This window comes from Macaca thibetana, chromosome 8, assembly GCF_024542745.1.
Source record: "Macaca thibetana thibetana isolate TM-01 chromosome 8, ASM2454274v1, whole genome shotgun sequence".
NCBI classification, from domain to species: domain Eukaryota; kingdom Metazoa; phylum Chordata; class Mammalia; order Primates; family Cercopithecidae; genus Macaca; species Macaca thibetana.
The window spans coordinates 23,456,034-23,528,122 of NC_065585.1; the positions used below are offsets into that span (position 1 = coordinate 23,456,034).

At 39.4% G+C, this 72,089-nt stretch overlaps 1 protein-coding gene across 1 annotated transcript; it reads left to right on the forward strand.

Annotated features, from left to right (window-relative positions):
- The first annotated feature begins 17,083 nt into the window (after positions 1-17,083).
- HAS2 (hyaluronan synthase 2) lies at positions 17,084-45,774 on the forward strand. Its single transcript, XM_050800335.1, has 4 exons — positions 17,084-17,713; positions 29,206-29,832; positions 40,678-40,779; positions 42,862-45,774. The coding sequence occupies exons 2-4, from the start codon at positions 29,206-29,208 to the stop codon at positions 43,789-43,791; spliced, it is 1,659 nt and encodes a 552-aa protein (XP_050656292.1). The 5' UTR covers positions 17,084-17,713; the 3' UTR covers positions 43,792-45,774.
- Positions 45,775-72,089: the final 26,315 nt, after the last annotated feature.

Consider the following 72,089-nt stretch of genomic DNA (forward strand, 5'->3'; position numbering starts at 1 on the left):
TTGCAGTGAGCTGAGACAGTGCCATTGCACTCCATCCTGGGCCTGGGCGACACAGTGAGACTCTGTCTCAAAAAAATAAATAAATAAAAATAAAATATGGTATTTATCATTATTTTTATAATATTCGAATAGAATTTTTAAAAACCTTGACTGAGAAAGAGAAGAGATATAAGCATCTTCTACATGCTGCTTAAATCTGATTTCCCGCTATTAAATATATTTCTTTCAATTAGCTGAACTGGTAAAGTGAAGTTGTCCACTAGAAAGTTTTCATTTTCTACAATAGGACCCAGATCATTATTGACTGAACTCTAAATGGTTTTTGACAGATAACTGAGAAAAATCCACCTGAAGACAATTTTAGCTTAATAAGTCTCAGTATATTTGCAAGTTAGTTAAAAACATGAATTTTTTTGAGACCTGGTCCTTATTTGGTACACATGCACTCACACAGACACACAGACACACACACACACAAATATGCTTTATAAAACAAAACTATATCCTTGCACCTGCAACTTCTGGGTGGCAGTAACTTGACATTCAAAGCCATGTGATAGAGATGTTAATTTTCTACTCTCTTTGGACACTGGAACAGATGCTGTCTTAAACTTCAAAGGTATTTGACTACTTTTTGAGTTTCATTAATGAACAACAACTTTTCACAGCCTCCTTTTTTTGTTTCTTTTTCAGAAAAAAACAACTAACAAAACATACAAAGGAAAAAGACCAATGAGGAATTCATCAGTATTTTCTTTCCGAAGTAATTTTAGGGATACAGAGGAAGTCAAATTCAAAACATTTTATCTTTCCCAGGAAACTGGACTGTAGTATATTTATTGCCTTTTAAATCTGATGGTTCATCTTGTGGCTTCTCATTGTGGCAAAGGACCCAACTGGATCATGCTAAGATAGGTTTTGGGAGATAATTTGCTAAAGTGCCTTATAAAAAGAGAAGAACGGAATTGATGATAAACACTTTTGTTTTCTTTTGTGTGTATTTTCTTTACTAGCTTATCTATTTCTGACTGTTTTGTTTAGTTCACAGATTAATAACACAATTCTTACTGTTTAAAGAGAATAGTTAAAGAAAAATAATAAAAATTCAATAGTTTTGAGTATTCCTTTAGAACAAGTAGGTTCTGAAGAGAAGAAAGTAAACCAAATAATGTTCTGACCCCCCAAACTGAAAATACTTCCAACTCTATTAGAAAATTTTACATGTCTGTAACATTGACTAATTTATTACAGATAATTTTTTAAAATCAAGATGACTTATTTGTTAATATTGTACTCACAATTGCAAATATCTTCAAGACAAGCAGATAAAGTTTTGGGTTCTAAGTCAGTTAGACATAGATTGAAATATCAGCTCCACTGTTTGATAGCCACATCATTTTTTTATTTTTTCTTTTCTTTTGGAGACAGGGTCTCACTCTGTCACCCAGGCTGTAGTGCAGTGGTGCAGTCGTGGCTTACTGCAACCTCTGCCTCCTGGACTCAAGAGATCCTCTCACCTCAGCCTCCTGAGTAGCTGGGACCATAGACGCACACCACTGCATCCAGCTACTTTTTGTATTTTTGTAGATACAGGTTTTGCCATGTTGCCCAGGCTGGTCTCGAACTCCTGAGCTCAGCCAGTCCCCCACCTTGGCCTCCCAAAGTGCTGGGATTATAGGCATGAGTCACCACACTCAGTCACTGCTGTGTCATTTTAAACAAGTAACTTAAAATTTCCAACTTTTGGTTTCTGCTTTTATAAAACGATGTGATAATAATGACCTATCATTCCTTAATCAAAACTATTGGAACTCAGATGTGTTTTGGAATTTAGAAGAAAAACATTTTTATGTACAAACTTTTATTGACACAATGGTTCAATATAATTTAGATGTTTATTAAACTCCTATTTATGCATTTTTTAGGCACCATGAATAATGCAAAAATGAATACAAACTGTCTTTGCTGTCTAGGGTAAGCCCCTATTCTGTATAATAGATGCAGAGATTTTGCCAAAAAAAAATAAAACTTTAACGTATTTCAACAATCTTTCTATTGGGTATTTATGCAAAAGAATTAAAATCAGAATTTTAGCCAGGCACAGTGGCTCATGCCCATAATCCCAGCACTCTGGGAACCCAAGGTGGGAGGATCACTTGAGCCCAGGAATTTGAAACCAGCCTAGGCAATGCAGTGAGACCCCGTCTCTATAAATTGCTTTTTGTTGTTTTTGTTGCTTTTTATTAGACAGGTGTGGTGATGCATGTCTGTAGTCTCAAGTACTCAGGGGGCCAAGATGGGAGGATCCTTTGAGCCCAGGAGTTTGAAGCTGCACTGACTGTGATCATGCCACTGCTCCAGCCTGGGCAACATCCTGTGCAACAGAGTAAAACCCCATCTCAACAGACAAAAAAAAAAAAGAAGAAGAAGAAGGAAGTTAGACAAGATATTAGCACTCTTAGTCCATTCCGAACAAAATATTTTAGAGAATTTGTCACCAAGCAGACCCACCCGAAAACAATGGGCAAAAGATGTTCTCTAAATAGAAAACTAATAATAAAAGAAGGAATCTTAGAAAATCTGGAAGGAAGAAAGAACAAGAGAAAAAGTAAAGGTGTGAGCAAGTGCAATGCATTTTCTTTTTCTGCTTGGGTTTTCTAAATTATGTTTGATAGTGGAAATAAAAGTAACAACTTACATGATATGATTCTAAATATATGGAGAAGAAATTTTTAAGACAATTATAAAAGGTGGAGGCTAAAGGGAGTTAAAGGGAGGTAAGGTTTTTACATTTTACTCAAGTTGATTGACTCTCAACACTAGTAGTCTGTGATAAGTTAGGTATATAAAATGAAATATATATAAGAGGTATATGTAATACAAGAGATAGACTGAAAAAAATTATAGATGAAATTTTTAAAAATGCTTAAGCATCCCATCAGAAGCAAGGAAAAAAATATAGAAATGGAAGTCAGAGAGAACAAGCAGAAAACAAAAATTTAAACGGCAGGCTAAAGCCCTAATATAATAATAACATTAAATGTAAATGGTCTAAATACAATGATTAAAAGACACAGATAAGCACATTTGAATAAAAAACATGACACAAGTATATGTAGTCTATAAGAAACTCATTTCAAATATAATGATACAGGCATGTTGAAAATAAAAGGATGGAAAAAGATATACTATGCAAACATTGAAAGAAAACAGGAGTGACTGTATTAATATTACCTAAAATAGATTCCAGAGCAATGAAAATTACCATACACCAAGAAGTACATTATATAATAATAAAAAGGTCAATGCACCAAGAAAACAATAATTCTAAATGTGTATGCATCAAACAACAAAACTGTAAAATCTGTGAAGGCAAAACTGGCAGAATTGAAAGGAGAAATAGACAAATTCACAATTATAGTTAGAACTTCAACATATCTCTCTCAACAACTGAGAAAACAATTAGAGAAAAAAATCAGCAAAATAATAGAACTAAAAGACATCAAAACAATAGAACTTAAAAACATCATTAACCAACAGGCTCTAATCAACATTTATAGAACACTCCATCCAGTAGGAGCAGAATACATTCAAGTACCCACAGAACATATACCTAGAGCCGGGGGTGGTGGCTCGTGCCTGTAATCCCAGCACTTTGGGAGGCTGAGGCGGGTGGATCACCTGAGGTCAGGAGTTCGAGACCAGCCTGGCCAACATGGCAATACCCCCATCTCTACTAAAAATACAAAAATTAGTTGGCCATGGTGGTGCGTGCCTATAATCCCAGCTACCCTGGAAGCTGAGGCAGGAGAAACGCTTGAACCTGGGAGGCGGAGGTTGCATTGAGCCAAGGTCAGGCCACTGCACTCCAACCTGGGCAACATAGTTTAAAAAAAAAAAAAAAAAAAAAAAACACCTAGAAAGATATATCATGGTTTATAAAACAAACCTCAAAAAATTTAAAGGAATTGAAATTATAAAGAATGTGTTTTCTGGCCACAATGAAATCAAACTAGAAATTGGTAACAGAAAGGGCAGAAAGTCACCACACATATGGAAATTAAACACTTACATTTTAAAATAATCCATGGGTCAAAGAGAAAGTAATAAAGTACACTTAAAAACACACTGAACTGAATGAATACTAAACAAAACAAAAATCCCAGCATATCAAGATATGTGGGATATAGCTAAAACAGTGCTGAGAGGGAAATTTTTGGGCTACATACTTACATCAGAAAAGGGGAAATGTCTAAAAAGCTATGAGAGTTTTAAAAAATACCTAGCTATTAACTTAGGTTTTCTTATATATATGGTCTTATAATCCTAGTTGCTATTTCATTCTACTACTACTAGTTTGCAACTGTATATGCCTATGAGACAAAAAAAGATGTTGCTAATTGGCAAAGTGAATAACAAATCAATAAGTATAAGAAACATATAAGCATCTACTATGTAGTAACAGTGGTAGAATAAGGTAACACTGATATTAAATTACTATCCTGGATTTCCCTTGGTGTATATTACCTATCATTTCCAAATTTCTACTAGTTTTTTCTTAATTCATTATTTTTTGCTTGGCTTAAAACAAATCTGTTTAGCAAAAAAAAAAAAAAAAAAAAAAAAAATAGACTCATGAGTGTGTTGTATTTGTGTTAGTCAGAATGAAATTCTGTCTCTTGTTTCCAAGTAAGCTTGACACATTTATATTCATTGTAACTGTCATTATAATTGGATTTACTTTTACCTTCTGGTTTCATATATTCTATTTATCATACAATTATATTTGTGGAAACAAAAATGACATTTTAGATTTGTGCAATTCACATACCTCATATTGATGGCTCATTTGAAATGAATTTATGACCAGAAGACCTGTTTATAAATACTGAGGACCGAAACAAAAGAATGATATTTGAAATGAGATTGGATTTGAAAAATATTTAAAGGTAAAATTAAAATGATTTGATTGGTAATTGAATGAGGGAAGTAGCAGACGAGAAGCTAATCTCCAGCTGGGAAAACTTAGTAAAGGTTGGCACCATACAATAAATGAAGTAAAGTTACACCAAATATCCCATTCCTCTCTGTACAAGTACTGTCCCCTCAGGGCCCTCTCTGTGGGAATTTGGAATTACAATGAGCTATGACCACACCACTGCACTCCAACCTGGGCAACAGAGCGAAACCCTGTCCCTAAATATATATATATGTACGTATGTATGTGTGTGTGTGTGTATGTATTTTTTGTTTTATTTTTTATGTTTTTGAGACAGAGTCTCACTCTGTCACCCAAGTTGGAGTGCAATGGCACGATCTCGACTCACTGCAACCTCCACCTCCCGGTTTCAAGCAATTCTTCCACCTCAGCCTCCCAAGTAGCTGGGATTACAAGTGTGTGCCACCATGCCCAGCTAATTTTTGTACTTTTAGTAGAGACAGAGTATTGCCATGTTGGCCAGGCTGGTCTTGAACTCCTGACCTCAGGTGGTCCATCCACCTCAGCCTCCTGAAGTGCTGGGATTACAGGCATGAGCCACCGTGCATGGCATATATATATATGTTTTAATATATGTGCGTGTGTACATATATATGTGTGCATGTGTATATATATGTATATGTGTATACACATACACACACACATGCACATATGTTGCAAACTTGACATATATATATATACACACATCAACCCAATTGCAAACTTGACATATACATGATTGTGTACATATATGTATATATCACATATATATACATACACACAATTGCAAAATGATATACATATGTACATACACATAAAAGATGATGACTATGATGTGAAAGTCATGGAGTACTGTCACAGCTAAGAGACGGAGAGATGAGTTAGAATACTGAAGTGGACAGAGATGGAAAAAAGTAGTTTAGACAGAAAGAGTAGTTTGGGACTGAGAGGTATTGTAATGAAAATGTGCACTAACTTGTTTAATATAATGTACTGTAAACAAAAAAGTTTGCAATTAGGTTGGAAAGTTTAAGGTCAGATCAGACTAAAGAGTTTGGAGGACAGGGGTCCACAAAGAATGGTGCAAGGGGGCCTGATAGATGGAGTTGTGACTGAGCTTCAATGTGCAAGGCAGGATATTCAAGGCATGTGTGCAAAGCCCATCATGTTATGGGATGTGGCCATAAGTGGAGAAAAAAGACGGATGGGCTGAGGGCCAGATGCAGGAGACTGGTACCTAGGTGCTGGTGGCTGCTAGTATGTTCTCTTTGCACTGTGGTTCTGGCATAGTATGCTGAAGCATTTGAGAATTCTAAATTTCAAATTGGCCTTGCTAAGTTTTTTGTCAAGGTAGAAAGAACTAATTTTAGCAAATATTTCGCCAACTTGTTTTGTAACTATTAGGCATGTAGACATATGGCATATGAGCCACTATAAGTATCCTTGTGCAGAGTCCTGCAAATGCTAATGACAAGACTTGTGCCTGGACTATAATAGATGCTTAATAAACTTTTGGTGAATGAATATGCAGCAACAGTGAACATGATGGCTCAAAATAAGGAGAGACGGCCGAAAGTAGATCAAATTGGCCAGAAATTCCAAGAGGTAAAGTCTTCTGCTAGGGTTCTAATGTGATAGCAGTATAAATTCAGTTATTTGGAGGAGAGTTAATAAGTCACGTCTGAATTATTATATTTAGAAAATTTTTAAATTTTATTTAGAAATTTGAATTGAATGAAAACAATAAGAAAAAAAGGTATCCTTTGTCTTTGCTCTAAAACAAAGGTGTAAAGACTCAGTTTTAGCTAACTATTTATTCTCAGACACTTCTAGAAACTTGTCAAAAGCCCTGGCACAAAAATTGAATTTGGCCTGAATCTCGGACTTACTGTGTGTTACCTGGAGGGGTCGCTTGACCTCCTCGCACCTCAGATCGTTCAGCTGGAGGCATGCGATGAAGCAACGGTGTGCTGAAAACCAGATGAGAACTCTGTTAATTTCACTGGGTAAATTACAATAGGGAAGAAAGAAAACAACTATTTCTTTCTTTTTTTTTTTTTTTTTTTTTTTTTTTTTTGAGACGGAGTCTCACTCTGTCGCCCAGGCTGGAGTGCAGTGGCCGGATCTCAGCTCACTGCAAGCTCCGCCCCCAGGTTCACACCATTCTCCTGCCTCAGCCTCCCGAGTAGCTGGGACTACAGGCGCCCGCCACCACGCCCGGCTAATTTTTTGTATTTTTAGTAGAGACAGGGTTTCACCGTGTGAGCCAGGATGGTCTCGATCTCCTGACCTCATGCTCTGCCCGCCTGGGCCTCCCAAAGTGCTGGGATTACAGGTGTGAGCCACCGCGCCCGGCCAAAAACAACTATTTCAAAGAAGTATTTTAAACTTGTCTTTTAAGCCTTTTTGAACATGGAGTTTCCTATTATTTAAGTAGACATGGTTAATAATGCCTATAGTAAATTCCTTCTAAACTACATACTTACGCCTGATAATTAGTACTTTAAAGGGATTTTCTTTAGGAATTAAAAATAACATTTGTAGCTTTTAAGCCTTCAAAAAGTCTTGACCAGCTTTTTACATTTTTAAATTGTGAGCATAATCTAGAAGTATGCAATAGCAGGAAGCCTACCAGAACAGGGGAAATTGAAAATCTTCATTGCAACCAAGGAGCAAGTTCTTAGGGATGAGTACACGTATCATCTTTCAACCTAACAGTGTTTTCAACAACACCCATGATTATGCAAACATTTATTTCTTGCTTATCAGAGCTTTCAAAGGATAATTTTATTTACTCCCCACAATGAACTCTAAGTAAGATCTTACTACCATGTCTATTTTATATACAGAGAATATAAATACAGAGAAACTGAGGCTTAGAGAGATTGAGCAATTTTCCCAAGACCATGCAGACAGAAGTGTGAGGGTGCCCCCAATCAGTAGTTCAAGTCTAAAACCCTCTATTTTATACTTGATATTGTCTCACCTGTGATAGAAATCACTGGATTAATGTGCCAGCAGATAACCTATTGATTATATAAGCCTCAGGGTGTTCAAGACAAACATACTGTCATTAAAGAGAAAAAAATTTGGAATTTACAATCCTATTCTGCAAAAATAGGCATTGTTACTTTTTTGTTATCCAATTAGAGTTAAGGACACAAATATAACTGTAAAGAGTCATGTGTAAAAAGCTTAGGAAACTTGTGTTTTCATCTACAACACCCCCCAAAGTAAAAGTCCCAAGCTTCAGAGTTTATATAAGAATGACCTGGGGAAGTTTTTTCAAAGCAGACATATGCCCAGAACCCATTACTATAAATTCTGAGGAGCTAGGTCTGGGGTTTGGACACAAAATTTATATTTTTAACAGCAGCCAACTCACTGCAATGGAGGCCACTCTCAGACCACTTTGAGAAGTACAGCTTTACATTCCTTTTCACCTCTGATTCTTGAGGCCACCTGGATTTTCAAAACAAACAATTGCTTAATTAGAAGCCTGATGAATTTGGTGTGAACAAACAACAGGTGCTGTCTGCAAGAGATGAGTCAGGAACAAAATCAAACTAAGTCCTGGTTCTCTGCCTACACATAATATACAGCTAGAACCACTGAACACTAAGTTCTCAATCCCGCACTGATCTGGGTTGAACTTGGAAACCCTAAAATACTAGAAAGAAAATGCTATGATAGAGAACACACCTATAATTCACAAAAATATAATTTATTTGGTAAGCTTCTCAATCGCTTGCTTTCATCCTCAAGTTACCCTGCTATGGCTTCTACGGTAGGCAGGATGTGACTAATACCTGGAGTCACACTTCTTAATGGCATTATTGGGACTGCTAGTGACAGTACCAGCCCTTGAATTGGAATAATTGCATTATTAGGACTGAGAGCGACAGAACGAGCCCTGGATTTGCAATTGGAATGATAATTCTACTAACTGGGTCTTGGAGCTAACACCTCTCTTGGATAAAGGTAGGAAGTCTCAATTTACTGAATTGCTTTAGGTCCCCTCCATCCTGACAAGGATTTCAGCCACCTGTGTGTGTGAACACAGGCTTCTTAATTTGAAAACTTGGAATAGAATTTGGATTTCCTTATTCTCCTAAAAATATAAAATCAGGTGTCAATACCTGGGAAAAGGGAAATGTAATGGATTCTTTAAAAATCTTATATTCCCAGTTTCTTAGCTTTCTCCCAAATGACTAAGATTTCTTTAGTTTGAGATCTTCTCTCCCTCAAATTGATGCATCAAAAGAAAATTAGTGTAAATCATTAGAAAAAATTAAAGTTGGCTTGACTTCTTTCTCCCTTTGTCTTCTTTTTAAATTTGTAAGTACTTTGAAGCTTGGGAACTTCTCCTTTATGGATGTTGTAGATGAAAATACAAGTTTCCTAAGCTTTTTACTTTGTAATTAACAATTTTGGATTTTTTAGTCTTTCCAAAGACCACACAATATTTCTATCGGACAAGAGGCTTTTTAATCTGTCCATGAACATGCCTGAGGGATAGCAGTTTGTAATGTCCCCAAAATTGTGAGAAAATGTTCAAATGCATATTTATTAATTTGGGAACAGAGTCACTTTTTATCCCAAATTATCAAAGATTCTTTTATCCAGAAAAGCTTAGCAACTACACCTTCTAATAAGAAACAAATCAGTTTCCAGAAATTAAGCACATCTTTTTGGGGTTTGAAAAAGCTGAAGGCCAGCCACGGTGGCTTACACCTGTAATCCCAGCACTTTGGGAGGCCGAGGCAGGTGGATCACCTGAGGTCAGGAATTCTAGACCAGCCTGTCTAACATGGTGAAACCCCATCTCAACAAAAGTACCAAAAAAAAAAAAATAGCTGGGCATGACGGTGGGTGCCTGTAATCCCAGTTACTCAAGAGGCTGAGGCAGGAGAATCGCTTGAACCTGGGAGGCGGAGGTTGTGGTGAGCCGAGATCGCGCCATTGCACTTCAGCCTGGGCAACAAGAGTGAAACTCCATCTCAAAAAAATATAAATGAATAAATAAATAAATAAATAAATAAAAAGCTGGTAAGTTTGTTAAGCTTTTCAGGAATAAGATAAAATGCCATGTAGTTTCCAAGGAAGATTATTTCTATAATGTAGATACTTAATCTGTTTCTCCCATCAAGATTATTAGCAATTGCTATGGACACACACACACACATTTTAAAATCTTATCTTTAGGGATTACAATTAAGGCCATTAAAATATCAAAGGAAGATTAGATTACAAACCTTCCCCCTGAGTAGCACTTTCTGCTGTTGTTGATTTGTCCTGTAAAGCACAAACTTTTCTTGACAGAAGTTGCTAACATTTAAATTAAGGATAGTTTTGTCCTTTTCTATAATCTGGGTCCGGAAAAATGCAAGTAATAAACATGTTATTTAGGCTATGTAAAATAACTTTCTACCCTTAGATCTGGAAACACACATGAATCTGGGGATAATTCTTAAAATTTAAATAGTTCAATAATATGAAACTTTGCTCCTACATAATTATTCAGTGATCTAATGTAAAGTTCAAAAATATAGGACTTTCTTTTTCAATAAGTGATCCAGATGGCTATATTTGATGATTTTGTTGCCAATCAGATCACAGTTTTTGACCTTAAATACTTTTGAATACCTACCTACTGTTTAGGGTACAGCTTTAGTCATATAATATTTTAAAGCTAATTTCCTCATCTGTGGAAAGGCCTATTGAGAGATATTATAAAGAGTTTTCTATGACTTTTGGTTTTTGTTCCTTTCATTTTCACTTTGGTAATCCTTAAAAAGTAACTCAAGCCAGGCGCGGTGGCTCACCCCTGTAATTCCAGTACTTTGGGAGGTCGAGGTGGGTGGATCACCTTAGGTCAGGAGTTCAAGACCAGCCTGGCCAACATGGAGAAACCCTGTCTCTACTAAAAAATACAAAATTAGCCAGGTGTGGTGGCACATGCCTGTAATCCCAGCTACTTGGGAGGCTGAGGCAGGAGAATCACTTGCACCTGGGAGGCAGAGGTTGCCGTGAGCCGAGATCGCGGCATTGCACTCCAGCCTGGGCAAAAAGAGTAAAACTCATCTCAAATTGAAAACAAACAAACAAACAACTCAAATAATATTCAGAGTCTAATTTGAAAGGATCAAAGATTGACAAATTACTACTCTGATATAGTGAAACCTTCAAAAACTACAAGGATAAATAAAATGATCTTCCTCTACCTATATCAATCAATCAATGAGTATTTTAATCTCTTCCAATCTGTTCATTCCAATTTCTTGAGTGTCTTATAAATGCTTAGATCTCCATCTCTTCACATTTTAAAATCTAGTGACCATCATTAACACAGCCATACCATCTTCAACATTTTCTCTGCATTAATTATAGAGCCATGGGAGTTCAGGCTTGGAATTAACATTAAAAGGCAAGTAGTCCAATTTCTATGAGATGCTGGAAATTCCTTTGCCTCACGCAAACTGGAAATAAAAAACTAAATTTCAGGTTAATTCTTTCCCATCTTTACACAGTCAGACTCTTAAGAAATTCCATCATTTGTGGAACTGAAATACGATGTGTTTTAATCCCCAGTGGTATACAGACAGTCTTGGGATCATAGGGTATGTGCTAAAGCTCGTATGTGTTTCCAAGGCATATAAGTTTCCCAGTGTCTCCTGCGTCCTCTGAATCTTCTGTGTCACACTAAGCATTACTAATTCCTACAGCCATGCATCATGAAACAGAGTTGCTATCAATATTCCTGTTCTTATTGCTAGGTATCTTCTCAATGTGCAAAAGATTGTCTATATTCTCAAAGTAAAAGATTTGTACACTACCGCATTTGGTATGCTTAATACAAACCAGTATTTTCTATGTGGTTTGTAGATATTTGGGGGAACCTGAAGCCCTTTCAGGGCATCAAAGTGATTTTAATATTAATTCTAAGGCATTTTCATCTTTCACTTTGTTGACATTTATACTGATGATGCAGAGGCAATGATGGGCAAAACTGATAGTGCCTTAGCTGGAAAATAGTAGGAGCAAACTGTACCAGCAGTCATTCTCACATGCTTTACCCCCAAGCCCTCACTAGGAAATAAATAGCAAGTTTCATTTAAGAAGATCCTTGATAAAGCACTAAATAGTTGTTTTTTGCTTTTTTTTTTTTTTTTTTTTTTTTTTGAGATAGATTTCCATTCTCGTTGCCCAGGCTGGAGTGCAATGGCACAATCTTGGCTCATCACAACCTCCACCTCCCAGGTTCAAGCGATTCTCCTGCCTCAGCCTCCAGAATAGCTGGGATTACAGGCATGCGCCACCATGCCCAGCTAATTTGGTATTTTCAGTAGAGACAGGGCTTCTCCATGTTGGTCAGGCTGGTCTCAAACTCCCGACCTCAGGTGATCCGCCCACCTCAGCCTCCCAAAATGCTGGGATTACAGGTGTGAGCCACTGTGCCCAGCCAATAGTTTTAATTTTATTAAATTTTAATCCTTCAGTATTTGGCTTTTTAACATTCTGTGTGAAGAAATAGAAAGGACACACCAAGCTACCCTGGTTATCTGGAGGAAAAGCTTTCATGTGATTGAGTTGCAAGCCTCGCTGGCCACTTTTATCATGGAACATAACTTTTACTTGAAAGAATAATTAACAGACAAACTACTATTATTCAAGTATGGGCATTTGGAAGCCTTTTTTTTTTTAATTGAACTTAGTGAACCTGTCACTACAATGCAAGCAACTGACAGTATTTATTGCTAATGATAATATGTGAGCTTTCAAGAGAAAACTAGAATTTTGGGAAACTTGTATTTGCCACCATGGACATGACAGATTCTTAATATTTGAAGACACTGGATGGGATTGGTGGTAATATTAATGATTGTGATCTTTTGTGTTATCAAAAATGAAATGTGTCAACATTTAGAAAATCTGCATAACTCATTGGACCTGGCTGGGCACAGTGGCTCATGCCTGTAATTCCAGCACTTTGGGAGGCCGAGGCGGGCAGAACACGAGGTTAGGAGATCGAGGCAATCCTGGCTAACACGGTGAAACCCCATCTCAACTAAAAATACAAAAATATTAGCCGGGTGTGGTGGTGGGCGCCTGTAGTCCCAGCTAGTTGGGAGGCTGAGGCAGGAGAATGGCGTGAACCCAGTAGGTGGAGCTTGCAGTGAGCAGAGATTGCACCACTGCACTCCAGCCTGGGCAACAGAGCAAGACTCTTGTCTCAAAAAAATAAAAATAAAATAACTCATTGGACCTGTATTTTTTAGATAATCAATACACAATATTACAAATTCATAAATGATTATAAAAGATGTATTTACAGTGTAAGACAGAACAACAGATAATGTATTATCAGAGTACACAAAATTCACTCATACTGAGTACACACTGACAGGCCTTGCTGGGCTTCCTCACTCAGTCAGCTAGCATTAGATTATGCCCTTTTTGTCTTGTCCTATTTCTACATGGCTGCCCATTCTTTGTTAAACTTAAGCATAAAAACAGACAATTTCTTCTGTATATTTGGGTCTTCATTCTAAAAGCCCCTGTGTATGTATACACATTAAATAAATGTATATGCCTTTTCTCCTATTAATCTACTTCATGTCAGTGATTTTCAGCAAATCTTCAGAGGGCCAAGCCCTGGGCCAATTCACAACATTGCAACTTACCAAGTTTTGATGTAGTATAAAGGAGGAATACTTTAAAAAGCCTATGTAAATACTCTTCCATTTTTCAATTATATATGTGTATGACACAAGATTTTTTTTCTTATACTTCAATCAGAACAACAATTGAATGCAAAAGCAAATAGGAGAATCCAGCTGTCTTCTATCAGCTAGACAGCAAAGAGATTTACAAAAATGGAAAATAATGACACTTTTCTCACTTTTGGTTTTGAAAAATAGCTATTTTCACAAAATGTTATTAAGTTGGTATGTAACTGCATTTATTATTACTTTAAATGACTTAAGTATTTTAAAACTTTTTAAGTCAGCTTTAAAGTCTAATGTGGTAAATATTGACAGACATAACATATAAACTGTTTTTGAGGTTCTCAATAATTATTAAGAGTATAAAGAGTTTCTTTACCAAAAGTCCTAGAACCACATATACAGAGGATTACGAAGGTACTAAATCCTTGTTCTGGATACTTTGTCTCTCAGATATATAAACATACGTTTTGTGCTGTGGGATGGAGGTCAGCAACAATATACTGCTAAGTCACATCTACTCAAGTAAAGACTACCATGTTTTCTCTGTTGCCTTGTACAGGTGAAAGCATAACAGGTATGTGTTCCATAAGGTGTATTTTAGGATGTCAAAACCTGAAAGGGATGGCTGAAAGGATGTCATCTTCTGATCCAAACAGCTCCTGTAAGATAGAAAGCTGAGGGTGAATTATCCAATGTTATTCAATTGGTTGGTGCCATAGCTTATTTGTGAAACTGGATCTTATGTCTCTTAATTTGGTGCTTGTGATCAGTACTCCATGACCGATAGTTTGGCCTGAGACTCAGAAAAGAAGTTGCATTAAATGGGAATGTCTGCGATATATTCACGGGCACTGACTAAGTCAATCTAAAAGAGTGAAGAGGTCAGGCAAAGTAGCTCACATCTATAATCCCAGCACTTTGGCAGGTAGAAGAGGAAGAACTGCTTGAGCCCAGGAGTTCGAGACCAGTCTGGGCAACATAGTGAGACTCCATCTCTATAAAAACCAAAAATAAAAGAGTGAGGGGACAGTACAAAGCTGAAGTAGGTCAAATAAGGGAACCTAGAATGAAACCATGGTTAATGCTCACCAAGAATAATTTAAGGAATATAAGGCCAGGAAAAGAGTGCAGTACTAATGTTTGTCTGAATACCAACAATGTTGCAGGCACTGAGCTAAGCTCTTAATATAATTTAACACATTATATCATCAAAACCACTTTGTAGCTATTTTCTCCATTTATCAACCAGGAAATGAAGATCCAGAGAGGTGAAATAGGCTTCTAGGATCTCACAAACAGCAAACATCAAAGATAGGATTTGAATGTAAAGTCTCTCTCAAACTTGAAAGTTTGCTTTCAAATAACTTTCACCTCTGGCTTCACATTGTATTAGTCTCTTACCTCTTTCTTTGGGGTGGAGATGGGAGGACGACAGAAATGCGTCACTGTATAATCAGCTTTTACATCCATTTGCAGTCAGAGAACATTTTACTTTTGTTTTATGGGTAATGAATTACAAGTAAGAGGCGAGAAACAACAAATGTGTTTTTCTATAATAAAGAAACCCAGTTTTAGCAAATGTGCTTCTTGCTTGAACTATTAGCACAGGCACAGTTAAATGCTAGTAAGCAATAATAGGTATTCCCGCATTATGTATCATATTCATGAAAGTTTAGAGCTGGAAGGTTAAGTGTCCCCCTGGGGTCTCACAGCTAGACACTTGGCACCCCACAATTTCCACTCTACCTCTAAATCAGTTTAATCCACGTTATAGGCCAGAGTACAGAAGTTAGGTGATATATTTAAAATTATAATTTAGCATTTGAAAACTACCGACAAACTGAATCAGGAAGCTCGAGTCTGATGAAGTGGGATGAAATTGTGCTCTGAAATTTAAGCCAGTCTCTCGAAGCGTTGAACCACCTAAGGCAGAGTTTAAACAAAGGCTGAAGCGTGAAGGTTTGCTGGGGGAAATCAGTGGGTTCCCCTGAGCAGCGTGAAGTCATCAGGCCAAGGTAATGCTTCCCAGAGGTGTAACCGCTGTGTGTGGGGGTGGGAAGGGGGGCGGAAACGCGCAGTACTTTGCAGGTCGGCCCCTGGGGACTGGGATGGCTGACTACCTGGTATTGCAGTAAAATGCTTGACCTCTAATCACATGCCCCAACACTACACCTTGTGCGACGTGCTGAAAGCATCATTTCCAGTTAATTCGACTTTTCTGTTTCGACTTATTCATTATAGCCCATATATGTGATAAGGACTAAAAACCCAGTCTTCAAAGTCCTGTCGAGTTCCAAAGAAGTCCAACCCTCGGAAGATCCTTGGAAGGGGAAGAAGGAAAGAAAGAAAAACCTGTTTTATCCTGTAACAGTTTCAGTGCAATCTCCGAAGACCAAGTTGGTTAATTTGTAAACTCACTCTCATTTTTTCCTAAACAGTGCCACCTACTGTCCATTTTAAGTCATCAGCAGGCTTGTTGGCAAGGACCAAGGGAAAGAAAGGGGGCGGGGTGGGGGGGGAGGAGTAACCAAAAAACGAACTCTACCCAGCCTTGGGGCATTGTGAAAACGACGAGGACAGGCCATCTCCACGCAAGACATATTTTTACTCGTTAACTTTGCAGAAGGCTTGCAAGAACCAAAAGCCATTTAAGCCATTTCCTTCGAGATGGCTAAATACAAGTCATCCAGAACACAATTTTTATTATTGTATTTTTAATGCGCGCTGTTTGAGTACTTTTACGTTAGGGGACCAGGTTGAGCAAAAATATACATATAATTATTTTTCTATTTTTTCCGCCCACCCACGGCAGAAACCTCTTTATGAGAAAGGCTTTGACACTTGACGTCAGCTCAGAAACTTTTGAGTTGGCGGGAAGAAAGGGTTAACAAGTGGTGGACCAGCGCGGTCTTTTTAGAGTCCCAGCCGGCTGTCGAAGGCTCCAGGTACACACACACATGCACACTTACACACACACACACACGTGCACACACCCCTCCCAACTGTTCCTCCTCGGGTCGGTTACTTAGCTGAAGGGCACCATTTGGCTTTAAAACAAATTACTTAAGCGCAACAGGGAGTTTATCGCTTGGAGGGAACTTGTAACGCGGGAGTTCAGGGAAATCCAAGAGGCGAGGGCTCCCACCGCCGCCGCCAGAGGAGAGTAGGGAATCAGGTGGTGGCCCCCTATGTGTCTTGCATTTCTCTGCACACGTTAGCAATCAAGTTAATTGAATTCATTGGAGTTTAGAACCGGCCTCTAGCTCAGAGAAGGCTTTGAATGGCCAATTTCTCTCTCTCCCTCTCCCCCTCCCCGCCTCCCGCCCGCCCGCCCGCCCGCGCTCCCAGTTCCCTCCCCTCAGGGTTCCCCAGTCCACACCTCCCTCTCCACTTCCCTCACCCCCCCACTCCCTCCGCCGCCCTATTAAAACACCCACCAGCTCACTTGTTAAGACCCCCTTAAGTTGGAGGAGGCAGAAAGGCAACAACGGCGAGGAAGGAGAAGTCAAGACGTCTGGAAAGAATTACCCAGTCCTGGCTTCGAGCAGCCCATTGAACCAGAGACTTGAAACAGCCCCAGCCAAAGACTTTTCTCCCGATTCTGCGCTTCCTGGGTTCTGCTGAGTCTTCCACAGTCTTTTTTTTTTTTTTTCTGTAAGGCGAAAAAGAGATTTTCTGTTATCGGGGGCAGAAAGACTGAAGCAAAAAAAAAAGAAAAGTTAATATATTTTTAAAGCATAATTTTTTTTTTAAAGAATTAGACTGAAGTGCAACGGAAAAATAAAGAGAATATTAGTGAAATTATTTTTTAAAGTGGGGGAGAATCAAACATTTAAGACTCCCCTGTCCTTTTTAAATGTTGTTTTTAAATTTCTTATTTTTTTTGGCCGGTCGTCTCAAATTCATCTGATCTCTTATTACCTCAATTTTGGAAACTGCCCGCCACCGACCCTCCGGGACCACACAGACAGGCTGAGGACGCCTTTATGACCAAGAGCTGAACAAGGTACGTTACACTGGCGCGTTTTGATGAAGGATGAAGGTCCTCAAACAGGCCAGGGAGAAGGAAGAAATTATCCATATAATTGTTTTTTAAAAATTGAAGCCAGTTTCGATAGAAAAGTTGGAAGTTTAAAAATTTCCAACAGACTGAAGATCAGGGAATATTTCAGGTCACTGTCAGGCTTAGCAACATAGCCCTCTTTTCCCATCTCTGAGGCTCTCGCTAGAAATCCGCTGCCTTTCTGGGGACACAGGTAACCTCTCTGCCTGGGGAAGGCTGCACGTCCCCAGATGTACTTTTCCATTTTGCATCTTCCGGAGCAGCAGAGGGGCTCCTGAGTTAGGAAACAAGAATTCCCAATGTGTAAGGAAAATGCATTCTGCACAGCCGCCCCCACCCCTTCCCTTCCTTTTTTCCCCCACCACACACACTGTGGGGAGAAAAACTGAAATAGCCCAGAGCGTTTTACTTTTAAGTGAGAAACTCGCTTCTTGCTGGGAATGCAAAGGGTTAAGCAATCTGGGCTCCCAGCTCCGACAAGCGGGGACCCTGGAGAAGGAGGGTCCTTCTCTACCTCCTCGCAGCTACCGGCCCCCTCTCAGCCACTCCCCCCTTTCCCGGGCCTCCCCTCCTTTGCACTTCCCGCACCCCATTAAAGTGTCAGGCTCGTCAGTCTGGGCTCAGCTCGGCTCCGGAAGCTTTACTCGGGCCAGGGGTCCCTGACGCAGGCAGTGGCACCCGCAGATGGGAGCGGGAGGAGGGCGCGCATCCTTCCTCTCCGCGCCGGGCCACCCTCCGGCCGCCCGGGGGCAGGGCGTGCGTGGGGACCGCGCGCTGCGCTTCGGCAGCTGCAACGTCCCCAGAGCCAATTCCGACGTGGCACAGCGCACGCCGGCGCTTCTCTCCTCCGTTGCAGCTGGGGACACTGCCCGGTGGGAGATCTGGGGGCGCCGTCTCGAGCGTCCAGCCCAGGAAGGGGGCGAGGGGCCTGCGGGAGCTGGGGTGGAGGTGGGAGGGAAGCCAGAGGCTGGGTTGGGATGGATAATCAACACCTTGGGCGGAATTCGTCACGCCAGTTCCCGCCCAGCGTGAGCCAGGGCTCCGAAATGGGTCCCTGTGAACAGGAGGGCGGGTCTGAAAGGAGGGTCTGTATGAGGGTGAGAAGCGGGAGGCGAGAAAGCCTTCTTCCTCTGACCACGGAAACGCAGCCGCGGGGGAACGGCGCTAAAAGGATAATTAAGGCTGCAAAGAGGCGCTGGGAGCACAGGGGCGGTGCCTGGGGAGGAGGGCTTGCAAGACCCGGGTCCTATTACACAGTCTTAGGTGCCAGTTTCCCTCAGTTCCTCTCCCTCCGTCCCCGAAACGCCTGCGCTGAGTACTTAGATTCAGGGACACCGCGCGCCTCTGGGACGAACGAGCTGCTGCAGCCGCGCTCCGGGAGGGAACGTGTAGAAGTCCCATCAGCCCCTCCCTGCCCACTTCCTCACCCTTGGGACCGTTGCTGCCTGTTGGGTCTCAGGAGCAATTGCCCAGAAACGCGAGGCTGCTCCAACCCACGTGTCTGGGCTGGGATTACCTTTGACGTCACACGCAGGGGGGAGGTGTGACGCAATAGATAGGGAAGCCCCGATTGGCCACCAAGGGCTTCCCCCAACTGGAGGCCTGAGTATATATAGACCATCAGCTCAGTGTTAGAATAAAGCGAAGGAAGTTGGTAGATGGCCTTTGCTGGAGGAGTGAGGCCGCTTGTTAAGAGGGAGACAACTTCACCGCTCATTGTACATTCCAAGACTTTAACTCGGATTTCTCACTGCGGTTAAGGCATATGATAAGTACTTTTGGCGGTATTAAGTCAGGTTATTATTTTTTAAAAAGGTTATTTTAAGAATAAAGTTTTTAACGGTCAACACATATTTACATTCACGATATTAGATTTAAAATTAAAATATGTATTTCTATAGATCCAAGTCCGTCAACCTCTTCGTAGATACAATTTTAAGTTTTATAGTTCTGTGACTACTGAATTGAGAAGAACTTTTAAATTCTAAATTTTTATTTCCTTCCAATGTGTGCAAGTTGACTCATTCATTAGTTTTCACCACATTTTTCTAGATTTAATAAGATTACAGTACAGCTGAGGTACTGTATTTTGAGTACCATCATACTCCACCAAAAGTTTTGCCAATAGTTTCAGGATTCTTTTACATTTCCAATGACAATTTAACCCTTTAAGGTACCTGTTGCATTGATAGATTATGTCTTGTATGTGTCCAATTCTGGGAAGATAATTCTGATTTCTTAGTGGACATTTCTAGAATAAAATATTATAGCTAAAGTATCATCCCCCCTATTTCTTTTTTCTTAGATATCACCTGAGTCTGGTAAATAGAAAAATATACTATGTAATACGCAAAATAAAAAAATATATCAGGTAATACGCATTTGTGCTGACAAATGCGTATTACCTGAGTTACTTGTACTGTACCCAGAGTCGAATCCCTTTATCAAAGAAAGTTATGCAGTTTATAAAAATTCAAGGACTTAACAAATCAGTGACTAGCATTAAATTCTAATGTCACTCTCCACAGAGCAAAGATATTTAGTCAGCTACCTTCCTGGAAATGGGGAATTGTGCAACAAGTGAGTAAGAAACTGTTACTAGAAAGTAAGTTAGTTGGAACCACTCGTTTTTGTTAGGTCTGTAGAATATAGCCCCATAGTATTGAATTTCATAAATACTTTCCCATACATGGTTTCCTTACCAGGTAAGAATTTTTTTTTTTTAATTTTTTTTTTCTTGAAATTTTAAACACTTTTCACTCGTTCATTTATTTCCTGTTGTTAGCACTCTGGGGGAAGTCCTTTGTCAATGGATCAAGGTAGACATACCCTTTTTCAAAGTTATATTACACAGTTACTTTCAAAGTCTAAGAACAAGTAGTTTGTTGCATTATTAGCTTCCTGGCTCTTGTATGAAGTGTGATCCCTGAGTTGAAGTTACGGGAGGACAGAGCATAACCCCCATGTCTCCTTCTGGGTTCTCCTCTTTATCCATGCAAACCCAGGCTGTGTTCCTGTCAGTGACAGAGTTGGTGGCAGCTCGTATATCAACGGAGTGGAGGGACAGCTACCTGTAGAGAAAACTAATTTCCATCACCCCAACTTGTTGTTTTATCGTTTCCCCTCTAGCAGCGATCTATGTAGAGTAAGTATTATCCTACTGCATACAGCCTTAAATTATTTAAGTATATTTTGCTCACTCCTGTAATCCCAGCACTTTGGGAGGCTGAGGAGGGCAGATCACCTGAGGTCAGGAGTTCGAGACCAGCCTGGCCAACATGGTGAAACCTGTCTCTACTAAAAATACAAAAATTAGCCAGGTGTGGTGGTGGCCACTTGTAATCCCAGCTGAGGGAGGCTGAGGCAGGAGAATTTCTTGAACTCGGGAGGTGGAGGTTGTAGTGAGCTGAGATCTCACCACTGCACTCCAGCCTGGGCGACAGAGTGAGGCTCTATCTCAAAAAAAAAAAAGTGTATTTTGAATGGTAGTCATGTGGAGTTCATATATATGCTGCCTTTCCCACAATCTAGGAGAATGTTACTGATGAGACTCAAATATAACAAGGTCACACTGTTAAATATTTTCTTATTTAAATTAAATAAATTTATTGATGAATGCCTCTTAACTGAATACATCTATACTGCAGATAATTTAAAAATTAGTTAAAAGTTTATTTAATGAAATTTAAAAATATACTGTAAGACAAAATATGATCTGGCCCATAAGAAACAACAGCTATTGTTTATCACATGTCTAGTATGTTTCAGGCACTCAACTAGATGGTTTACATACATCTATCTGATCCTAATCTGCAAAGAAAGTTTTGTAAGTAAAAGAACTTCGCCTCAGAAAAGTTAAGCAATTCACTCAAATTAATTAGTAAGACATGTGGATGGAATTTAATTCAAGAATTCTTGGAATATAATGCCCTTGAATTGAATTCATGCTAATTTATGCTGTAGCTGCACTAGTCAAGTTTTATGGGGGTTCATATTGAGAAATCACATCTGATTGAGAGAGATCAGTAAAGATTTTTTAAAGAGACTTGGCATTTGTGCTACATTTGGCTCTGTAAGTAGGGTTTTGACCTATAGATATAATTCCCAGGAGCCAATGTAGGTACATATAAAACTAAGATTCCATGCCATTTGGTAATTATTTCCCCCTACACTGTGAGCTAAGTTTAGGATGGTGAAGTTCAGGAACCAGTAGAGCAGTTGGAAGAATACACATCCTAGAAAGAGTTGATTAATATAGATGGTGCAAAGGAAAAGAAATCTGAAACCTACAGTTCTGATCCCAGACACCGCTGGGGTGACAAGTCCTGTAACAAAGGCTTGTATCATAACCCTGGAAGCTTGGCTCAAGGGTCTTTGCTAGGATAACTGCAGTGGGACTGGAGAGAAAAAGGCAGACTTCAAAGCCAGAGAGGAAGAGAAGGTCAGAAGGGGAGAAGGGAGGTTGGGAGGGGGAGTTGGGAGGGTTTATCCTTTGTGTTCCAGGGGGGAATGTGTTGAAATGTGAAGCCTGCTGGGGGGAGACTTCATTTGGGTCCTCCTATCTCAGATTTCTACTTAGGGACAGTAGCAGAGGGAATACACATCAGGGATGGGTATCAATGTGAATGAGGTCATGAAAGTCTTATTTTACTTTAACCTAGTAGTTGCCAAACTTTGTTATATAGTTGAATTGCCGGAGGAGATTTTAAAACTTGTGATGACCTGGGCACAGCCCATATCAATGAACTCAAAATGTGGGAGCCACAGATCTGTACATTTTATGAACTTGCGGGTAATCTGCATATATAGCAAAATTTGGGAACCACTACTTTTTAACCTTTTATTCACCATACCTTCCTAATCTGCTCTTAGCCAGCAGATAGCTACCACCTGACCTGAGTATGTCTGCTTAGAAGCAGATCTCTATTATCCCTGCTAGTGTCACCAGGCTAGATTAATATTCCCTATTCTAATTATCATGCATATGATTTCAGGCCTATTGCCCCTTCTCCCATACAACATGAGTTTATGCATAAAGACAGCCTGTGTTTTAGAACCAGTTCACACCTTCATTAGAGAAACATTCTTTAAACGTCGCATCATCTTTTGTGCCTTTGTGTGTTTAAATACTTGGCTATAAGTTAAAAAGACACTGAACCTAGTCTTGAGTGGATTTTCAAATATAATGATGAAGAGACACAAGTGTACTTTACAACTTAAGTTCAAAGATACTAATTGAATTGTCCAAGGACACATGACTTATTCACAGAACCCTCAAGCGGTTTGTCTGAGCCAGGTTGCTAATATAAGGCAGAGTGCAGACTTGAATCCATTTCTTCTGATTCCCAGTCCTCCTTTCCATCATGCCATAGTTATTACTTGTTAACCCATAAGTAATGAGTTAAATGGAAGGAGAGTCAAGATTATTAGGTAGTTACTGGCAGGAAGCTAACATCACCAAGATCTAATTGTTGATAATTTCTTTTTAAAATATATACTTAGATTCCTTTTTAAAATCTCATCTGTTTTATGAGTCAATATGATTAGCTCCATTTTATAGATGGAGAAACTGAAGATGACAAGTATTGTATAACTTGCTCGAGGTCATCTAGCCACTAAAAGGAAGAGCCAGGATTCTATCCCAACTCAGTCTGGTTCCAGAGGTCAAATTCTCTGAAATTGATAGTAGATGGCAGAGCTGGGATTTGAATACTAGTATAACTGATTTCAAAATATTTACTAATCTGGTTAATACTAGATAATTTATTTAGTTGAAGAGACAAGACATACATGCACACATGCTCACAAGTCATTAGAGCCAAAATATAGAGCAGCATATGGATTAATGGACAATAAACACTGTAAGGGTACTGGAATTCAAGATAATAAAAGTTGATGCCCCAAACTTGACCCCTGAGCTCATAAGATAGCTCAGATTGCAACTCACAATCCCTGTAAATGCTCTTGGGGACCATCTGCCTTTTCTATCTTTGCTTTCCAAAGGCCTTCTAGACCTGGTCTGGGAATCCCTGTAACCATTGCCTTTAGACATCTGGGTGAAAAATTATGGAGATGATTTCTTTAAAAAAAAAAAAAAGACTATTTGAGGGGTACCCTTAAGGGTTTGGTTGTCTCTAGCACATATTCACTGCCTCTGCAGTAAAGATTGGGGTAGAACCTGTATCTGTCAGTCTACATTGACTGCCTGAGTCCAAATGGGCTTATTTATTTATTGAAAATCTATTTATTGAGTCCCTGCTATGAGCCAAGCCCTGGTTTTCATGCAAGGACAAATGAAATCATTGAACTACACAAGCCCCCAAGGCCACAGAGTATGTACATATATACTCTATGCCCATATATATATGTATATACTACTTAGAAAATCAAGCAGGTTAAGGGGAGAGAGCATGGCGGGGTGAAGAGAGGGCAAGGGTGGAGGAGTTGCTTTAGAAGGACAGATAAGCTAAGGCCTCCCAGAAGAGGTATCATCAGACCTAGCTGTATTCTTTCCCAGATGTTGACTCAATAAATTTGAATTCATTTCAGCTTCTCCCAGATCCAAAATGGAAGGACCATTTTATGAAAACTAGGGTAACTCCTGCCGGGCACAGTAGCTCATGCCTGTAATCCCAGCACTATGGGAGGCCAAGACGGGTGGATCACCTGAGGTCGGGAGTTTGAGACCAGCCTGACCAACATGGAGAAACCCCATCTCTACTAAAAATACAAAATTAGCCAGGTGTAGTGGCACATGCCTGTAATCCCAGCTACTCAGGAGGCTGAGGTAGGAGAATCACTTGAACCTGGGAGGCGGAGGTTGCTGTGAGCCGAGATCGTGCCATTGTACTCCAGCCTGGGCAACAAGAGCGAAACGCCATCTCAACAAAAAAGAAAAAGAAAAAGAAAACTAGGGTAACTCCATTGAACTCAACTCTCACTGTTGCACTGGGGCAGTGAGAGTAGATGTTATTCTCCTTTCATTCAGCACTTCGCTCTCTGCTTAATACAAAAAAGTCAAGGGAGAGGAAATGGCTTCGAGGTCCAGTGACCTGTAGAGTCCCACTGGGGTATATGAGCCAACAGCAAGGCTGTATATCTGCTCCACAGGTGGAAGAAGTGGGAACACCAGTGCCTTTTCTATGGTAAGACAGGATTTTGGCTGTTGGCATTAGGAGCAGAATTGCCGTTGCATAGATGGAACCAGGCTCTTCCTTTAAAACAAGCACTTTTCATATCTCTTTAGGTTGTTCCCACATAGAAAATATATGAGGCCGAAATCTCAGTGTTGGCCAGCCTTGTGTCTGTACTTGAGTGAGTGCCACTTTCCCATTTTCTATCGCAGTAGGGAAACAATTTTTGGGCCGGGTGCAGTGGCTCACGCCTGTAATCCCAGCACTTTGGAAGGTCGAGGCAGGCAGATCACCTGAGGTCAGGAATTGGAGACCAGCCTGGCCAACATGGTGAAACCCATCTCTACTGAAAATTCAAAAATTACACAGGCATGGTGGTGCATGCCTGTAGTCCCAGCTACTCGGGAGGCTGAGGCAGGAGAATCGACTGAACTCGCGAAGGGGAGGTTTCAGTGAGCCGAGATTGCACCACTGCACTCCAGTCTGGGAACCTGGGTGACGAGTGAGATTGATCTCAAAAAAAAAAAAAGTAGGGAAACAACATTCAAAGTTTTTTTCTAATCTTTCCTTATACGATGACATTTTATTAGACAAAAACAAAAGAATACCACCTATTTTGTCATGAGGATTCAAATATAGTCAGCAAATTTATTGAGAATAATTATCTGGCATTATGCCACTGTGTGGATCCAACTCCTAGTTTTTTGACTATGACAAGTTAATTAAATACCCAGAGTCTTGGTATCTTTATTATATGCATAGTTATATGTAACATGAGATTAATAATGTGCTTACCACCCAAAGTCATTAAGAGTAAATAAGATTATGTTTAAAAAAAAAAACTTGCCCCACTGCCTGAAACCTAATAAATGATGAATAAATGTTAGCTGCCATTATAATAATGATAATAATGAAGATGATGATGAATATATTTGCACTCATGCATTCAACAAATATTTACTGAACACCAGCTATAAGCAGGGCACTGTTTTATGTCCTTGGGACACTTTAGTGAAAACAGATTATGTATCTCCATTGACTTTCTGGAGATATATATAATAATATGCATTATAGTATAGCAAGCTGTTCTTTAATACTTGGCCTAATTCTCTAGAGAATACAAGTTAGTAAATATTTGGTATCAATTAATAGGCCAAAGTCTCATACTGGGGGAAAAACATCTGAGTTTTTAATTTTAAATATTTAGAGAGTATAGATTTCTAAATCATCTTTCTACCTAGTAGCAAGTACTTAAAATTTAAGATTGAACTATTTTCCAATTTAACTATAAAGCCATATGTCTGACAAGGAGAGTATGCTTATGAAACAGTATTTGAATTGGGGATTGTCTCAGAAAGTCTAACACATATGGTGCCCATATCAGTGCAGTTGCCCAGGGGAAATTAGAAAGAAACACGTCCTGTGTGTCATTCCCTGAGATCAATGTATTCCCTCAGCAAAGCTGGCTCTAAAACGTGCCTTTTGCCCTTTGGCCTGTACCAAGATGCTGTGTGTGCAATACTAGACAACACTGAGATATCTCGCAGAAATATAAAGGTTCACTTCTAGCCACGTTGCTGTAGTATGCTAGTAAAGTACTTTTCCCAAGCTTCAAAAGGACATTCTGTAGAGTCTTATGATGTAAGAGGGTGTTCCCACTTCGGCTGTGGCCAGCAGATGCTATGTCAACACTCTCTGTGTCCACGTGTGCTGATAAAAGCAAGGAAAATGTGAATAATGGAAAAGAATGGCAGGCAGTTCTTTTGCTGGCTATGGTGATTTTAAACACAAGCTAAATACACACTTAAGCTTCTCCCTGGCAAAGTGATTTAGTCCCCTTGAAATTTTTCACTCTTGTGAGAATGACTCACGTCTTGGAAATGACAAGTTCCAAGTCTGGTGCTCCCAGCACCTTTAGGCATCGGTTAATGTATCACGTGGGAGTTTTCAGCATCCCCTCAGCTGTGTTAATTAACAAGAGATGCTGTACTTGCCTGCCTTTCACTGAAAACTCAGCATTTCACCATTCCCCAACAGTTTAAACTTTCCACTTGGGTTAAGGTTACATTTATCAGACTCCAACATTACACGCTATGGTGTCCCACATAGTTGCTAGAAGTGGAACACCAATTTTCTTTTTGTTATGTTTGCTTTTTCGCTTCCTAGTTAACTGATCCTTTAAGCTGCAATGCATTTCTGGTTTTTAAAAACACTTTCATAAACACTGTTCCATTTTGCTCCTCACCACAGCCCTGTGGGGTCTTTGACAAGTTCTGTTACTTCCATTTAACAACAATAAAGTGACGTCCGCGAGCTAGAATCCTGATCTCCAGGGTGCTTTGCATTATTTAAGTTATGCTAGTTGAATACACTGAGCCCCAAATGCATAATAGACAAACAAAAATCCAGAAATTATTTTGTGCTAACATAAGAGTCCATGGCAGGTATTCCTGTCTGGTGGGTGGCTCCCTTTCATATGGCAATCCAAGGACCAATCTCTATCTATCTTGGGGCTTTCCAATTCCCTAAAACATTGTTGATATGTGTATCAGGCCTGTTGAAGGGCCAGAGAGATGAGAGGGGGTATATTATCTTTCTTAAAAGATCTTACTGGAAGTGGCACATCTCAGATTTCCAAAGCCTGGAATGCCTTGGCCACGCCAAGTCTATGCTCAGGAAGGAAAGGCAACACAATTGGTAAGAAGCCACACTAAGGTTTCCCAAAAGTACAGTGCAGATCCCCTCAGGATCGTCTCAATGTACAATTGCCGGGAATAGCAAGTGACTGTGTGAATGGTGCCTCTTGGAGCTGAGCAACGTGGTGGCCATGCAGCTGTTAATAGCCTAGAGGATACTGTATGAACAGTCGGTGTTAAGTTGGCACGTGGATTGGGAAATTATAAATAGCACATCAAGCAAAATATTTTGCAAAGGTAATTGCTTAGTCTAAGTTTCTATTTGAAATAAATTTACTTAGCTTTTAAAAATCAATTGAATTAAAGAAAAAGATTAAACACTAAATATGTGCAAATATGAGAAAAGCCAAAAATGGATGCAAATGACTAAAGATGAGGATGTTACATTTATACCAATTATATCTTCTTTGATAGTTCATCCTTGGAAGAGGAGGAAAATAAAACTTCAGGAGGAAAAAAATAAAATAAAAAGGGTTGCCAACCACCCCTTTAATGTAAACATCGGAAATGCTTTGGGAAATATAAATCCTTTGGGAAATACAAATGTTTTAGGAAAAATGGTCCTTTGGTCCCTGAGTTGTTTAAAACTTTTTTCAGGAGATAGACAAAATTTAGGGATGACTACAATACTATTATTGAATGGAAATGTGTTTCAGGTCTAATGTACTATAGCTTTTAACAGGATGGAAACTCACTTGCTGAAATAAATCATGATGTTATTTGTCCTTTAATGTGTTCACTATTTCTATAAACATTTATTGTGTTTACTGTGTTCTAGTAAGGTTCGTGATGCTCTGGATCTAATCATCTAGTATTGGTGATGGTGGATGGAGGAGATAGACATTGGAACAAAGGAGTACAATTCAGAATTATGAGGGCTTTGATAGATATCTATGCAAGGTACTTAGGGATGGAAGATTTTTAGTATCAGTGGGAACTTCAGAAATAATCAATTCTAAAATCCCTCATTTAACAGTTATTTTTACAAAACAACAACTGAGACCCAGAGAGGTATGGGGACTCACCCGAGGTCACACAGTTAATTAATGAGCTAGTACTAGAATCCAGTATCCTGATCTCCAATCTCAGCTGGCTGCATGAAAGGATTTAAGTTGAGGAATACGCTTTGGAGGTGAGATTAAATTACACATGAGAAATTTAGCAAAATCTCCAGTGGATGTTTTTCACTGGCCAGTATCAAGGGGTGAGGGGACTATATAGAAGAATGACTGCTTTGGGTGTTAGAAACTTCAGGGTCCACACCTGGCTATGACCACATATATAGAGTACAGCCTTAGGCAAGTGATCTAACACATTAAAGCAATGTATGCAGTATTCGTTTAATACATTGGTTTTCAGTAGTATCCTGTACCATCATCTCATTTGACCCTTGAAACAACTCCCTGAGGTATACTAGAAGGGCATCCTTATCGCTATTTTGCAGATGAGCAAACTGAAGTGCAGAAAGTCACACAATGAGTTGGGTGAAAAACTGAGTGTTAAAACTCCTGAATGCTTCTAGTCCAATGCTCTCCCCGTGATACTAGGTATATAACAAGTGTGGGACAATCATGGTTAACCAAAGTATCATTTGATTATATTACAGATGCATTGTGAGAGGTTTCTATGTATCCTGAGGATAATTGGAACCACACTCTTTGGAGTCTCTCTCCTCCTTGGAATCACAGCTGCTTATATTGTTGGCTACCAGTTTATCCAAACGGATAATTACTATTTCTCTTTTGGACTGTATGGTGCCTTTTTGGCATCACACCTCATCATCCAAAGCCTGTTTGCCTTTTTGGAGCACCGGAAAATGAAAAAATCCCTAGAAACCCCCATAAAGTTGAACAAAACAGTTGCCCTTTGCATCGCTGCCTATCAAGAAGATCCAGACTACTTAAGAAAATGTTTGCAATCTGTGAAAAGGCTAACCTACCCTGGGATTAAAGTTGTCATGGTCATAGATGGGAACTCAGAAGATGACCTTTACATGATGGACATCTTCAGTGAAGTCATGGGCAGAGACAAATCAGCCACTTATATCTGGAAGAACAACTTCCACGAAAAGGGTCCCGGTGAGACGGATGAGTCACATAAAGAAAGCTCGCAACACGTAACGCAATTGGTCTTGTCCAACAAAAGTATCTGCATCATGCAAAAATGGGGTGGAAAAAGAGAAGTCATGTACACAGCCTTCAGAGCACTGGGACGAAGTGTGGATTATGTACAGGTAGGTCTCCAAATTCCTGCCAGGGCAAACATACATTTAAATAAAGCAGCTTTTGTATCTGTCCAGTCATATGCTATAGCCCATCCTTGTCCCTTCTGAACACAGTACTTCTTTCAGTTCATTTGAAAATAGCATGACTGTTGAAAGCACATTTTGAAAAAGAGAAAAAAAAATCTTGTAAAACTGTTGAGACTATCTATGAAAATGCTTAATTTGTGCCGTGTTATTGGTTAAAAATCAGGATTATTTTGACAGGAGACCCTTCCTTCCTTCCCTTCTCTCCCCCCTCTTACCTTCTTTGCCCCCTTGATTCTGCCAAGTCAAATCCAACGTCATTTTCCACACTCTAAAACTCTCCAGCTTTGTAAGAATATAGTGTCTGCCTGAGCAGAAGGGTCTTGAGAAAATCTGCAGGCTGAAGGGAGGCTATAAAATGTTTTTTGCAGAGACTGGGCAACATAAGGGTGGTGAGAACAATTTTGATTTAAAAGAGCAAAAAAAAAAAAAAATTAAAATTGAGAGAAGGAAAAGGAAAACAAAAAATGGGGGAAAAAAATCTTAGAGCAAAAGCAAAGTAATGTTTATTTCACTCTCCAAACAGCATTACCTCACTTACTGCAACTTGACCTTTGAAAGCATTTGTGATGGTGTTTGCCTGCATGAAAATTAGGCAGGCTGTGTCTCCCATTAATTTCCTGACAGCTCACTATAGGGGTTCTCCTCTCCTGGTTCTCATTGAAGCTTCCTTCTTTAGAACATTAGTAGGGTCCCTGTGAGTTTCTAGTTTTAATTTTCTGCAGATACTTTATAATAATTAGATTTTGGCCATGATGGTATTGCGAGGGGAAAAATGTCTCTGGTTTAAGAAAGGCACTGGGATGGTTTTCCTCTCCTCAAGAATTTCTAGTGAAATTCTGGTTTTTAGAAAACCCATCCTATTCTTTAGGGTCCTTTACCGCCACAGAGTCATGCCTAGTGGTTGTCACGTAGTGAGATAGGAATGGACATTGGCTTTAGAGTCAATTGACCAAAGTTCTAATCATAGAGATTACTAGCTGGTTGACCACGGGCCAGACCACCTCTCTGAGTCTCAGTTTTCTGGATAGAATAAATTAATGTATTCCAAGAGTTTGGCAAAAGTTATTTATGATATTATCATTGATAGAATGAAAGCTTTTTATATTACTATTGTTATTTATTACCATTTAGTCCTTACTCAAATTATAGTACCTGTCAATTGCCACCATATGACTAATTTCAGTTGATGTCTGAAGAGTTTAGAGGCATTTCTTCATTATGTTAATCTGCATGTTAATCTCCCTTCTAGACAGTTGGGAGCATTTCTCTGTCAAGTTTCTCCTAATTTCTCAAAGGTAAAACTTTCAAGTTAAGGTAGTTTGAGTTATCTTTGGACATTTGGTATTTACATAGTATAACTTTGGGCTTGGATGAGAGGATAATAGGCTATTTTCAAAGGGAAAGGATGATGAGAACTTATAGAGGATATGAAAAATGAAGTTCTGGGCTTTAAATGAGAAAACATCTGTTTTGATATTTTGTCTTTTAGTTAAAACAATTGCCACATTTGTCATTTCTAATCAAGGCCTTGTTGTATGGGTTTTTTCTTACTTTTCTTTAAACCTGCTCCTCCCAAACCCTCTTCTCCCATCATTTTTGTTTTGAATTTGTTTGTATCCTTGACAACTTTATGCTGTGCCTGTCCAGGAAAAAAATAATACAAAATATGAAATATTAGAGTAGGGCTCCTGCTAGGGCCCTAATTAGGCTTGAGAACTTTTCTTCCTCCAGGCTGAGATAGGGGAAGTCTCCAGATATACTGACCCGACCAGCGGCTCTTAACTGGGCCCTGATGCCTTCTGGGACTCTCAGCCAGTTCCAAGCACTCACACAGGAGTACAAATGTCTTAGCATTCTGAAACTGGTAATTCCATCTTTCCATTCCTCAGTAAATCCCCCGATATTTAACCATATTTGACCTGTAAAAATGGCAATTTCCTAAGGTTCAATCCACAACACTAAACACTGCCATCTTCTATTCTGACTGACCCAGGGTTTGAGCATTACAAAGCAGAAACCGCAGAAAGACAAGGGAAAAAGGGTTTGAGGATGTTGGCTGCTAAGCATTACAAGTGATGGAACTTGGAGTGCAGGCTGGTTAGGGAAAGAAGGAAGTGAAGGTCAGGTGGTAATACGCAAGAGAAAATGGGGGCTGGGCAAGAAAGTGACCATGCTCACAAACTTGCTGGAGAATTCTGCTTAACTGTGGAGAGAGATGGCCAAAAGGATTGGTTTCCAGTTGCAGCCGAATCCTTGGCACTCTTCAGCACTCTTTTCACTTGGTCTTGAATAGATGTCTTGCTTATTGCTTTCATAGCCTATTATTTCATACCTTCACCACTTTCCCAAAACCCTATCCAAACTCCTCTCTGCTTAACTACTAACAGATGACCTTGCCTCTTATTAAGGAGAAAGTCAAAAGTACTGATTCTGAATGCTGTCAAGATCATCTTTACTCTCTTCTTAAACTGTTTCAAGAGTATCCAACCTCACTTCTTGTTTCAAGGTTATACTTTTGATCTATGCCCTTGAGACCACTGGACCTGCTTCCTCTTGTCTCCTCGGGAATAAAGCTTTCTCAGTTACCAGCTCTAACTCTATCTGTCTCAGCTTTCATCTCTAGTCTTCTCTACTGACTGCTCTCTCAGCCTTGTAGCTGTTCAAATAATTAATGCTGACATAGAGCAGTGAGGGAGTCAGTAGTCAAGGAGAAACCCAGTGTGGTAGCAAATTTATCTGATGATGCTCATGGGTGCTTTCAGAGATGAAGATAGAAAACAGGAAGGGAAAAAATAAATAGAGAAAAGAAGTTAAGGAGGGCCAGTGTGGTGGCTCATGCCTATAAGGGCAGTGCTTTAAGAGGCCAAGGCGGGAGGATTGCTTGAGCCCAGAAGTTCGAGACCAGCCTAGGCAACATAGGGAGACCTCATCTCTACAAAAAAAAAAAAAAAAAAAATTAGCTGGACTTGGTGGTACACATCTCTGGTCCTAGCTACTTGGGAGGCTGAGGTGGAAGGATTACTAGAGTCCAGGAGGTCGAGGCTATACTGAGCCATTATCATGCCAGCCTGGGTAACACAGCAAGGCCCTGTCTCAAAAAAAGGAAAAAAAAAAAAAAAGAGTTGAAGGGAATGAATTTTTTTTAAAGGAGAATGAGCAAGATTTTTAAAATTCATAGTCAGTGTATTTTCTAGAGAAACTTTGTTTTAAAACATGGGTAGATTCTGACCTGTTCTGCATATGACTTAGTGTTGGACAAAAGTTTGGTGTACCTCTTTGAAGTAGTGTTTATATTGGCTTTTTTATTTACAAAAGTAACACAGGCTTATGGCAGCATGTTTCAAAAGTATTAAAAAAGTACAATAAGCAAAATTAAAGTTATCTTAAACAAATACCAACCAATTGACACTTTCCAATGTATATTTTTCTATTTTTCCCTTGTTTTTAGAACACTTTGGGATTATGTTTTTATCTTTTTTAATGTAATGGTATCAGAAAACTTAAAATATATTGATGTCTTGATTATATAATTGCTTTATTCCTAACTCTTACTGAACATGCATATTACAATTCAAGTGGCCACCAGTCTATGAGACAAAGGAAAACAAAAAAATCCCCTGATGTGTGCATGAGGGACTTCCTAGGTAGAAAATATATAACAAATAAGAACATCTTCTAAGCTGGAAGATTATAGGAGGAAATGTGATTATTGATTTAATCTCATAGCATTCTACATATCCAGAATTCTCTGAGTTGGAAAAAAGTAAGGCTTTATTATTGATAACAGTAGAGTTGACTGTGATTATTACTGGATTCCGTATTTGTAAATTTGTCTACTTGGTAAAATGTACTTGTAACCCTAAAATCAATAATTGCAGTCATTAGGTGATCATTTGCTAACAAGCACACAATGGCAAAAAATTTGACTTGTCCAGTGTGCATGTTCCAGCTGAGGTCAAACAAGGTGATGCTTTGGCTTCTTGTTTCAGCTTTTATACTGTAAACAATTATCCTCTTCATGGTCTCTTTAGTGCCACATTTTCCCCTTTTTTGTGCTTTTCCTTGGCGGTGTAGCTGTTTAACATGGCCTCGAACTGTAATGCTGAAATGCTATCTAGTGCTCCTAAGCACAAGAAGACTGACACACCTCGTGCAGATGAATTTCCTTTAGGCATGAGATACCATGCTGTTGGACATGAGTTCAATATTAATGAACCAACCATATGTATATTAAATAAGGTACATATAAACAGAAGCATAGGTAAAACAAGATTATGTGTTGTCAAAAATGTTGTGGCCAGAGGTTCGGAGGAACCTAGCCCTGTGTTTCTGCTAGAAGCACATTTTCAGCATTTTCCAGTTCAATGTTCCTGGCAACTTTATGTAATATAACTACCATAAATAATGATAATCAACTGTGTATAACATTTGACTAGTTCCTGTTCTGTTCTGTATAGAAAGCCTGAGCAACTGAAATATTCTGCAGGCCAGTATTGAGAATAGTAAGTTTATTTGTGTCTTTCATTTTGGAGGATAAGGCTGAGAGCTCACTGAAATAGGAATGAGGAAATCTGAATTCTGTACCCAACTTTGTTGTTTACCTGCTGTGGTCCTGGCCTTAATGAATCATCCATTGAGGTAGTAGACCAGATGATCTCTAAGATCTCCTTCAGCTCAAGATTGTTAAGTCAGTATTGGTGTAATTCTTCTGACATCTTAATTCTATCTGGCAACATCCTGAAGCTCTGCTAGAGCAAGATCAAAAGAAAAAGCGATATCAGAATTTTCATTTGTCGGTTACTGTTATGTTTCTCACTCTCACTTTTAATCTGCCTTTTTCCCCCAGATTGCTTCTCGAATATAAATCTTGATTTAAGGGCACCATTATGAGCTTTCCTGATTCTCTTCTTTAGAATGAGAATTTCAAACATTTGGAATAAGGGTCCTTCATGGTTTAAGCCTTAGAGGTGACAGCATTTGGTTTCTCACTTTGCCAGCTGGCTCCTCACCTTTGTTTTGCACCTTTTATAACTTTCGCTCATTTTCAACTTTCCTAGAAAGGAAAAGAGAATAACCAAATGACTCCTTTTTTTTCACTTTAATAATTGGAAGAGATTGGTTGTCGGAAGGCAGGAATTATTTTATAATAATTTGGATAATTCATTCTACTAAGGAATGCTTGTATATTCCTAATTCCTTTTAAGAAGAATTACAATGAAGTACCAAACTGCATAGGTGTCTATGACGTAAAGGCTTTCTGTTGGCTAGATTTGAGATCCTGTACCATAAACCAAATTACCACAAGAGAAGAACCTCCTCCCCATCCCCTGTTCCCTTCACAAAGGAAAGACGATGTTTTCATTGAGGACTTTTTTTTTTTTCTGGAATGGTTTTATTCATTAATTTCAAAAAGATTTATAGCTCTAAAATGTTTAGATTTTATGATTTTGCATTTGCTGCTTAATTTGAGGCTGCTTAACTTAGCTATGTTTATATGTAAATTCTATTCATCTAGAATTCATATAAATAGAAAATCAAGATTAAAAAATAAAGTTATACAATCTTGATAAAGTCTTAGAAGTTTGTTGTAATATAATTAATGAACATGCACTAGAGCTTTGGATTTTTTTTTTTTTTGGTTGTATGAGAAATGTTAAATTGTATATAATATTCCATCATTGTAAAGTCAACTTCTGTCCTCACTGTTTTGTTTCCCCCAAATCTTGCATGTATTGTGGCCTACTTTTTAGTATATATGAGTTCCATTTATTGAGCATTTATATGAGCTAGCCATTATTAAGAGCTTTACAATCATTATCTTATTAACTAACCGTTACAACAAACTTATGAGGTGTAGGTATGATTAACCATATTTTTCACCTACAGAATGGAAGCTCAGGAGGTAAGGAGTCTGTAGTGAAGAAACCAGTCCAAGTTTACATAACTGGTTAATGGTGGATTGGGATCCAGATGAATTTGATTCCAAGGCCTTATATAGTACTTTTTTTGTTTGTTTGTTTCAGTAGTATGTTTGCTCTGAGGTTGTACTGGTAGGAGTTCAGGGGGAATGGTAACATCTTGTATTTACTAAGTAAGTATTTGTGGAATTTTTTGTTCCTGCCATTACCCCTTTTTACTAGAGAAATTGGGCTGCGGTGGGGGGGGGATGCAGAATTTCTATTTACTTTTGGATTAAGTTGTGGGAGGAACCAAGAACAAATTCTACACATTCTAGAGATAGTCTCACTGGGTCAAGGTTAAGATGAAGGGTGAAGGTTAAGATGAAGGGTTAAGCCTTACAAGCAGGAAAAAGGTGAAGCCAGTAGCCAAAGAAAAAGTTTTGATTTATTTTCAACCTGTTTCCTCATTGAAGGCAGCCAGAGTAATTAAGATTTCTCTCTTGCTGTGTTAGCTGTCAATGCCCTTTGAAGTGGTATGGGAGGAAGTGAGGAGATCCATCAGTCTGAAAAAAGAAGACATTAAAAGTAAAACATGGAGATTTGGCATTTTAGACTTGGATCTTAAAATTTGAAAGGCATCTGGTGGAATAGATAATAGTATTTCTGCAGGAGATTTTTATTTAGATTGTTGTGAGATAAATTAACTCTAAGATTAGTGAGATAAATTAGAACAGACAGGAATGCTATAGATGGCTTCCAGATAAATTTGAGTTTGTTCATGTGGTACTTGCTCTTGTAATAGGCAAAATCTCGGCTGAAGAAAATCTAATTTATTAATATCCTATATTTCAGGCTTTTCCTAACACAGGGAGATGGAGACAGCTTTTGCAAAATCTACTAAATTAAAATTGGGCTTCAAACATATTTAATCTCAACTTCACTGTTATTTTTAAGAAAGCAGAACCTTCCTCCTGTAACCAGTTATTTTGAACCCAGGGTTGGCAAACTTTGCTTATAAAAGGCTAAATAGTAAATATTAGGCTTTGCAGGCTATATGGTCTCTGTTGTAACTAGCCAATTTTGCTGTTGCAGGATTAAAAGCAGCCATAAATAGTAAGTAAATGAGCAGGAAAGGCTGAATTCCAATAAAAGCTTATTTATGACACTAAAATTTTAATTTTATATAATTCTCATGTGTCACAAAATATTCTTTTTGATTTTTTTTCAACTATTGAATAATGTAAAACCATTCTTGGCCCATGACCCATATGAAGACTGGTGGCAGTCTAGACTTGACCAGTAGGCCTTGGTTTGCCAATCCCTGTTTTAGATAGGGAGGAAATGGAGGGAATTAACTCTTGGCTGGAGTAGTGAGGCACGAAGAGTGATGGTCTTATGCAATTTAGTGGATGATTCTGTGGTTAAGACTGAGGTGGCTGGTTCTTCTAAATAATGTGTTCTCGTCTTGACGTGTTTCATTTACTCAAAAGTTGGTGACTTGCTTCATTTCCGTATCTTCTAGTGAGAAATCTTATAACTAGGGATCATGTGGTTTCAACAAATTACACTGATGCACTTAGTGTGGCCAAAAAGATGTTTCAGTTTGTTCTCTTTCCTGTGTGCAAATCCTGTCCTGTAGTTTTTCCTTATGCGAGGTTCAGTTCTCCTTGAACTGGTGCATGTCTCCCACAGATTCTAATCCAGGGATAACTAGCTGACATTCACGAAACTACATTCTTGTTATTGATGAGTGAGGAGATGGCTAGAAAGCCTCTTCTTGCTGTATGGAATTAAGAAGGGCAAAAGTTATGCTCTTTACACCCTACTGAGTAAATTCCCTTGTGTCCGTGAATACACATGCTTTCACAAACTGTCAAAGACCATGACTTTCTAGCTGGCATTCCATCACCAAACAGCATCCAGAAGTTGAAAAATTTTAAAGCTGTTCAATCCCTTGATAATAAACCCTTTCCCAAGAGATTTCTGAGCTTTTCTTTCTGATACAGCTACATTCACCATGTGAACAATCTATCTCAGAGAACTTCTGGCACTCTACTATTGGAAATTGGGAGGGGCAGGAACCAATTTAAATATGCAGAACCTCATAAATTTGGTTCCAGTGTAGTCATTTCAAAGAGGCAGTTCTCCTGGCTTGCTTGTGCTCACAAGCAGACGGAGTTATTTGAACATTAACTCTGGATTGCCCCCTTCCTGTTGTTTTTAGTCTTATTTTAGCCTGGTTTTACCTTTTCCAGCTTGAGTCAACAGAGGTGGGTGTGGTCATAAAAATCAGGATGCTGGAGGTTAAAGATGAGTTAGACTTTCTTCCTTCACCTTTTTCTAGCCTCATCACAGACCTGCTGCCCAGCTCGTAGCCACATACAAACCAGGGATAGACAGGGCATGGGAGAGGCAAAACATTACTTTCGGGGGAATTATTCTAGGTTCTGGAGACTTGGGACGCTTGGATACAAACCCAAGTGTCAGTAAAATTCTGTTTTTTTATAATGAAAAACGAATGCCTAGCTTCTGCCTGATTTTTTTTTTTTCTTAAAATAAGTGAGACTATGCTGAACCTAAATGGAATGACAAAAATAATCATTAGGGTTTCATTTAGAAAATGAGTGCTTCTAAATAAGGAGAATAAAGTTTTAAAAAGTTAACGCCATAATTGCTATAATTAAACCTAGAAGGGTGATAGGTTCACTTTCTGATGCCCCATATACTCCACACATTATAATTTCCAATAATGCATTTAAATTGCTATTTTCACCAGCATTCTTCATTAACATGAAACCTTTTCAGAAAAATAAAAAAGCTATTAGTAAAATTGAGGTAGATACTTTTATTTTTTATTTTATTTTATTATTTTTTTGAGATGGGGTCTTGCTGTGTTGCCCAGGCTGGTCTCAAACTCCTGGGCTCAAACAATCCCCCTGCCTTAGCTTCCCACGGCTCTTCATAACACAGGTGTTAGCCACTGCACCCAGCCTAGATGCTTTTAAAAATGTTGGGATTCCTTAGTTACTAATGTGAGGGACTCATGCTACATTATCTAGAGTCCCCTTTAATTCTGAGACTTTATGCTTCAACTAATTGGTTAATTTCTTTTTTTTTTAATTTCAAAACTGGCATATCAAACACTATTTTCTGTGAGACAGGGTCTCACTTTGTTGCTCAGGCTGAAATACTATGTTTATAGAGTAGTTTGCAGAACTGTTAAATAATTTATTTTGATATTTTAAAAATTGGCTAAATCTTGATTCAGTCTGACCAGTATAGTCAGACTTGATGGCAGAATAATGGGAATTGCAGATAATAAATACTCAGTCTCTGCCAATCATGCCATTCATTGAATGGGGATGTCAGGCTGATTAATCACATGACAATTCTGATCAATTTATATTTGTTAAGACTTCGTAGCATTCAGCAGAAAATAGTATGTCCAATTAGTGAATGTTGCAGGGATAGAGAGATGGGGACTTTTTTTTCCTACTTTTTTTCTATTTCTGATTTTCTCTGATCATATGGAGGAAGCTCCATTGGCAGGTATAACCCACCAGCCTTTTCCAGCTGTCTCACTCCTTTCCTAAGAGAAAAGGAATGACTTAATCTTATTAGTGAGTGTGGAAGGAATAAGGGGAAGCCCAGCTCTTTCTGCCTGGCTTTTGGGAGTGGACAATCCCCCAGGAACAGGTATCAGCTGTACCTTTTGAAGGGCCATACACTGTATCTGCAGGAGGCTAGTCCCACTGAGAGCTTCTCTGGGACTGAGTAAAGTCTCCAGGACTGAGTAATTCTGGGAAATAGAATTATGAAGCCCACTTTTCCACATATAAAGCCCTATTCTCCATATCAGCTTTGTAAGTGTACAGGTAATAGTCTGGTTTTCCATTTGCTTTGTTATTCTTCTGTTTAATTTTTCAATTGATTTGGAAATCGGTCTGGAAAGAAAAGCACAGTTTATAGCCCTGTGCCCTTGAGCCTCCAATAGAAATGTCTGTTAGGAATACACAGTTATAAACTAATTCCAACAATTTTCTTGAAGTTGTGGTTGGTCTGGTTTCAGACTTGCTTTTGTTTGGCTCATAGAAAGATTGTGTTTAAAAACAACACTGGGCATTTCCAGAATAGCTTAAAGTGATTTATATCCACTTTTAAATTCAGAGGGCTAGACGAACACTTAATACTTTAGAATAAAAAGGTGTTGAAGGTCCTGCAAATTCCCTTCCTGATGCAGTGTCATTTGCTAAGCCCAGGTCATATAAACTTTAGAACTATATAATCTTTAGAGCTATACTATTGCTTTAGAATTACACAATCCTATGTAGGAGAATTGCTGTCCTGTCATTTATTTACCGTATTAAAATGAAAGGTAAAATCATTAAATATGTCTCCCTTTCAATAACGTCATAGAATTTTCTTACCATTCAGACCTGAAAGACAAAAAAGCCTAAAAGGCTTATTGAAGGTAACTAAAAAACATTTTTTTTTCCTTAAACAGACCTCTAGGGGGACCACCCATTACAGTTTGCCAGGACTGGAGGTTACCTGGGATGTGAGACTTTCATTGACAAAATGGGGAGCATGTATGGCAAACTGGGAGAAGTTGATCACGCTACAAGTCATACTTAACACATCACTTCAGCTGTTCTACCCAGCAATACCATTAACTTAAATATTGAGTTTGCTGAAAAATAGGCTCTTTGTGTTGGCCATGATATAACAAGGCCTCTGTTATCACCATCATATGTCTGTTACTGAGGCCTTGTGACAGTAAGATGAGAACACAGTATGTATGTGAAATTTTGACTACAGGGCATGTATTTATAGTTCTTTAACTCATTTTTCATTTTCTTCTTTGCAGGTTTGTGATTCAGATACTATGCTTGACCCAGCCTCATCTGTGGAGATGGTAAAAGTTTTAGAAGAAGATCCTATGGTTGGAGGTGTTGGGGGAGATGTCCAGGTACATGGCTTCATTTTTTTTTTTTTTTTGCATGAAACACTTTTAAGAGCACTTTTACTCATTGACTCATTGAACATACATTTATTAAACACTAACTCTGTGCCAGGTGTTGTTCTTGGTGCTTGAGACACATTGAAATGTACCTTGGATCTGCTTCACTGCCTCTTTTCCTATGTAAATTGAAATATAATTTAGAACTTTCTTGCTTAGTCCTGGGGTATAACCCATTTCTGTAGTAGCTGATAAGTTATATGCAAGTTAAAATAAATGTGTAATGATTTCCACCATCTATCTTTGGGCCATAACTTAATATTTCATGTTCTGCTAAAAATTATTTCATTACAAGGATTAAGAAATAGAAGTATGAGCCAGATGCAGTGGCTCACACCTGTAATCCCAGCACTTTGGGAGGCTGAGGCAGGTGGATCACCTGAGGTCAGGAGTTTGAGACCAGCCTGACCAATATGGTGAAACCCTATCCCTACTAAAAATACAAAAATTAGCTGGGCATGGTGGCGTATGACTGTAGTCCCAGCTCCTTGGGAGGCTGAGACAGGAGAATTACTTGGACCTGGGAGGTGGAGGTTGCAATGAGCCGAGATCATGCTCCTGCACTTCAGCCTGGGTGACAGGGTAAGACTCGGTCTGGAAAAAAAAGAAAAAAGAAACAGAAGTATGGTAAGAAATTGATATATATCTTATACCTATATACCTAAAGGATGATCCATATGTGGTTGATTAAAAAAAAAATCTGAGTCAAAAAGGAATAAAAAAAAACAGCGACTCAAATTTATACTAGTGAGAGAGGCAAAGAACGGATAAGTGGTTTTCCATTATTGTTCATCATTTGTTATTGATGAAGAAACAATGAAACAAATATTAATGGAGATAATTTGACATTTGGAAAAATGAATATGTGAAAATATGTGAAGATTAAAATAAGATTGCCTTGCAAATATGAGGTTAGACTTTAGCAAAAGGTAAGAAAGCACATGGAAAATAGACTTTAAAATTTAGATATTATCTGGCTGTATAACCCATTTTAGATATGTAGTTTGATAGCAAAGGCAAAGAAATTACATTAGAAGGGACATAAAAATAGCCTGGTGATTTTAAAGAAAAGGAAGCTTACAAAATCCAGACGAAAACTGAACAAAATTGAGACAGAGGAGAGAATTTAGAAATATTGCCAAAAAAGCTGATAATTTTCAATAGCCTTTATATAAAGCATTATTTCACGATTCAAATTTTGCAGGAAGGCCATGGGAAACTCTCCTATTGCTGGTATTGCCAAAAAGCATGGATAAAGGAGAAGAAAATTAATAGCCAAGGATAGGATCAGTTTGAAATTAACCAGCACAGGAGGAACTGGGACCCAAAAACATTCATATCTTAGATGTTATGAAAGAGTGCCTGGGAGAAAAGAGTTTAGGAATTGAGAACTAAAGCCTAAAAAAAAATCTCAATTTGGCCGGGCACGGTGGCTCACGCCTGTAATCCCAGCACTTTGGGAGGCCAAGGTGGGCAGATCACCTGAGGTCAGAAGCAAGACGAGCCTGGACAATATGGCAAAACCCCGTCTCTACTAAAAATACAAAAATTAGCCAGGCCTGGTGGCACCCACCTGTAGTCCCCAGCTACCGGGGAGGCTGAGGCAGGAGAATCGCTTGAACCAGGGAGGTGGAGGTTGCAGTGAGCCGAGATCATGCCACTGCACTCCAGTCTGGGTGACAGACTGGAGTGCAGTCTCTAAATAAATAGAGACTCCATCTCTAAATAAATAAATATCTCAATATGATAACACAACAAACAGAATAAGAATAGCAGAAAGAGGATAGAGGATGAAATAGAAAAAGATATTCACCATCAAAGAATCGCAACACATGCATACAACGTAACAAATTAGTAACAGAATCAGAGAATCAGAGAAAACATAAAATAACCACACCAAAAAGAGGAAGGATGCCAAAATAGGAGAATAAAATAACAAATCTTACTCCAGGTAGTTACCTCAGGATGGAACAGGTTTTGCTGGAATTTTTAGCTAAAGCTTACCTTTTACTTATGTTTTTCTTCTTGCAGATTTTAAACAAGTATGATTCCTGGATCTCATTCCTCAGCAGTGTGAGATACTGGATGGCTTTTAATATAGAAAGGGCCTGTCAGTCTTATTTTGGGTGTGTCCAGTGCATTAGTGGACCTCTGGGAATGTACAGAAACTCCTTGTTGCATGAGTTTGTGGAAGATTGGTACAATCAAGAATTTATGGGCAACCAGTGTAGCTTTGGTGATGACAGGCATCTCACGAACCGGGTGCTGAGTCTGGGCTATGCAACAAAATACACAGCTCGATCCAAGTGCCTTACTGAAACACCTATAGAATATCTCAGATGGCTGAACCAGCAGACCCGTTGGAGCAAGTCCTACTTCCGAGAATGGCTGTACAATGCAATGTGGTTTCACAAACATCACTTGTGGATGACGTATGAAGCGATTATCACTGGATTCTTTCCTTTCTTTCTCATTGCCACAGTAATCCAGCTCTTCTACCGGGGTAAAATTTGGAACATTCTCCTCTTCTTGTTAACTGTCCAGCTAGTAGGTCTCATAAAATCATCTTTTGCCAGCTGCCTTAGAGGAAATATCGTCATGGTCTTCATGTCTCTCTACTCAGTGTTATACATGTCAAGTTTACTTCCCGCCAAGATGTTTGCAATTGCAACAATAAACAAAGCTGGGTGGGGCACATCAGGAAGGAAAACCATTGTGGTTAATTTCATAGGACTCATTCCAGTGTCAGTTTGGTTTACAATCCTCCTGGGTGGTGTGATTTTCACCATTTATAAGGAATCTAAAAGGCCATTTTCAGAATCCAAACAGACAGTTCTCATTGTTGGAACGTTGCTCTATGCATGCTATTGGGTCATGCTTTTGACGCTGTATGTTGTTCTCATCAACAAGTGTGGCAGGCGGAAGAAGGGACAACAGTATGACATGGTGCTTGATGTATGATCTTCCATGGTTTGACGTTTGCAGTCACACACAACACCTTAGTTCCTCTAGGGGCTGTATAGTATTGTGGCATCAGATAATGCCACCAAAGGAGACATATCACTGCTGCTGGGACTTGAACAAAGACATTTATGTGGGTTTATTTTCATTCTGCCAAAGTAAAACAATACATCAACAAGAAGAAACTCAGATTTAACCTGTTATTTCTATGAAAATGGGATGAATTCTTTGTTTATGCACTTTTTCTTTACTGTGCATCCGCCTGAAAGTGTTTTGCCCTATATACCTCACTAGCCATGCTTTATGTGGGTTATCATGGAAGAAAAGGATTTTGGAAACTCAAGGAAAAGTTCTTTCAACCTATACAACCTAACTTATGGACTGTTTTGATAGATAATTTTTTTTTTTTTAAGGAAGAATTTTCTTTTTAACTTTACCAAATGAAATGCCAAAGGAAGTTTTAAAGGCCGTTGGCTGTGCTGTATTTTGATATAATTGTACTGTGTTTTTAAATTTTGTATGCCAATCTTAAAGACAAATTTTGCATATTCTATATTTTACTTCTCTGCCAAAATAAACCTGTTCTTCCTTTTTTAAAATAAAGTAAGTTCTTAAAAAATTTATACTTAAAAAATCCTGCCCAAAATGTGAAGCTTGGTTGACTGATGTTTATGATAGAAAGAATAAAATGTTTCTCTCTCTCTACCTTTTAAAATTGAATAGTTTATTTCTGTGAAAAAAGTATTTAAACTTTCAACATTTTAACTTTTTGTTTTTATTTCTTTTACAAAAGGCCAATATACCTGTCACACTTTGGAAGTAAAAATACACACTTTCGTGTGTACGTTAAAAAAAATCATTGAAAATCAAGGCCAAAGGCAGTGCAATTTTTTCATAAGATTTTTTAAAAAAGGGAATGATAGTCTTTGAAAGAAAACAGTAGGCATCCAGCACTGGACGAAACATGGGTATCAAAGGTGAATAATCTTTGGAGATTCTCGCATTGTTTTCCCAGACCAACTCAAGTGGAAAGTGGAGAAATTATCTGTATAATTTGGACACATACAATGCAGTTTATCAAAGGTTTTGTTCTGTGGCCTGAATTTACTGGGTCCTACCTATACATTGAACATGTTTTGCCTGTCTTTTTTTTTTCAACTTGCCAGTTCACTTTACATGTTAGTATAATGTTTACACAGGTGAGTTGGATAAATTATAAAACACATAAATTCAAAATTGGCAGATAGAATCACCAAGTATCTATCCTCTTTTACTTTAAAATGAGGAATTTTTTTTTTTCTAAATTATACAGATCATCGCTTCCTATTTCCTGTTCTGGACCTGTATAAAAATGTCTACACAGTAAAAGTGACATCAAGGTTTAATGAGTATATCAATGATTGGCACATATAAAAATTATTGAACCAAATACTCTGAACTTGGCTAATATAGTTACTACAAGGCCTCCATTATCCAGTTTTATTTTTTTACACGATTGACCTTGCATTGTAGCTGGTGCTGTGTAGACCTGTGTTGAACAGAATATATGAATAATTGAAAAAACAGCATTATGGTGAGGCAGAGACACATGGAGAAGTGTTAAAAAAAAAATGGGCTTCCTGCCTTTCTGCCTCTTTTTTTCTGCAGTCATCTATGTTACATCTATCCTGCCTAAGAAAAAGCTGCACATTCTACCTTCAGAGTACAAAAAGGTACATCTTCTGAAACTCAAGACTCTCACTGATTGGAGAGCTTGTGGGAAACAATCACACCATGCCAATAAATGAGACGAAAACTTGAGTTTGCCTTTTTAACTATTTATGTTCTAAGTTAAGCTTTGATAACATTCAAATGTCAAATTCTCTCATTCTTATAAAAAGTTGAATTAATTGCCTGTATTTATTTTAGCAATTATTCAATGTATTTCCAGTATAGGATGTATAGTATAATTAATTTTTTGTAAATAAAATATTTTTGATAAGATAATTGCCTTTTTTTCTAAGGGAAGGGGGAACTTTGTTTTCCTGATTATAATGGTATGAATTTAGGAAGGGGGCGTTAAAAAAATGATTGTTGGTAAAAAATAATACGTCATTTAATGTTACTTATTATTACGTAGAAATCCCCAAAATTGGTGTGGTTTGGAAATCTGGAAAACCAGAGAGAGAGGAGAGAGACTGCTTAATTATCATTACCCTTGTCTATAATTTTCTCTTCTGCTTCCCTTGAAAGCAGCACAAATTTAGACAATTTTGTTTATTATAGTAACGTATAGCAGGAAAAAAAAATCAGATATGCAGAAATATTATAAGCAAGCTTGTTTATTTCAGCATTCTTCAGAAATAATAACAAAACCTTAACCTAAAATCAAATGATGAGGGCAATAAATAAATAAATCACGGCATTTCTATAAAATGGGACACCCTTGGCTATTGAAGACAGTGTTCTCAGAGAACACATGGATTTTGGAGAAATGTCACATTAAAAAAATAACCATTTTGTACAGTAACATCCCAATTTTATAAAAGTGAAGATGTTTAAACATGACTATCTCTAATACTGGGAATGACTGATTTATATTCCGTGTATGTTTTTGTATTTTCCAAATATTATAAATATGTTTTTATAATCAGAAAAAAAGACAATAAATACCGACTTTTTAAAAAGTGGGTTGGGACATTAACAGCATTTTCTGATCAGAGGAGCTTTGATAGTAATTACCTCATTCTACCTCTTATCCCTCAAATTCATCTTATTTCCCAGTTCTTTTGTGTTATCTGTTTTCTAAGAATCCTTCATTACTTTTGTACTGCTACATTGTAAACTGCAGCCACTGAACATTACTGTCAGATAAGCCAGAAATATTGATGGTTCTAATCTTAATAATTCACTGATGAAGTCACTTGGTGACAATCTTTTGACGTAAAGAGCCTTAAAGTATACATTTTAGGACTGGGCATGGTGGCTCAAGCCTGTAACTCCAGCACTGTGGGAGGATTGCTTGAGGCCAGGATTTTGAGACTAGTCTGGGCAACATGGCAAGACCCCATCTCTACAAACAATTTTTTTTTTTTAATTAGTCCAATGTAGTGTCGTTGCTACTCAGAAGGCTGAAATGGGAGGATTGCTTTAGCCCCAGAGGTCGAGGAGGCTATAATGAGCTGTGTTTGCACCACTGCACGGCAGCCTGGGCAACAAAGTGAGACTCTGTCTCAAAAAACAAAAACAAACAAAAAAAGCAAAAAACAACCATAAAACTATTCTGAATTCACCAGCATTCCCAAAACAGGCAACAAGCCAGATCATCCTGCGGCCCATAGTTTAATGACCCCTTTAGGAATCTGTTGACTTATTTGTACCATTAAGTACTCACACTGACACCTAATTTTTGGGCACATACTATGTTTTAGGCACTATGGGAAGCATGCTTTATGGATTAGTTATTATTTCAGTCCCAAGAAGTTCCATTATTATTGCCATTTTAAGCGAGGAAGCTGAGTGAGGTTTAAAGAAATTTGGTAACTTAATATTATAAAGCCAGCACATTGTAGTGGTGGAATTTAGGTCCAGGCATTATGACATCAAGCTTGCCCCTTCAACTAATGCTACTCAGTATTTTGTCCCTCAGCAGCATGTGGGAATTTATCAGAAATCGAAGTTCGCGGCCCTACCCCAGGCCTACTGAATCAAATTCTCTGGAGAATCTGTTTAATAAGATTCCCACCCAGGTGGCTTTTACACACATTAAAGTTTGAGGAGCATTGCCCTAATCTAGTATTTTATATTGTTCCCTTCAAACCGCGTGTCATTTCTAAGATAGTTATTCATTCAAATATTGTATTCTCCCATTGAACTTTTCTACTTGAATATAATTTATGGGTGTTGGCAGATACCTGGTTTTCACTAAGTTTATTAAGTACCTGTTATATATAGGCTGGGCACTGTGGCTCACGCCTGTAATCCCAGCACTTTGGGAGGCCGAGGCGGGTAGATCACCTGAGGTCAGGAGTTAGAGACCAGCCTGGCCAACATGGTGAAACCCCGTCTCTACCAAATATGCAAAAATTAGCTGGGCATGGGGGCTTATGCCTGTAATCCCAGCTACTCTGGAGGCTGAGGCACGAGAATCATTTGAACCCAGTAGGTGGAGGTTCCAGTGAGTGGACATGACGCCATTGCACTTCAGACTAGGCAACAGAGTGAGCCTCTGTCTCAAAAAAAAAAAAAAAAAAAAAAAAAAAAGAAGTTCTTGTCATGGGCAAAAAATGAAGTGGTGTACATTGTGTCTATACTCAAAGAGCTTACAACTGAGTAAGAGGGATATTTACACTGTAAGTAAGAGGGTAGTTACACTGGGATTTGATGCAAAACAGAATAATAGAGGTATAAAGAGTGGCATGGGATGTAAAAAGAAGGTGAAGGTGAACATGTACAATTATCCTCATAACGGCAGGTTTTAAAACAGCCTGGGATTTAGGTTGATTCTTTAAAGATGTGCAAACTTGGATGGGAATTAAGGATTTTTCAGGTAAAAGAAATAACATAAATACAACGATAGTGGTGTGATTTTAATATGTGGTGCTTTAAACAGAATTAACAAATTTAATTAAAGTGGAGGTTGTAGTTAACCAAGAGTGGGACGTGATTATAGATAGTAAATTTGAAGGCTGGGTGTGGTGGCTCATGCCTGTAATCCCAGCACTTTGGGAGGCCAAGGCAGGCGAATCACCTGAGGTCAGGAGTTCGAGACCAGCTTGGCCAACGTGGCGAAACCCCATCTCTACTAAAAATACAAAACTTAGCTGGGCGTGGTGGCAGGCACCTGTAGTCCCAGCTTCTAGGGAGGCTGAAGCCGGAGAATTGCTTGAACCCAGGAGGCGGAGGTTGCAATGAGCCGAGTTTGTGCCATCGCACTCCAACCTGGGCAGCAAAGCAAAACTCTGTCTCAAAAAAAAAAAAAAGCAAGTAAATTTGAAGATGGATGATAGAAGACCATAATACAACTGGGAGAAATACTAGAATGAGGTATTTACATTACTTTTGATAGATGACACACCCATGGAATTTTTGGACAGGATTCTAACATTGTCATAAAATAAGGCACTTTATGATGGTTTGGTTTCGAAGATCTCACATAAAAAAATTGTGTCTATAATTACAATTTGGCCTAAGCATGCTTCTAATAAACTGGTATTGCTCTCCCAGGCACCTGACCACATTCATTGTATTTCTTCCCAGGCTGCCTCTTGCTTTACATTCTCAGGACATCACCTCTTGCCAATTACCCAAGCACTCTCTTCAACTTTTGTTTTGGTATAAGAAGCCAGTAACCAGCTAGTTATTACAGTCATTTGATCCTACCTTTGCCATGTCATTCAAATTCGTCTCTCATCCTTGTTAAGACTTTTAAAAATCTCTTAGCTGAACTATTGAAAACACCTCCTGATGGTGGGACGCGGTGGCTCTCGCTGTAATCCCAGCACTTTGGGAGAACGAGGTGAGCAGATCACCTGAGCTCAGGAGTTCGAGACCAGCCTGGCCAACATGGCAAAACCCAGTTTCTACTAAAAATACAAAAATTAGCTGGGCATGGTGGCGTCTGTAGTCCCAGCTACTTGGGAGGCTGAGGCAGGAGAATCCCTTGAACCAGGGAGGAGGAGATTGCAGTGAGCCAAGATCATGCCACTGCACTCTAGCCTGGCATAGAGTGAGACTCTGTCTCAAAATAAATAAATAAATAAATAAATAAATAAATAAATAAATGTAAAAATAAAAAAATAAAGAAAATACCCCCGACTACATTTCTACTCTCCATTTCTATTTTATCCAATGAATTCTTTGCATTTCTGTTAAAATTATCATTGTAAGGCCCAGTTCTGAATACAACATTGTCAACAAGATAAAAGCATTAAATATATAAGAAATTATTCAAGGCTGATGATTATCTATTTTCTCACTTGCAGTCCTTTACTCCTACAATTTTTCATGTCCTACTAAACTAGATTTTTTTGCTCCCTCTTGAGTACACTTTGCCCTTCTCCTTTGTTAGTATTTGCTCTCAATCTTGAATGGCTTTTCACCTTTCCCCCATTCCCATATATATTTGTCAAAATGTTTCCATATTCTTCATTTTACTAGTGTATCCTTTACCCAATACCTCAATTTAAAATGATTTATTTATCTTCGCTCTTAGTGTTCTATTTTTATCTCTGTCATGCAGTCCAGGCTTTCTTCTGTCTTGTTTCATGAATATTAGTGCACATGATAACAACCCGGTAGATGAAAAGGTTTTTGAGGCTAAGTCTTCGTCTTTATCAGTTTTGAATCCTCCATGGTAACTAGCATAGTCATGTGATCATTAAAATTTGGTTAATAGGCCAGGTGGTGGTTCACGCCAGTAATCCCAGCACTTTGGGAGGCCAAGGCAGGCAGATCACTTGAGATCAGGAGTTCAAGACCAGGCTGGCCAATCTGGTGAAACCCCATCTCTACTAAAAATACAAAAAAATAAATTAGCCAGGCGTGGTGGCAGGCTCCTGTAATCCAAGTTACTTGAGAGGCTGAGGCAGGAAAATGGCTTGAACCCAGGAGGCGGAGGTTGCAGTGAGCCGAGATCGTGCCACTGTACTCCAGCTTGGGTGACACAGCAACTCAGTCTCCAAAAAAAAAAAAAAAAAAAGGTGAATAAGTAAATGAGCACATGAACACATGAACACATGAAGGAACCAGGAAGGATGGATGGATTCAAGTAATAAATCTTCTTTCAGGAAAGTTGATAGTATTCCAGGCATTTTGCTGCAGGATGAACTTTGGGGTGTGAGGGCTACACATTCTTTTTGCTTTGGGCAGAGAGCTGATGCTTTTGTCAAAAAAAAAAAAAAGAGTACCTTGGCACTGTCTATCAAGTTAAAGCATTCATTCGACAAACAGTTTTTGAGTAGTGATGATTTGCCAGACTTTGCTTGGATATCAGAAATAAGAAATTATACTTTCCTTCAAAAAGTTACTTAAAGGAACTCAAAGTAAGCCATGCTCTTACTTTACTGTGGTCGTTTCCAGAAGCTCTTCCTGACCCCACTTCCTCCCACTGCCACTTTTGTGTAGTGAATTCCTATTCTACCCTTCAGCCTCAGCTCAATCCTCACTTCCTCGGGGAAGTCTTCCATGACTACCATTGCCAGGTTTGTTTCTCTATTATATTCTCTTATGAAATTTCTTAGTGCTTATATTTTTAGTTTTGTTTCTATGGCTCCTTGTTCAACATCTGTCTCTTTCAGTAAAGGATAAGCTGGATGATGAAAGGAACTGTGTGAGGCCGGGTGCAGTGGCTCACGCCTGTAATCCCAGCACTTTGGGAGACTGAGGTGGGTGGATCACGAGGTCAGGAGATTGAGACCATCCTGGCTAACACGGTGAAACCCCGTCTCCACTAAACATACAAAAAAAAAAAAATTAGCCCAGTGTGGTGGCGGGCGCCTGTAGTCCCAGCTACTCAGGGGGCTGAGGCAGGAGAAATGGCGTGAACCTGGGAGGTGGAGCTTGCAGTGAGCCGAGATCGCACCACTGCACTCCAGCCTGGGCGACAGAGCGAGACTCTGTCTCCAAAAAAGAAAGAAAGAAAGGAACTGTGTCCAATCGTATCAGCACTGCATGCTCTGATCTGAGCACATAGTACGTCACAAGTTAGGAACTCAATATAAATTTGTGAACAGAATAAAAGCGTGAGGAAATAAAGCTCCCAGTACAGGTTGGGAAACACCCACAGAGTCAGAGTTATTTTTTCTTTTAAGTCAAAATCTTAGCTTTTTAGCTATAAGGAACTCCCTCATCCCTGGGTCGACTTATAACTTAAGATACGAAGAGAAGCTAGAAACAGAAATGCATCAGTGTTGGGAAAGAAAAATGTACGGGCAGGAGGCTGGTCTTCAGTTGTGAGAAGGGTGAAGTAGTAGAGTTCACTAGAATTCCTATAATGAGGATGCACAGATCCCTCCCTAAACAATTGTTTTTATTAACTTACTAAGTTACATGCTAAGTACTACATTTCCTATATTGTTTAATGGTTCATGTTTTTCTTTGATGTAATTTGGACAAGTACCGTTGACACATGTTCTCTTATTATCTGGTTTCCCGGAATACCTAGCCTTCTCATTGAACAAAGGCATTTCTGATACAATGTTTTACCTTCAAATCATAAAATACTAATGTGTATTTTATATGCTATCAAGCTGTATTACAATGCAGTACATCTGAAGCTTTTCTTATACATGCATATCGTATACATTCATGGAATCACCTCTTTACATAGCTAACTCTACCTTGTCATTTATGACTCAATTCGATACCATTTTCACCAGAAATCTTCCCTGACCCCCCTGTCCCACCTGTATTGCATAGCATGTTTTCTTTACCTCTGGTGATCTCTCTTCCACATATGACATGGTGTGATCATCATCTTGTCCTAGATCCTGGGCTCCCCCACACCTAGCATAGGATCTCCCCAAAAGCAGGAGGAGTTCAGTAATCATGGGTTGGATCATGTTAAATTTGTTTCTATGGGAAAAAAAATTATTTACACTACAAGTGTATGCATATAAATATATATCTTTACTTTATACGATTTCATTCATGCATGCAGTTATTTAATCTTCAACAAATATTTGTTAGGTGTCTACTATATATGTTTTGTGCTTGGAAAAGGAAAAACTGTTGCTTCACTGAGTGCTTGCAACATCAGTGCTCCAAGGTATTGAAAGACCATTCATTAATTAAAAGAGTTCTAATCTCAGGCATGTTTAAGAAACACCGTATTTCTTCGCTGTAGAAATTCTCAGAAACTTTTAATGTGCTGATGAGCTTTATGAATCTACAAGAAAGACCCGTCACATACAGAAATCCCCACACTTACATGACTATGATACTCTTTCCACCAGGATGTCGGTTAACATCTGGATTAACATTATTATTCTGCAGAACATAGTTCAGGCGACACTGGCATGTATTTTCTGACATCACAAGTTGAATTTGTTTTCACTCACCCTCTAGAAACATCACTCAGAGCTTAACCGCCTTCTCATTTGAGTAATCAGCTCCAGGTGTGGGGATCACAGGGTTAAGAGACAGAAACCTTCAGGTTCATTTGGCTTAGCCTACCAGCTACAGAAACAGGCTCTTCTCTAAAGAGTTCAATGTACCCACCTGTTGTCAGAAAGCTCTCCACACTATGGTTTAGGCAAATCTAAGTGATTTGTTTTAATTCTGCTTTTTAGGGCAACAAGGAGTTTAATCCTTATATGTTGGGAAAATGTACAATTAGTGGGTTAGCTAGTCTTTGAAACAACTCTGGCAATACATGACAGCACTGACGGAAAGGAAGCACTATTGCTTTATAAACCAAGGGAAATTTTGCTTTTTATTCTCTTAAATTGTGTTGATTGTTGAGTAACAAAATCAAATGCAATCTTTTTTTTTTTTAACCAGGTGAGGATAGAATCACAGTATATATGCCTTACTCTCAGAATGAACGGAGGCACTGGTATGTCATATAAGTAACAATTAGTCTCTCCAGACAAAGTGTAATGTGTCTCTAATTTTAAAAAACAGATGCAAGTATTACAAAAATAAAAATCCTGGAAGAAGGATCTCTGGGAATCAAAAATGAATGGCTGTTTTATGAAGCTATTAGTGGAATCACTGTAGATAGATAACTTAAAAGTCATTTGGTCCAATTCAGCTGCTTCAAATGTTTCAGGAATGAAATGAAGCAAGGTATAAAGAAAGAGAGAGAGCAGAAAAAGTTCAAGCTCCTTATCTCAAGTAAGTACACTGCAATCCATTTGATTTTTAGCTCCTGGGTTCTAGCTTCACAACGGGTTACATACCCTGGAGACAGCATCTGGCTCTCTTTCATCCAGATAAGTGTTTGAGGCCTGCTTTATAATGCAGAAAACCTCTAATATGCAATTTCTGGGCAGCTTCTCTAATCTTAAACCTGACATATTGAGGCTATGCTTAAGTCCATTCCCTTCAAAAGGAGTTGTAAATTATAAGCTTTCAGGATTACAGGTCTTTGATATTTAGATTTTAAATATAAGCCCACTCTGAGTAGTACAGCACAGTACCTGAAATGTTCAGCTCCATTAGGAAATATCATAACATATAAAAAAAGTGGAGATTCTAAAGTTCTTGCTCCAAAACAAATTGCTGCCATATTACCCATTTTGGAAGTGTGTAAGGCCAGACAAGTTTGGAGCTCTGACTCATTGTGTACTTGGGCTTTGGTTGCAGATTGACGTGTATTCAAACTGCTGCTCTGCTATTTTTCAGCTGTATAAACTTGAGAAAACTACACCACCACTTCGAGCCTTATTTTCTTTATCTGAATAATAAAGGAAATGACACTCACCTTTCAGAGTTATTGTGTAATCAAAATATCCTATGAAAAGTACATAAGAAAAATACTTACCATATCATACGAGTTTAATAAAATTTTACTTTTTCCTTCTCTCATAAACAACTAACTTCATTAATATTCCTTTCTTCCTATGCTTTCTTTACTATCAAAACACAAGACGGAGTACTTGGATATATAACTCAAATACTAAGGAATTTTACCTCTCAAAACTGCTTTTTTTTTTGAGACGGACTCTAATTCTGTTGCCAGGGCTGGAGTGCAGTGGTGTGATCTAGGCTCACTGCAACCTCCACCTCCCAGGTTCAAGAGATTCTCCTACCTCAGCCTCCCAAGTAGCTGAGATTACAGGCACCCGCCACTACGCCCAGCTAATTTTTTGTATTTTTAGTAGAGACAGGGTTTCACCATGTTGGCCAGGCTGGTCTCGAACTCCTGACCTCGTGATTTGCCCGCCTCAGCCTCCCAAAGTGCTGGGATTACAGGCATAAGCCACCGTGCCCATGCCTCAAAACTGCATGTTAAGTCACCCATTTCTAGGCTTCTATACATACTTAAGATATTTTTTTTTCTTCCGAATAGGTGGCCACCCTCTTCAGACACAGAACTGGTAAACTCATCTAATTGTCTAGTATCTTCTGACATCCAGAATAACACTTAATACAGAAAATTTTACATCTGATAAAATAAACGCTTTGGAATGTCTAAAATATGGTAGGTGGGTCAGTAGGAAAAGCATGATGTTGACATTAGTTGAATTTCAGTCCTGGATTCACTGGGTTCTGGTTGACTCTTGGTGAATATCTCAATTTCTCAATTTGAAAAGCATAAGAGGTCCCCTGCTACAAACTTCATAGGGAGTCTAATTGAGACTAAATAATAATATCAGTAATAATAATAGAAGGAAAAGGCCATTGGGAATTCAGAAAAACCCTGCACATTTGAGTTATGCTGATATGTTCTGAGCATTAGGACACATGAAGATTTTTACCTTACAAGGGTCAGATAAGGGCCTGAGTCCTGGTGGACTCTTCTCCTCATCATTGTCACCACCCTCAGCCAAGCCACCAGCATCTTACGTGTATTGTCAGACATCTATCCTTTCTCCCACTCTTGCACCTTTCTAACAGCCTGGGTGAGAGCATCTGACTCACCTGCTCAGAAGCCTTCAAACATCTTATCTTAGAATACCGTATTCCACACGGTCCAACATGATCTGCTTTCTGTATGTTTCCATGACTTCCTGTTGCACCTCTCTCCTTCCTTATTACATTACACACTGGCATCCTTTCTGTTCCTCAGCCAAGACAAGCTTGTTCCCGCCTCAGGGGCCATTAACCATTGCTATTTATTTGCCTAAAGTGCTCTTCTCCAAGAACATAGCACGGTTGATTTCTTCTTGTTATTGAGCTCACCTCTTCAGAGAGTTATTTGCTGGCCATGTTATCTAACGTGACATCCTGTCCCCCACTCACTTTCTACCATATCATCATATTATTTTTCTCAAAGCATTTGCTGTTGGAAATTAGTGTATTTATTTATTTGTTTACTTGATTGTTGTCTCTTTGAGTACCCAGAGTATAAAATTCAGAGAACAGGGACATCTCAGAGCTCCAGAACATTGTTTCACATACAGAAAATACTAAATGAATATGACTGAATATATGCAGGTACAAAATATTGGTGCCAAATACCTCACTTTGATAAGCGTTGTTTCTGCTTACACAAAATTGAATCATAAGACAGGTCACAGAGGATATCAAAGGAAGCCTTTTTTTCCCTTTCCCCTGTTATTCATTTCCACAAATTAACAATTTACCCTACAAGTTAGACCAAGTATAATAAATACTTAAAAATGTATGGCTTAGTTATGTACAGACTGTGGAACTGGAGCTTTGTCTCTTCTTTTTAAAAAATGTTTTAATCAATACTACATGAATGTTTATTTAAGCTCACATCCAGGGTTTTAAATGTTGTAACTCTCTTTGATATCTGATAATATTTTTCAAGTTTGAGTATCTGGTGGGGAGAAGATACTGTAAGGAAAAGAAAGACACTAATTTTGGGCCAGGTGCGGTGGCTCACGCCTGTAATCCCAGCACTTTGGGAAACCGAAGCAGGAGGATCACCTGAGGTCGGGAGTTCGAGACCAGCCTGACCCACATGGAGAAACTGCATCTCTACTAAAAATACAAACAAATTAGCCGGGCATGGTAGCGCATGCCCGTAATCCCAGCTACTCAGGAGGCTGAGGCAGGAGAATCGCTTGAACCTGGGAGGCGGAGGTTGCCAAGAACCAAGATGCGCCATTGCACTCCAGCCTGGGCAACAAGAGAGAAACTCTGTCTCCAAAAAAAAAAAAAAGAGAGAGAGAGAAAGAAATACACTAATTCTCTATGTACTGATGGCCACAGTTACTGCTTGCTCATTTTTAAGTCCTACCCGGGAGAAGTCCCACCTCACTTTGCCAGTAACCTAGGCACCGGGTGGTGATTTGTAGCCAGCAATAACCTTTTCTAAGAAGAATTTGGCAGAAGGAACATAGTTAGAGATTAGCAAGTACAAAGAGAGCTGAGAACTTCCATTGACCTTCCAGGACCATGACAGAGGCTGCTTATGTTGCTATGACCCCATTAGATGGCCAACTTCCAAACTGTCCAGAACATGACTTCTGGGCATATAGAGCTCATATCTCACTATATGGATAAAAGCCCAGCCTAAACAAGGTCTTATTAAGAAAGTGTCTCCACAGAAATTATACTATCTGGCAAGGGACAAATCCAGTGATGCCATAGGTATTTTCCATCTTTTCTTCCCATGCTTGAGTAATTTCCTTTCTAGAGCAGATAATGGATAGTCTACAGACTGTGAGAATCTATGTGTAAAGGTTAAAATATTTCTCCAGAATTGATCTAACCCAGCTGAACTTCTGAAGTTAGATAAATACTGGTCCTCACAACTATAGCCTTATTCCCTCTTCCCTTCTACCATTGTGAATAGGAACGTATCTTTTTATTTTTATTTTTATTTTTTCACTCTAAACCCACTGATAAAACATTAGTTGGTTGTTTTTTTTTATTTCCTGTTTAAGTCAACAGATGTGAATGGCAGAGTGAAGGGAGGCTTAGATTTGGAGTCAACATTAGCTAGTAGCTGATCACGCTAATCCAAGCACTTCCTACTCATGTGATTTTGGTTAATTCATTTATTTAAGATTCACTTACCTTATCGTATTATCCTACAAAGCCCAGGTGAAACATCAACCTCTTCTGAGAGAAGCTTTTCTGGTGGACACTAAGAGTCAGTAACTCCATTCTTTATTTCCAGACATCACTTGTATTTTCCAGTAATGCATTTAATACATTATATTTAATTATTCAAAACTTTCTCATGTTCCCTGATAGACTGTGATCTGCTCAATGCAGAAGTCTATGTCTTATTCATTTTTGTAAACATATTTTATCAACATGAAATGCTTTTTCATGGAGTGAAGACTATATTTGTTGATCAACTGAATGAATAAGTGATCTTATCATTTATGATGATTAGCAAAACAATAGAAAAATGCTCTCTAAGTCAATAGTAAGCAAATATCAGGTAGGCTGGGTGATTGCCAAATGACAAGTAATTTTAAATACATGACTTCATTTAATCCCATCGATCTTATAAGTTAAGTATAAATAACCTCATTTTAAGATGAGGGAATTGACATTTGGAAGTATTAGATTTTCCCAAAGTCCATTAACACATAAAGGCAGAATTCAAAAAAGATTTATTCTTTTCATTCTGACACTTTTTCCAATCTCCCATAACCATCTTTACAAATGCTTTCTTCAGGCTGGGAGCGGTGGCTCACACCTGTAATCCCGGCACTTTGGGAGGCTGAGACAGGCAGATCACCTGAGGTCAGGAGTTTGAAACCAGCCTGGCCAATATGAGGAAACCCTGTCTCTACTAAAAATACAAACATTAGCTGGGTGCGGTGGTGGGTGCCTATTATCCCAGCTACTTAGGAGGCTGACACAGGAGAATCGCTTGAACCTGGGAGGCAGAGGTTGCAGTGAGCCGAGATCGCACGACTGCACAGCCTGGGTGACAGAGCAAGACTCCATTTCAAAACAAACACACACACACACCCCCCAAAAAACAAATGCTTTCTTCAATAAATGCTACTAACATTAAATTAAATAATATCTCAAAAAACACATTTTTACAGGGTATTAAAATAATGAAATTCATTTATGTTACTTTTCAATTATCAAACAACATAGAGATCTATATATCTAACAATATGTGGCTTGGAAAATCTGAAAGACTGATGCTGCATCTAAATTAGCATGGTTAAACACACAGGCTTTGAGCTAAGATATGAATTATGATCCCAACTCTGCCATTTATAAGACGTGTGACCCTGAGCAAGTTATGTAGGCTCAATGAGACTAATTTTCCTCATCTTTAAGTAATTTATTTCTTGAATGCAAGAGGGCAAGACTGACTAGCTAAGGCAGAGAAGGGTTGTATTGAAGAGCAAAGATCAGAGAACCAGGCAGAAATCTAAGAGGGTTGGAAACATTGTAGCTGTGGGTAATTAAAAGAGGATTCGTGTTCTGATGTGGGGGCTTTCCCATGTCTGCCTCCTACCCTGAATGAGCTTCAGCTATGCTTGTCTTTGTGCTGTTGTGCACTCATGATTCAAATTCTTACAAGGGAGATTCTGATTGGTTCAGCTTAGGTCACGTGACCAACCTTTGCCTAAGGGAGGGCGGGACTCTTTAATAGCCATTGCTGTCAATTCTGTATACAGTAAAAAGGAAGCAATTCTCCAAAAGATAATAGGAGTCCTCTTACCAAAAAAAAAAGCTTTCAAAAAATGGGAGTCTCAAAACAACAAACGTCTATAAAAGACTCCCTTACAGGGTTAGTGTGAAGATTAAGTGTGTTTTAGAAAATGTATGACAGCGTTGGCTAATAGTTAAGTATTCACAAATGTCTAATTTTTTAAATAGTATGAATAGAAATATCTTTATTTTAGATCAATAATATATAGCACACTGATTGGAGCAGAATGCCTGTGTGTGAAATTTGGTCGTTTCACCTATGGCCTGTGTTATCCCTGGCGAGCTAAGTAAGCTCTCAGCTACACTTTCTGCATTTGTCAAAGGTACCATAAAAGTATTAGTTTCAAGGAAGATGAAGGTTATTTTAAGTGTCTATTGTGTATAATAAATTGTGCCAAAATGTAGCGGCTTAAAACAAAAACAATTTATTATTTCTCACAACAAGTCAAGCCAAGTCTTGATCACAGTGATTTCTTAGCCAGGCATCATCATCATTTCTCTCTCTCCCCTCGATGTGCTCTTTCCAGCAGAGTAGCTGGTTTGGAGAAAAACTATCCAAACTGTTTTTCCTCTGCTCTCACACGACGACAATCAACACAGTAGACTTCTGTGACCAAATGTGTGGGGGCTTTCCCGCACACACCAAGCAGTGGACACCAGCTGGGTGTTCTCGAATTCATTCCAACACTTTTCTACCAGGAGATAGTGTCAGATCCGACAGGTGGAAGACTCAGTCCCCATGACTGCCCTCCCCTCCCCCAGACACCTGTCAAAAGTCCAGGCCTCCAGAACTTCTGACCTACCAGCTTTGAGTTGGGGTTCTCATGCCTTCCTTCCCTCTTTGTCTTCTATTAATTTGCTGGAGCTGCCCACAGAACTCAGGGAAACAATTATGTTTATCGGTGTATTACAAAGGATATTGTAAAGGCTACAGATAAAGAGATATGTAGGGTGAGGTATGAGGCAAGGGGCACAGAGCTGCCATGCCCTCCCTGGATACCAGCCTCCAGAAACCTCCATGTGCTCAGCTATCCAGACGCTCTCTGAATCCAGTCTTTTTGGATTGTTTTGTTTTGTTTTGTTTTTTGAGACGGAGTCTCACTCTGTTACCCAGGCTGGAGTGCTGTGGCATGATCTCGGCTCATGGCAACCTCCGCCTCCCGGGTTCAAGCGATTCTCCTGGCTCAGCCTCCTGAGTAGCTGGGATTACAGGCGCCTGCCGCCGCACCTGGCTAATTTTTGTAGTTTTAGTAGAGATGGGGGTTTCACCATCTTGGCCAGGCTGGTCTTGAACTCCTGACCTCGTGATCTACCCGCCTTGGCCTCCCAAAGTGCTGGGATTACAGGCGTGAGCCACTATGCCCAGCCGTCTTCTTGGATTTTTAAGGAAATTTCATGATGTCAGCATTCCTTCTTCCAGTGTATAGGGGCGGGACTCTCTCTAAGGAGAGTCCTTTATTGTGTATAATAAATTGTGCCAAAACGTAGAGGCTTAAAACAAAAACAATTTATTATTTCTCACAACAAATCAAGCCAAGTCTTGATCACAGTGATTTCTTAGCCAGGCGTCATCAACATACTCAAAAGATCCATACTCAGAAAAGTGGGAGAAGTTGAGAGTCCTGTCTTGGGGCAGGTAAAAGGAAAATAGAGGAAGGTCAGAGTAATCCTGTTTTTTGAGGCCTAAGACACCCAACATTATAACAAACAAATGTAACAAGGGCTATGGGAGCTATGAGCCAGGAACTGTGGACAAAAACCTACAAACATATAATAACACCACAGTAGCCAAATTTCTTTACAGGGTTGCTTTGAGGGACTCTCAGAGGGGGACAGAAAATTTTAAGAGAAAAAGACCTAGTGCACAAGGAATTATCAAGCCTCTGCGTGTCTCAGGCTTGCTCATGTATAGCTAGCCAAATACATTAATATGACCAAGTTCAGAACTGATGTGCAAGGACTACACCCAGGATATGCATAGTTTGGGGTACAATAGTTTATTGACATGTTCAACAGTCTACCACAATAATTACATGAGATTTGTAAACAGTGCTCAGTAAATGTCAGCTAATGGCCCGAACCCTTTATTTTACAAAAGAGCAAAAAATAAAGATTTGTTACTGTTGTTAAATATTTTAAATAAAATTTAGTCAAGTCTTGATCATAGGGATTTCTCGGCTGTGTTTTTCTTTTTCTTTTTTCTTTCTTTTTTTTTTTTTTTTTTTTTTTTTTTGAGATGGAGTTTTGCTCTGTAACCCAGGCTGGAGTGCAGTGATGCCATCTCGGCTCACTGCAACCTCCGCCTCCTGGGTTCAAGCAATTCTCTGCCTCAGCTTCCCGATAGCTGGGATTACAGGTGTCCACCACCACGCCTGGCTAATTTTTTGTATTTTTAGTAGAGATGGGGTTTCACCATCTTGGCCAGGCTGATCTTGAACTCCTGACCTTGTGATCCACCCGCCTCGGCCTCCCAAAGTGCTGGGATTATAGGTGTGAGCAGCCGCACCCAGCCTCTCGGCTGTGTTTTTCTATTGAGTGCCCAAATGACAATATTCTGCCTTGTTGGTTAAGGGCTCAGTACATTTTAGACAGCAGATATTTAAATGGCAAGGCTAACATTTTATAAGACTTGTTACTTCAACAATTTCATTTCCATAAGAAAACAAGCTGCAGGAGCCACACTATAGGACCAAAAGCTTTCTCATTTCATGTGCTGCAGATCTGTTCAAAGAAGTGAATGGCAATTAGACTGAGGTTCGAAGTTTCACTTTACAAAGAACTAAAAGGATGTTTGGGGTCTGAATAATCTTAAGAGCAGGTGTTTACAATCATTCATTTGGATCATGAAAGAACCTCAGTGAGGAGCTTTGCTGGAGCTTTGAAATGCATCCTAATGAGTGAGGATGACAAATCCGGAAAGCTTACTCCCCTGTTGAGTTGATCTGAGCTGGGATTATTTAGTATTGCTCATTCACCGTGTTTTCCAAATATGATTATTTTCAGTGTCAGATGTCTTAGTATTACTTTAGACTATAATTAGCTAGCAAATTTAATCCCTTTTGAATGTCTGGCACACAGTAGTACTCCATGAATATTATGTTCCTTCTGTATCTCGACCCCAACATATTATCAGAATTCCTTTGGTTTCAAGTTAGAGGAAACAAAGCACAAATAATTTATATAGAGTGTTGGGTAAATGCACCTGATAGCAATAGCTTGAACATACCCTGAAAATGACTCTGTATGGCAGAGGTATTTGAATGTGTGTTCTGATCTAGGGAATCCAGGCGGGGCTAACCCGGGGATTCGATTCATTCCTTGTCCAAGAGGAACACCTGAGCTGCTGTTTCTTCTCGTGGAACATGGGCCATACAGCGGACTGGGGCCCTGAGTGCTGGGATGAGTGAAGGTTGCCAGGTGGAGGTTGTTAAAGGGAGGGTATCAAGTGAAAATATGATATAAACTGCATGCTGTTTGCAAGTGACTGCAGTTTCCCTGCCCAGCCTGCCACCACTGGGCCATGCGATCATACTGTCCAGCCTGCCATCACTGAACTGTAGGGAGACAGATGTGTGGTCCAGCCTGTTGCCACTAGACAATTTCTGTGCATAATGTGGTCCTCCTGTCCAGCTGCTGCCACTGGACTCTCTTTTCTGTATGTAAGCCCCTAATGAAACCCTACGTCTTGTTTGCTGGCTCTGCACCTCTTCTTTGGCCTGTTAAACCTGATGCCTTTCCTATTGAGGTTAACAGGGGTTCAGCACAACAGAGGGAAATTTATTTTAAAGACATTGAAGAGGAAAGTGTGATTGGCCCAGCTCAATAACCCTCCCCATCTGGGTAGATGTAGCCTATGATGTAGCATTACCCTCTTCCCCATGGGAGAACAGAATGTATTATAGAAGATGAGGTAGGATGAGCAGACAATTGCATATATGTCAATTTCAGATATTATCACAGACTCAATGGGTAAACCCACAGTCAGAAATAAAAGAACAAGAGTCTCTTGGTAAAGCGGTGAGTGTGACGTCTAGAAAGCCAACTCCCCCTGTCTTCCGTTAACTCTACTCCTTATAGCACTCTAGCCCTGCAGGTTTTCCCCAAATCCCTTCCTCCTATGTCAGGTGGATGCTATGCAGGGCAGCCCCTTAGACTACCTCTGATGCTGTGCTCTTGCTCAATTAAGGCTGCCATCTCAGCATCCTTCTCAGTCGCTTTGCTCTTGCTGATGCTTCCTGTAGCCAATCATTCGGCTGTCACAGGCGCAGGCACCATGCTCCTTGTGGTCTTTTCTACTTGCTCTGCTGCTGCTCCCTTTTTATAACCCAAGAGTGTAGGTGGCAGCCCAAGTAGCTTAAAAATGCCTTTTATAACGCAGTCCAGAACTAAGGCCTTTTGTTGTCATTTCTTTTTTTTTTTTTTTTTCCTGAAGTCTAGACATGAGCACTTGCAATAGTAGTAAATATTTATAGTGTACCTTGCATTCAGTATCCCAGGAAACAGACTTTGAGATGGAGACTCTTGCAGATGGTTTACTGTGAATTGCTTTTAGGAAAAACACCTTTAAGATAGTGAGAGAAGCAGTAACAGGCAGAGGAAAAAGTTGAGCTACAATACAGTTGCAACTGAGACCTCAGCCTATCCCTCGGGGGTCCTAGAGATGAAATCACCCTCTAGAGTTGTCTTAAATTTAGACAAGGGTGCTATGTCTTTGTACCCACCTGTTGTAACAACCAGTAATTAGACAAAGGCTGTTCTGAGGTGGAGGGCAGGGGAAAAAACTCAGCCGTGAACAACACAGTTCTCATCAGACCAGGGAAATTCCTGGGGAGTCATTCAACTGTCCTTCAAAAACAGTCAAACTCTTAGCAGCCAGAGGAGTGAGCATCTCTGTCCTAAAGCAGTGAAATAGACATTGCATCTAATATACTGTCCTCATCAAAAGTGCAAACTTGCTTGAACCCGAGAGGCGGAGGTTGCAGTGAGCCAAGATAGCACCACTGCACTCCAGTCCAGGCGACACTGTGAGACTCCATCTCAAAAAAGAAAAAAAAGTGCAAATTCTCCAGTGTTTAGAGTTTTTTAGTCAATAGATCCCAGATGGGGCTCAGGCAACTGTGCATCTTAACAGTGGCCCACGTGATTCTCACATATTTCATCTTGTATATTCTCATATATAGCTTGTATCATATCTATATTTTGGTAAAGATTGCTCTCACCTGAAGGATACCTTCTCTTAATATTTTTTTCTCTCTTTCTATTCCTATTCTCAGGCAGAATTTTCCTCTGTTCATCAGCTCCTTTGTAGGACAGAGGCACTAAAATATCAATCATAAAAACGTTATTTCAGGGTTCAAAGGAACATTGAGGCTGGGTACAGTGGCTCACGCCTGTAATCCCAGAATTTTGGGAGGCTGAGGCGGGCAGATCACCTGAGGTCAGGAGTTAAGAGACCAGTGTGGCCAACATGGTGAAACCCCATCTCTACCAAAAATACAAAAATTAGCCGGGCATGGTGGCTGGAGCCTGTAATCCCAGCTACTTGTGGGGCTGAGGCAGGAGAATCACTTGAACACGGGAGTTGGAGGTTGCAGTGAGCCGAGATTGCACTATTGCACTCCAGCCTAGGCAACAAGAGCAAAACTCCATCTCAAAAAAACAAAACAAACCAAACAAAATAACGAAAACAAAAACAAAAAAGAAACATTGAAACATTGGAAATATTGACTCTAATACCTGTGTTTGAGGGAAAAAAAAGAAAAGAAAAACTGAAACAGACAAGAAAAGGGGCTTGTAAAGGACATTTTGTAATCATAGGTCTTTATCAATTACATAGAGAGTTTTGGGAATACAAGGTTAAATGAATGAGGTAATCTATAAAATCTTTATGAGAGTCTTCTTAAACCAATTCTCATTAATGCCAAGCTGTTTTGTGGGCCTGAGACACGGTCGGAGCATCCTGAAAATGAGTTGCGTGTCAAAAGGCTAGAAGCAGTACACAAACATCAGCGCTAAGCCAGGTCTCTGAATAGAGAGCCAAATGGGCTGGTCCCTGCCAAGGAGTTGTGGAAAAAGGAGCCAGTGGAAGTGAGTGAGGCATGATCTGAGGAAGGAAGTAACGCTGTCTGTCTTAGCTCCCGCAGTCAAGAGTTCCATTTGTTCAGCGCTCACTGCTCAGGTAAAGGAGGTTTCTTAAAGATATCTAACTGTCTTCATTTTTGGAATAAAAATAAAGCTCTGGATTAAAAAAAAAAAAGAATCAAGGAGCCATATGTAGCATCTATAGCTTTCTGGAGGTTTAGCAGGGAAAATGGCATTCTGGGACACCTAATTGAGTACCCAAAGCTCCTTATGACAAAGAGGAGGCTCCCTGGAGGCCTGCCCTCATTACAAAGCTTGTTCCCAAACTTTTGGCTTCCCCCAGGGCTTGCCATGATTGTTTTCATTTAGGCCTGGTGAGGCCCCACAAGTAGAAGGCTTGGAGATTGCTTCTGAATCAACTCTGTCATGCAATACTCAGAGTGCCAGGTTTGGGGGAGGAGGGGCGGAAAGAAAAAAAGAAAAGCAAAACAAGAAACACTCTTGAAGGCCAGAAAAGCTTGGCTCAAGCCTATGCACGTAATGAAAAATAACAAAGAGGAAAAAAGTGTGAGTGTGTTCTTATAAAATGTGGGGTCAGTGTTTTTATTTATCATCAAACTGCAGTATCAAAACTCAGTCACAGCTGTTGCTATATGCATTTGAGAGATACCTGGGAGGTGAGTATCTGGGTTGGGATTATATGAATTGCTGCTTGACGTAGCTTTTTATTTCAACAACCTGGCTAATTACCCAGGCAGGGCAGCCCATCCACTGGCTGTCTCTGACAGAGAGATAGATTCCACATTCAGTTTAGCAACTTAAACCACCCTGGGTGTCTAACTTCTACTCCCAACCCACACTCAGAACAAACTGTCCTCGGGTCCGGTCCACCAAACCCAAGAGAAAAGAGAAGACAAAGCGTCATTTTTTTCTTTCCTTTAAAACTCCAGCTGAGCCCAGGCTTCAAAAGGAAAATGAGAGATTCCCATATCCCTGCTCTTGACCTTTTCTGCAATTCAATCCCTAGGATTTGAAGGGCTTTAAATCAGTGTATCTCCACCCTGTTTGAAGAGTGTCTTGGAAATCTCCAGAGTTGTATTTCACTTTCTCTCCACCCCATAGAGATGTCCTGTGAGCCCCTATCAAGTGTGCCACCCATCCCCTTAGATTTACATGATATTGTGCCAGGTCTCCTATAGTTGATGGGTTTAGTGATTAAACTCTATTTAAATGTAGAGTATAGAGGTTTTGAACGCAAGCTTTAGAACTGAATTGCCTACGGTTAAATCTCAGTCTCTCTGTTTAAAGATTGCATAACCTAAATCTAGTCAGCTAACTCCCCCGAGCTATCTAAAAGATGGAGATAAAAGAGGAGACATTTGTTGAGTTCTTACTCTGTGAAATGTGTTCAAAGCCCTATACCCTTTCAATTTATTTAATCTTCATAATATTCCTATGAAATGGGTAATCTTATGATAATCACCACCCCATCTTATTGAGAATAATAGAACACAGAGTGATTTAATAATGTGCCCCAAATGACGCAACTAGTACACAATGCAGCAAGGACTTAAACCCAGCAAGTTCAGTTCTAGTGACTAACCACTATGTCTAGGATTTAACTGCTATATTTTATTGCTTCTTCCACGTGGGTAGAAAAGAATAGTTCCTAACTCAAAGGGTTATAATGATGCTTAAATAAGCTCTAAATAAAATGTTTTTAGCACAATGCCTGGATCATCATCATCATTGAATAAAGCTTAGCTATAATTATTACCGATAAGAGTCATGCCACTTTGTAATTATAAGACTGTGATGATGATAATAATGATGAAGTTTATCTAGCCTTCTCAAGTGTATGTCATTTTCTTGAGGGCAGAAATCTAGGAGCCAGGACAGTGGGGTATCTCATCACTTTGAGCTGATGATAATAGAATGAAACTCTCACCTCTTTAAACATAAAACCCTATGTAGGGCCTTACAGTTTTTGGGCGACTGTGTGAAAGCAAGAAAAGAAGAAAAAACAATACGGAAAAGAGTCCAACCAAGAATATCTCTACCGTGGCCGGGTGCGGTGGCTCACGCCTGTAATCCCAGCACTTTGGGAGGCTGAGGCGGGCAGATCTCCTGAGGTCAGGAGTTCGAGACCAGCCTGGTCAACATGGCAAAACCCCGTCTCTACTAAAAATACAAAAGTTAGTGGGACATAGGGGTGTGCGCCTGTAGTCCCAGCTACTCAGGAGGCTGAGGCAGGAGAATCGCTCGAACCCAGGAGGTGGAGGTTGCAGTGACCCCAGATTGTACTACTGCACTCCAACCTGAGAGACAGAGTGAGACTCCTCAAAACAAAATAAATAAATAATAAAAAAATAAATCTCTACCCTCATTTCCCAAATACGACTCAAACCTCAGGACCAGTACCATGTGATTTCCACAACACACTTGCTGGATGGGTATTATTTTATAATTTTACCAACTAAGAAACTCAGCATTAAAAAGGCTGAGACAACTACAGAGGTAACACTATCAAAGGATTACCTGACTGAGCCAAAGTGGAATCCAGGCCCATGGTGCCCTACCAAATGTGGTACTCAGTCCTTGTTTGTGGAAAATAACTGAAATAAACTGCACAGAGTTGTGAATCCAAAATATCTGAGACAGGTCTCAGTCAATTTAGAAAGTTTATTTTGCCACTGTGAAGGACAGCCCGTGACACAGCCTCAGGAGGTCCTTAGGATAGATGCCCAAGGTGGTCAGGGTACAGTTTCAGAGAGACATGAGACATCAATTATTATGTGTAGATATACATTGGTTCAGTCCTATAAGGCAGGACCTGGAAGTGGGGGCTTCCAGGTAGGAAGTAGATAAAAGACAAAAGGTTGCATTCTTTTGAGTCCTTGATCAGCCTTCCACTGAATACACAATTCAGTCTGGCTCAGTGAATCTGCATTTCTACATAAACAGGGCAAAGGAAGCCATCAGATATGCGTTTGTCTCAGGTGAACCTCAGAGGAATGACTTTGAGTTCTGTCTGTCCTTTGTTCACAAGGAATTTCCTTGTGGGCAAATTGTGAGGGAGGTATATAGCTTCTTTGTAGCATATTTTATTTAGGAATGAAATGGGAGGCATTGCCTAATGCAGTTCTCAGCTTGACTTTTCCCTTGGCTTGGTGATTTATTTTCCTTTTACAGAGCCCTCAAGGAAAGAATCACCCCTGCCTCTCCAAAGCATTCTCTTATTTGATAAACACTTATTTATTTATTTATTTATTTATTTATTTATTTATTTATTTACAGAAAGAGTCTCGTTCTGCTGCCCAGGCTGGAGTGCAGTGGTGCCATCTTGGCTCACCGCAACTTACGCCTCCCAGGTTCAAGTGATTCTCCTGCCTCAGCCTCTCTAGGATTACAGGCACGTGCCATCTCACTCGGCTAATTTTTGTATTTTTTAGTGGAGACAGGGTTTCACCATTTTGGTCAGGCTGGTGTCGAACTCCTGACCTTAAATGATCTGCCTGCCCTGGCCTCCCAAAGTGCTGGGATTACAGGCGTGAGGCAACTCGCCTGGGCTGATAAACATTTATTGAGCATCTTATATATACAAGGCACGGATTGCCCAACAGCTTCCGCAGGCCTTGCGTATCAGGCATTCAGAAAGCATCTGGTGGGTTAAAAGCAGAGCTCCAGAGCCGTTACAGCAGGAGGCAGCTGTCCAGGAGGACATTAAACAAGGACACGGACTCATAATTCCAAACAGTTAGGACTCTGTCATTTAAATACCCCTCACCTCCTCTTTAGTCTCCTCTAGGTAAAAATAGCTCAGTTGCCAAGAAACCTGTAACTAGTAATAAGTTCTCTCTTACTCAACAGATGTACAAATTTATAATTCAACGAAAATCTGAAAGATTGCTCTTCAAAGCTTCAGCTTATGTTTGTACAATATAAGATGGGCCCATCATAATACCATGTATGAAAACTATATTTTTATGTTTAAATAATATTACATTTATTAATAATAAATATTAAGAGAATAACACACTGGTCACAGAAACTCAGGGACTAAATACTGTCTCTATCAATCTCGTCACAGAGTCATGGCATCCCATGTTCCCCCAGAGATTGTATAGTTCAACATAGGTTGAGAAAATTGATTTTGACGCAAGGCCATCAATAGTCCTAAGTGAGCTAAGGCCAACGCACACTTGTATAGAGGTAAATGACTTTACATTCACAGTTTGTTACGGGTTGAATTGCGTTTCTCCCAAGAGATGAGCTAAAGTGTTGAAGTCCTAATGATCAGTACTTCAGAATGTGCACCTTATTTGGAAATAAGGTCCTTGCAGATCTAATTAAGATGAGGTCATTCCCTGGCCGGGCACTGTGGCTCATGCTTATAATCCCAGCACTTTGGGAGGCTGAAGCGGGTGGATCACAAGGTCAGGAGTGCGAGGTCAGCCTGACCAACATGGTGAAACGCCGTCTCTACTAAAAATACAAAAATTAGCCAGGTGTGGTGGTGCATGCCTGTAATCCCAGCTGCTCGGGAGGCTGAGGCAGGAGAATCGCTTGAACCTGGAAGGTGGAGGTTGCAGTGAGCCGAGCCTGGGCGAAAGAGTGAGACTCCATCTCAAAAAAAATAAAAGATGAGGTCATTCCCAAGCAGACTGGGCCCTTAATTCTGTATAACTGGGATCCTTATAGGAAGAGGTGAGGGAAGCAGGGAGAAGATGGCCATGTGATGACGGAGGCAGGGATTGCAGTCTATAAGCCAAGGATTGCCAGCAACCACAAGAGCTAGGAAGAGACAAGGGAGTATTCTCCCCCAGATCCATCAGATAGTACACAGCCTTGCCAACACCATGATTTCACACTTCTAGCCTCCAGAACTGTTCAAAACTGAATTCCTGTTGTTTTAAACTACCCAGTTTTTCATACTTTGTTACAGCATCCCTAGGAAGCTACTACATTGGTCAGTCTCAAAATAAAGCCTGACTTAATTTAAGACAGAAAAAAGATCTCAGAGTCAGAGATTATATACTTTATTAACCTAAGTAACATGTCTCATCTACTTGTCTTGCATCCCCAGTACTAAATCAGAGTTCAGTGAAGGTAATGGCCAAGTTATGTAACCAAGTGTCCATCACTCAATGAGTGCATAAAGAAAATGTGATATCTATCTAGATACAGATGTATGCGCACACAATGGAATACTATTCAGTCTTTACAAAGAGGAAAACCCTGTCATTTTTGACAACAGGGATAAATCTGGAAGGCATTAAATTAAGTGAAATAAGCGAGGCTAGAAAGACAAATACCTCACATTTTCACTATACGTGGAATCTCAAACAATGAACACATAGAAGCAGTGAGTAGAATGGTGGTTACCAGAGGAGAGAGAGTGAAGGGTATGGGGAGATGATGGTGAAAAAGCACAATTTTTCAGTTAGACAGGAGGAATAAATGGTAAGTATTTGAGGTGATAAATATATTAATTAACATGATTCAGCCATTTCACACTGTGTACCTATAGCATCACTTTGTAACTCATAAACACAGAAATTATATAATTTGTCAGCATCCAACAATAATAATAATCCAACAATAAATAGATAATAAACAAATAAACTGTTTTTCAAGGCACAGCTCAAATCCTGGTCCTTTTCACCCAAGAGATCTCTCCTGATCCTTTCTACAATGATTTTGTAACTTTTTCAAAGCGTCATGTTTTCTCCTTGAGAGGAGGTATTTTTTTGTTTGTTTGTTTTGTTTTGAGACAGAGTCTCTCTTACTCTGCCGCCCAGGCTGGAGTGCAGTGGCATGATCTTGGCTCACTGCCTCAGCCTCCCAAATAGCTGGGATGACAGGCATGTGCCACAACTCCCAACTAATGTTTGCATTTTTAGTAGAGACGTGGTTTCACCATGTTGGCCAGGCTGGTCTCGAACTTCTGACCTCAGGTGAGCCGCCCACTTTGGTCTCCCAAAGTAATGGGAGTATAGGCCTGAGCCATCGCACCCGGCGAAGAGGAGGTAATTCTTTACTAATCTTTGGATTCTCCAAAATGACTAATAGTGCTTTTGTACTGTTACTTTGTACTTTCTGTACTGTTAGCAGTGCCCTGTGTGAAGTAAGTGATCAGTTAGTAAGTATCCATTAGATGGAGTTCAATTCCTCTGACTTTCACTGCTAGCTTCATTTTAACTTTCTCAATCATGTCTGTCCCAAGCTTTGGCTCGTAATTCACTTGATAACCGTGCCTTGTCCATGGCCATAACACCCTGAACGCACCCGATCTCATCTGATCACTGAGCTTTTATGCCACCCTTTGAAGATCACGGTGTGAAAGAAGGCAGGGCGATGGGACAATTTAAAAGATACTGTAAACATCGAACTATCAAATGCAATGAGTAGCATCTACTTGGATCCTAATTTAAAGAAAGGAACTGTGAAAAAATATTTTTGAGATGATGAGGGAAAGCTGAATATGAACTAGGACAGTATTATACGATGTTGATATAATTATAGTAAATTTTATTGGTTGTAATAATAATGTCATTAAGGAAGAAAACTTTCATGCCTGTAATTCCAGCACTCTGGGAGGCCAGGGCAGGAGGGTCATTTGAGGTTAGGAGTTCAAGGCCAGCCTGGGCAACAGAGCAACACCCTGTCTCTACAAAACATAAATTTTTAAAATTAGGCAAGTGCAGTGACGTGCACCTGGGAGATTATAATAAAAATTATAAATTGGCCGGGCGCGGGTGCTGTAATCCCAGCACTTTGGGATATAGGTCAGGAGATTTGACCTAGCTAAAAATAAAAATACAAAAAAAAAACCCTTGGTAGGCTGAGGCTGAGGCAGGAGAATGGCGCAAACCCGGGAGGAGCTTGCAGTCACTGAGATGCCAGCACTCCAGCTACAGAGCAAGACTCCGTCTCTCATAAGACCAGCTACTTGGTAGGCTGAACAG

Bases quoted from the DNA above. Each gene is read 5' to 3' on its own strand.
- HAS2 (XM_050800335.1), top strand. From the start codon at position 29,206: ATGCATTGTGAGAGGTTTCTATGTATCCTGAGGATAATTGGAACCACA. The intron at 29,833-40,677 runs GTAGGTCTCCAA...TCTTCTTTGCAG, and splicing joins GAAGTGTGGATTATGTACAG to GTTTGTGATTCAGATACTAT. The intron at 40,780-42,861 runs GTACATGGCTTC...TTCTTCTTGCAG, and splicing joins GTGTTGGGGGAGATGTCCAG to ATTTTAAACAAGTATGATTC.